The sequence below is a fragment of the Lolium perenne genome, chromosome 4 (genome assembly GCF_019359855.2).
Source record: "Lolium perenne isolate Kyuss_39 chromosome 4, Kyuss_2.0, whole genome shotgun sequence".
Classification (NCBI taxonomy): domain Eukaryota; kingdom Viridiplantae; phylum Streptophyta; class Magnoliopsida; order Poales; family Poaceae; genus Lolium; species Lolium perenne.
The window spans coordinates 232224536-232296624 of record NC_067247.2 but is presented as its reverse complement, the minus strand read 5'-3'; the positions used below and the strand labels follow the sequence as shown (position 1 = coordinate 232296624).

At 43.8% G+C, this 72089-nt stretch overlaps 4 long non-coding RNA genes across 5 annotated transcripts; all 4 read left to right on the top strand.

The window, feature by feature from the left end:
- The first annotated feature begins 45363 nt into the window (after positions 1 to 45363).
- LOC127326123 (uncharacterized) lies at positions 45364 to 46138 on the top strand. Of its 2 annotated transcripts, none has more exons than XR_007867628.2 (3): positions 45364 to 45717; positions 45807 to 45903; positions 46069 to 46122. It is a non-coding gene; the product is annotated as an uncharacterized lncRNA (long non-coding RNA). The 2 variants fall into 2 exon arrangements; XR_007867626.2 differs by having other exon boundaries at positions 45365 to 45717; positions 45991 to 46138.
- A 787-nt stretch (positions 46139 to 46925) lies between these two features.
- LOC139830614 (uncharacterized) lies at positions 46926 to 49159 on the top strand. Its single transcript, XR_011743403.1, has 3 exons — positions 46926 to 47102; positions 47257 to 47369; positions 49090 to 49159. It is a non-coding gene; the product is annotated as an uncharacterized lncRNA (long non-coding RNA).
- Positions 49160 to 53049: 3890 nt separating this feature from the next.
- On the top strand, positions 53050 to 53829 carry LOC139838911 (uncharacterized). Its single transcript, XR_011756728.1, has 3 exons — positions 53050 to 53407; positions 53497 to 53593; positions 53681 to 53829. It is a non-coding gene; the product is annotated as an uncharacterized lncRNA (long non-coding RNA).
- A 745-nt stretch (positions 53830 to 54574) lies between these two features.
- Positions 54575 to 57034, top strand: LOC139830613 (uncharacterized). Its single transcript, XR_011743402.1, has 3 exons — positions 54575 to 54792; positions 54947 to 55059; positions 56780 to 57034. It is a non-coding gene; the product is annotated as an uncharacterized lncRNA (long non-coding RNA).
- Positions 57035 to 72089: the final 15055 nt, after the last annotated feature.

Genomic DNA, 72089 nt, shown 5'->3' with positions numbered 1-72089 from the left:
TCAACACCGAACGTGTGACCGAGTACGGAGGTGCTGCCCGATCGTGGCACCGTGATCAAGATCTTCTACGCGCTTTTGCAAGCGGCAAGTGATCGTCTACCGCAGCAATAAGAGCCTACTCTTATAGGCTTTGGAAATCTTCAAGGGTTAGTCTTGATCATCCCCTCGTTGCTTCCGTCTTCTAGATTGCATCTTGGTTTGGATTGCGTTCTCGCGGTAGGAAAATTTGTGTTTTCTATGCAACGTTATCCTACAGTGGTATCAGAGCCGTGTCTATGCATAGATGGTTGCACGAGTAGAACACAATGGTTTTGTGGGCGTTGATGCTCTTGTTATCTTTAGTTTGAGTACTTTGCATCTTTGTGGCATAGTGGGATGAAGCGGCCCGGACTAACTTTACATGACCGGTTTCATGAGACTTGTTCCTCGTTCGACATGCAACTTGTATTGCATAAGAGGCTTTGCGGGTGTCTGTCTCTCCTACTATAGTGAAGATTCAATTTACTCTTCTATTGACAACACTAGTATCACCGTTGTGGTTCATGTTCGTAGGTAGATTAGATCTCTCTCGAAAACCCTAAACCACGTAAAATATGCAAACCAAATTAGAGACGTCTAACTTGTTTTTGCAGGGTTTGGTGATGTGATATGGCCATAATGTGATGATGAATATGTATGAGATGATCATTATTGTATTGTGGCAACCGGCAGGAGCCTTATGGTTGTCTTTAAATTTCATGTTGAGTAGTATTTCAAAGTAGTTGTAATAGTTGCTACATGAGGTGAACAACCATGAAGACGGTGCCATGAACCTTGACGCTACGCCGACGATGATGGAGATCATGCCCGTTGATGATGGAGATCATGTCCGTGCTTTGGAGATGAAGATCAAAGGCGCAAAGACAAAAGGGCCATATCATATCACATATGAACTGCATGTGATGTTAATCCTTTATGCATCTTATTTTGCTTAGAACGCGACGGTAGCATTATAAGATGATCCCTCACTTTAATATCAAGATAATAAAGTGTTCTCCCCTCGTATGCACCGTTGATATAGTTTGACGTTTTGAAGCATCTCGTGATGATCGGATGTGATAAACTCAACATACAACGGGTGTAAGCCATGTTGCACACGCGGAATACTTGGGTTTGCTTGACGAGCCTAGCATGTACAGACATGGCCTCGGGACAACGGAAACTGAAAGGTTGAACACGAGTCATATGGATGATATGATCAACATGTTGATGTTCACCATTGAAGCTACATCATCTCACGTGATGATCGGTTTTGGTGTAGTGGATTTGGATCGTGTACCACTTAACAATTATGAGGGATGTTGTATTAAGTGGGAGTTCATTAGTAATTAGATTAAAACATGAACTAATTATCATAAACATAGTCTGAGTAGTATTTTGAATTAATTTGTAGAATTGGCATCCGTTTACTACTATGCGTTAGTCTTGTAATTGAGATAGAAATACTGTTAAATCTGACAAATAACTTTACGGACTGGTGCCGTATTGTTAATGAATCAAGAAATGATTAAGTCCTATTGCAAACTTTTAGTAAACCTCACATTGTTGATTCAAAGAGCTATGGTTTCAATTAGTACCTAAAGTTGATCAAGCAGGACCACCATGTGATCGTAGATAAGATGTTCCGGGGATCAACTTCATGTTGGTTTTTAGGCCTTATCTAGGGTTGGTTTATTATCACCGTGCGTGGCTGCCAGGCTCAATCACGCGTAGGATGTTCCGATTATGTGGTGAAAACCCTAAATCATCATAGGTCGCTTTAACTCTATATTGATCAAGCAGGACCACCATGTGATCGTAGACCTCATACGAACCATGGGTGGATCGGATCCTTGAGCCGATTCACGGGACAACCTGAGAGCCGATCGAGGCTCGTATTTAATGTTTACGTGTATGCCATGCAGGAAACTAAGCGAAGCAAATCCATCACCTTCCTGACCAGGTATAGGTCAGGTGGCACGCCCTTGCACCAGCATCGGGACGTGTGTACCAGGAGCTTTGCGGGGCGTCGCTCGGAGGGACCAGGGCCAGCCGCAGCTCTAGGTTGTTCCCGGCTCTTCGTGTTGCCAGCCATTGCTCGCCGGTGGGTTTCGGACGCCAACACATTCTGGCACGCCCGGTGGGACAGTCTTCGACATCAGCTGCATCGCCATCTACATCTGAGATGGCGGAAGGTACTCCAGTCACGTACGAGGATCTGACCGAGGAGCTCAAGAAGAAGTATGACGAGGTCAAAGCTATCCTCGAAGCCGACCTCATCGGCTCTTTCCAGAGGACCCGCTCACACGGCATCAGGTGGAAAGGGTTCTCGCCTGAAGGCGCGCTCGATGGAGTGGACCTGTCTACCCCTTCAGAAGAACGCACCAGGTCTCTGCGTCAGGAGATTAATTTCATGGTAGCGCATTCGCTACACCGCCATTCTGAGAACCTGGTGAACACTTTGGAGCGTGTCGCCCTTCGGGTGATCCAGGAAATCATGAGGCATCAGTACTCTCCGTCAGGACCTGCTCTAGGGACTCACCAAGGAGAGATACCACTCCAGTCCCGACCACCGCTGCCGTTCGCGTTGGCAGCACCAGAAGTGCCGAGCTCACCGGCATTCGTCGTCCACAAGATCGGTGGTGACCCTAGTGATTACCAGTTCTTGTATGAGGTGCCTAAGGAGATCCCTCACGGATACACGTGCACATACGTGCCAGATTGCAGTAACTGGGCACTCACGAACCAGACTACAACAGCAGGGACTTCTGGAACAGCAGGAGGAGCTTCTGGATCAGATCTTGAGAAGCAGACGTGGCTAGCTAAGCATGCCACGCCAACAAACCTCCAAAGCTCAACTCCTGCAGCTAGCTCAGAGCTTGAGAAGCAAGCGTGGCTGGCTAAGTACGCTACTCCAGCGAATCTTCAGAGCTCGACTCCTGCAGCCAGCACCGCGGATCAGATTAGTACAATCTTGAGAGACCAGTTCGGCATGGTGCCGAAAAGGAGGGCAATCGGCTATTCCAAGCCGTACCCCAACGAGTACGATTTGATCCCACTACCACCCAAATATCGGCTCCCTGAATTCTCCAAGTTTAGTGGGTCAGATGGCTCCAGTTCAATCGAGCATGTGAGCCGATATTTGGCGCAGCTGGGCACGATCTCAGCATCAGATGAACTACGTGTGAGGTTCTTCGCACAGTCCCTCACAGGATCGGCTTTCGGGTGGTACACCTTGCTGCCACCAGATTCAATCCGGACTTGGAAGCAGATGGAAGAGCAGTTCCACATGCAGTATCACTCAGAGGCTTCCGAGGCCGGCATTGCCGATCTAGCACAAGTACGGCAGAAGCGCGGAGAAACAGTGTCAGAATACATCCAGCGCTTTAGGGCCATCAGGAACCGATGCTATTCGGCTCGTTTGACTGAAAAAGAAGCAGTCGAGTTGGCGGTGGTGGGTCTCGCATCGCCGATCAAGGACATGGCTTCCCAAGCAGATTACCCTTCACTGGCGATTATGGTTCAGAAACTGTCATTATATGAACAGCGCCACCCAGAGTTGTACCAGGACAAATTCAAGCGTGCGGTAGTCCTGGTTGAGACAGAAGAAGATGAAGGCTCTGCGGGAGATCAAGAGGTAGCAGTGGCTGAATGGACTCGGGGGGCAAGCCCCGTGTCCTGCAAGTGGGTTAAGCCACAAGGTCCTCCAAGAGGGTTTGACTTCGACGTGACCAAAGCTGAGCAAATTTTCGACCTCTTACTCAAGGAGAAGTAGCTAAAGTTACCCGAAGGCCTCAAAACCCCCACGGCACAGGAGTTGAACGGAAAGCCATACTGCAAATGGCATAACACGTTCACCCATACCACCAACGACTGCAGGGTGTGGCGTCAGCAGATCCAAATGGCGATAGAGCAAGGGCGTCTAATCTTCAGCCAGTACGCCATGAAAGTTGACATGCACCCCTTCCCCGCCGTTAACATGGTGGAGTGCACTTACCCTGGGAGGTGCCAGCCAGGTTTCTCGTTCAGCATTAACATGGTAGGGCCTGGGCACCACTCTGGTATGGACAGAGACGAGGGCAGCCGCTCTCGTAGCAAGGACAAGGAGGAAGCCGTTCCGCGCGATCGGCTCCGACACGATGGCAAGCGCTACGTCACAGAGGGAGAAGTGAAGAATGTGCGATATCAATGACCTCTCTCTGATCATCTCCTCAACAAATATGTGAGTCAGTACGACCAACACCGACGATACGACGACGGTGACGAAAGAGATCGTCTGGCTAGCAGGGACGCCAGGAGACATCGTCGGCACGATCGAGACGAGGAAAGATATGAGCGCCATGCCAAGGACAAGTCGAGAGGGCAAGACAACGTGGACAAGCACTGGGACTGTCCCTTCTTCAAGCACTGCTGGGATTCAGAATTGAGCCGATTGCCCACAATCGGCAACTGCCCAGAATGTAGACAGAAGAAGAAGAGCACAGGAGACGTGTCAGTGTTCAAGCGTCTGGGACCTCTCCCATCTCGGAACAAGCAAGCTGAGTCCTCTCGGGTGGAAGATCTCGAGGAGTTGGAAGACAACGATGAAGGAGAAGAAGATAAGTACCACCGGCCAAGGTGGTGCCCTGATGGACTCAGCCGTTCCCAAAAGCGTAGGGTTCAGTGACTACGTGGCTTGGAGGAAGCCGAAAGGTTATACCTGCACACGTTAAGGAAGGCGCGGCCCGATCTGGCCGCGAAAATTCAACGGACCCTGGACGAAGAGGGTCGACCACAAAAGATGGAGTGGCGCCCCAAGAAAAGGAAAGCCAATGATGAGACATCGGCTGGTACAAACATGGTGTTCATCCTTCCAGCGGAGTTTTGTGCTCCAGGATTAGACGAAGCACCTGTGGCACAACTTGACTGCAGCCCACGGCCAGTTATCTTCGAGAAGCCACGAGAAAGGAGCTACAGGCACCTGAAGGCCCTGTACTTACGAGGTTACATCAATGGGCAGCCTGTCAACAAGATGCTGGTGGACACCGGAGCGGCAGTCAACATCATGCCATACTCCATGCTACGTCGGTTGGGACGCTCTAGCTCGGATCTGATCAAGACCAACGTTACACTGAGCGATTTCAACGGCCAAGCATCTGAAGCACAAGGTGTTCTGAACGTGGATCTGACCGTAGGGAGGAAAACCATCCCTACGACATTCTTCATCGTCGATAGCAAGAGCACCTATGCTGTCCTGCTAGGGAGAGATTGGATCCACGCCAACTGCTGCATTCCATCCACGATGCACCAATGCCTAATTCAGTGGGATGGAGATGAAGTAGAGGTCGTCCACGCAGATGACTCAGCCGAGATTTCAACGGCTGGCATGAACGTTTGGGAGACGGCAGGCCAAGAGCCACTCTCAGGCATCACTTTGGACGACTGCGAGCGCATCGACGTGACAAAAAACGGGGTGAGGCTGGTCTTATCCACCGGCCTGACCGTGTAACAAGAGCAAAAGCTATGGACGTACGTGGCAAGGCCGATCCTTGTGATCGGCCCCAAAAAATAAAAAGTGATGATCTTGTCTCAAGCATGTCACGTAGTCATAGTAAGGCACGAACACGATGTAAACCTTCATTGAGCAATGCAATCAAAATGGGGGCCGATTCCAGCAATCGGCCCATATTATCCTTACCACACGTTTTCCCTGTGTTCAGTGTCGATCTAACAGGTGACGGAAAGCTAGGGTATGGGTTTACATCAGCTGATGAGCTAGAAGAAGTCGACATTGGTCCTGGGGATAAGCCACGACCAACTTTCATCAGCAAAAAGTTAGATCCACATCTCAGAAGCCAGATGATAGCTTTGTTAAAAGAGTACCCAGATTGTTTTGCATGGGATTACACGGAGATGCCTGGGTTAGACAGGAGCATCATTGAGCATCGGCTCCCTCTCAAGAAAGGATTTCGGCCATTCCAACAACGAGCACGTCAGATGAAGGCCGAAATTCTTGAAGAAGTCAAGAAAGAGATTGAGAAAATGTTGACCGCCGGGTTCATCAGGCCATGCAGGTATGCTGAATGGATCTCCAGTATCGTACCTGTAGAGAAAAAGGACGGCCGATGGCGTGTGGCAATAGATTTCCGAGATCTCAACAGAGCCACTCCAAAGGATGAATACCCAATGCCTGTGGCAGAAACATTGATCAATGCAGCTGCTCGCCACAAGGTGTTGAGTTTCATGGATGGCAATGCCGGCTACAACCAAATCTTCATGGCTCCAGAAGATATACACAAGACTGCATTCAGAGTACCAGGGTCAGTGGGCTTGTTTGAATATGTAGTCATGACCTTTGGGTTGAAGAATGCTGGTGCAACGTACCAAAGAGCCATGAATTATATTTTTCATGATCTGATCGGCAAGCTGGTGGAAATTTACATCGATGACGTGGTGGTCAAGTCTGTCTCCATGGAAGGACACCTGGATGATTTGCGACACATCCTAGACCGAACTCGGAAGTTCGGACTGAGAATGAATCCAAAGAAGTGTGCCTTTGGTGTGACGGCCGGTCAGTTCCTAGGTTTTCTGGTTCATGAACGAGGAATTGAGATCGGCCTGAAAAGTCAAGAGGCAGTGCGTACCATGCAGCTGCCTACCACTAAGAAGGAGCTCCAACGTCTTATCGGCAAGATCAACTTCGTCTGACGATTCATCTCTAACCTGTCAGGACGAATTGAGTCATTCATGGCGTTGGTGAAGATTAAATCTGATGACGAGTTTCACTGGGGGGCAGAACAGCAGCAAGCGTTTGACGAGATTAAGCGGTATCTGACGACGCCGCCTGTGCTAGTTCCACCTCAACAAGACAGGCCGTTCTATATCTACTTATCAGTAGCTGACACGTCCATTGCTTCAGTGGTGGTGCAACTCTACGAGGGTGTTGAAAAGGTCGTATTCTACCTCAGCCGGAGGATGTTGGATGCAGAGACAAGGTATCCTGAGGTCGAGAAGTTATGCCTCTGCCTGTTCTTCACCTGCACCAAGCTTCATCACATCCTTTTGACGGCAGAAATCATCGTCATATGCAAGTCAGACGTTGTCAAACACATGCTGTCGGCTCCTGTTTTGAAAGGCCGACTTGGTAAGTGGATGTTTGCGTTGTCGGAATTCGATCTCCGGTATCAGCCTGCGAAAGCAGTCAAGGGACAAGCGTTGGCCGATCTCATAGCTGAGCGGATTAATACTAATATAGCAGCACTATCTGTACGTGCATGGGCTATGTTCTTCGATGGATCGGCTTGTGACGACGGTTGTGGCATCGGCATTTTGCTCGTGTCGCCTCGGGGGGCAAATTATTCCTTCTCCATCAGGCTATCTACCCCTTGCACTAACAATGTCGCTGAGTATGAGGCAGTGCGCAAGGGAATGGAGTTGCTTTTGGAAGCTGGGGCAGAAGCGGTGGAACTTTTTGGAGACTCGAAGTTGGTGATCTCCCAGCTCACGGATGAGTACAAGTGCGAGAGTGAGTCACTCTTCCCATACTGGATGGAATGCCGCGAGCTGATGACAAAATTTCGGTACATCAACTTCAATTGGGTCCCAAGATCTCAAAATACCGAGGCCAACGATCTCGCACAGATGGCGTCAGGCTATAAGGATATACCAGGCGGGTCAGAAGTGCAGGTGCAGTTCCTAGAACAGAATGACTGGAGAGCCGATATCTTCAATTACTTGAAGGATTCGGCTCGGGGGGGCACCTAAACGGATAAGATACAAGGCCATGAAATATGTCCTTATAGGAGATGACATATTCTACAGGACGTTGGAAGCGTTACTGCTCAAGTGCCTGGGACCAACTGAGTCTAATCGGCTCCTACATGAGGTGCATGAAGGCGCCTGTGGAACTCACCAATCGGCTCATAAGATGAAATGGCTGATCAGGCGATCAGGGTTTTATTGGCCCACCATGCTTGAGGATTGCTTCAAGTACTACAAGGGATGCCAAGCGTGTCAGATGTTCGGGAAGATTCAGATGGTACCCGCATCAGCAATGAATCCCATCATCAAGCCTTGGCCATTCCGAGGTTGGGGCATGGATATGATCGGCAAAATCCATCCTGCGTCGAGCAAAGGCCACGAGTGGATCCTGGCCATTACAGATTACTTCACCAAATGGGTGGAGGCCGTCCCTATGAAGAAGGTAAAATCAGAAGATGTTATCAAATTTGTGAAAGAACACGTCATTCATAGGTTCGGGATTCCTCAAACCATCACGACCGATGGAGGTTCGGTCTTCATCTCTAAAGAATTCAGAAAATTCTGTGATGAGATGGGAATTAAGCTGATCCGATCATCTCCATACTATGCTCAAGCCAACGGGCAAGCTGAAGCATCCAATCAGAGCCTGATCAAGCTGATTAAGAGGAAAATTGACGAGAACCCTAGGGTTTGGCATGAAACATTGTCAGAAGCTTTGTGGGCCTATCGCATGTCATGCCATGGAGCTATAAAAACTTCGCCATACCAGCTCGTCTATGGGCAGGAAGCCGTATTGCCTTGGGAAATTACGGCTGGATCGAGACGTGTCACGTTTCAGAATGACCTGACAACTGAAGAATATGCAGCTCTGATGAGTGATACTATTGAGGATGCAACGGAACTGAGACTTTGGTCGTTGGAGAAGATTAAAGAGAACAAAGCCAGAGTAGCTCGTGCATACAATAAGAAGGTGAAACCAAAAGAGTTCCAAGTTGGTGATCTAGTATGGGAAGCAGTGTTGCCATTAGGAACCAAGGATAAAGCATATGGCAAATGGTCTCCTAATTGGCACGGTCCATACAAAGTCGTCCAGGTTTTGAAGGGTAATGCATACATGCTGGAGCAGCTGGACGGCGCTAAGTTCCCAGCAGCTGTCAATGGTCAGCACCTCAAGAAATATTTCCCAAGCATGTGGGACGATGGACAGTAAAACATGGGGGCCGATGTATAAAATCGGCCAGTAAAATTTTTTTTTATACAAATCACAGCCGATGCGCAGACATCGACTTGAGAAGTATGGATACCAGTACAGCCGATGCACGGACATCGACTTTAGAACAATAAAGAGCCGATGCAGAGCCATCGACTCTGGACAGAACAAGCTCAATTGAGCAGGTTAACAGATCAGTTTCAAGCCAGAGTCCATGGCTCTCATTGGATTTACTGAGGAGTCGAATCTGCGCATTTGAGATTGGAGGATGGCGTAGACACGGATAAGATCTGTTTGACTGCATGAACAGGCAACCGATTTGGCCTTAAAGATGCGTGTTATGGTAGGAGCCGATGCTCTGCCATCGGCTCCTTAAGCGTTTACTTCGTTTGACAATCGGCAAAATTAACAAGAAAGCAAAGTTAATGGGGGAATATTTTCTTCATTAATAAGAGGATTTCTTACAAAGAAAGAGCCGATTGCTCAAGGGAGGAAGAACAAAAGAAAGGTCTATTGACCAATCTGCTACTACTAGGCCTATACTAGTAGATCCTAGTCTACGGGCCGTCGCTGCCCTCGTCGTCGTCGGAGCTCTCGTCGGCGCTGCTGCCGGCGGGCTCCTCGTCACTGCTCCAGCGGCCCCAGTGGGGGCCTCATCATCTTCATCGTCGTCGTCGTCGTCTGACCCGGCGCGGAAACGCTTCGCCGGTGGGTAATCCTCGAGGGATTCGTCGTCGTCGTCTTCCTCCTCCTCTTCCTCGGAGGAAGTGTAATCGTCCCAGGAGAACGAGTCGTCCTCGCTCTCCGATTCCAGTTCCCCATCGGCGAGGAACTGGAGCTTTTCCTCTCCGCTGGTCAAGGACTTGTCGTCCTCGGACCAGACGGAGGAGGCGTGGTCCTCCTGGTCCCACTCCTCTGGGGCGCGCTCATCGTGCGCCGCCATCTGAGCCGCCATCGGATCCCACTCTGGCGTGGGTTCGCGGGAGGAGGAGGAGGAGGAGGAGAAGGACTGGGAGGAGAGATCCGACGAGGCGGAGGAGGAAGAGGAGGAAGACATTGCTCTGAGATTGGGGTTTCTTGGTGCCGATGGTCAGAGCAAGGGGATGAAGTGGCGAAATTGTTTGGAGCGGTTAAATAAAAGGGGATATAGTGGAGATTCAATGCCACAGCAGTTTTCGAGGAGGTGGTGCCCAAAGAAAAAAAAACAACGGTCAAATCATGCGGAGAAGTTGAGAAGGCAAGGCATCATGATGAAGGATACTGCGACGGTTTTGCTCTGCCACGACATGACCCAACGAAGAAAAAGCAGAGTGATTTTGGAATTATCAATTCCAAAACCAGGGGGCATGTGTTATCACCAGAATTTGACCGGATCAGAGGTGGGCCGTGATTAAAGATGGACTTGAAGAATATACACGGAAGAAATACATGAACCGGCCTTGTATACGAAGTTTGGGCTAGTTTGCCCTTGTATCTGTAAATATAGTAGGATACGTGTCGGTTAGATAGAATTTGGCTTGTGCACGGTTGGGATTATTCCCACGTTAGAAAGTCTACAGACTATAAATATGTATCTAGGGTTATTGAGAAAAACAACAATCACGTTCATCACAAACCAATCTAGGCGCATCGCCACCCCCTTGTTTCGAGGGTTTCTTCCGGGTAAGCATCATGCTGCCTAGATCGCATCTTGCGATCTAGGCAGTACACGTTTATTCGTTGTTCATGCGTTGCTCGTGCTGAAGCCTTGTTGATGGCGAGCAACGTAGTTATCATAGATGTGTTAGGGTTAGCATTGTTTTACCACGATACATGCTTTTGTCCATGCAACCCTTAGACGTCTAGCCGCCCTTACACCTATCTTAGGTGTAGGGGCGGCACCTTGCTTGATCCATGTTTAGTAGATCCGATCTGTTATGATTGCTCCTTGTTCTTCAAGGATTAGTTTAATATCTACATAGTTAGGCCTTGCAAACGGGTTGAAGGATCCAGTAGCACGTAGGGTGTAATTTGCTAGCTCTAGATAAGATGTTCCGGGGATCAACTTCATGTTGGTTTTTAGGCCTTATCTAGGGTTGGTTTATTATCACCGTGCGTGGCTGCCAGGCTCAATCACGCGTAGGATGTTCCGATTATGTGGTGAAAACCCTAAATCGTCGTAGGTCGCTTTAACTCTATATTGATCAAGCAGGACCACCATGTGATCGTAGACCTCATACAAACCATGGGTGGATCGGCTCCTTCAGCCGATTCACAGGACAACCTGAGAGCCGATCGAGGCTCGTATTTAATGTTTACGTGTATGCCATGCAGGAAACTAAGCGAAGCAAATCCATCACCTTCCTGACCAGGTATAGGTCAGGTGGCACGCCCTTGCACCAGCATCAGGACGTGTGTACCAGGAGCTTTGCGGGCCGTCGCTCGGAGGGACCAGGGCCAGCCGCAGCTCTAGGTTGTTCCCGGCTCTTCGTGTTGCCAGCCGTTGCTCGCCGGTGGGTTTCGGATGCCAACACATGGAAAGTAGAGTCCCGGAGGGACTCCACCTTGCATGGCCAGCCAACCCTAAAGGGGAGGAGTCCATGGTGGACTCCCCAAGGGTGGCCGGCCAACCCCCCTCATGGAAGGGGGGAATCCCACCCCAAGTGGGATTCCCACCTTGGGTAGGTTTCCCTACACATGGAAGGTTTTTGGTTCGTATCTTATTCGAAGACTTGTAGTCCAACACTTGGGGCTTCCCCCTATATAATGAGGGGCATAGGAGAGGGGGCTGACCACCACAAGCCCATAGCTTGGCCGCACCCCTAGGTGGCCGGCCACCCCCTCTCCCAAACCCTAGCCGCCCCCTCTCTCCTCCTCTTCTCCCGCACGCTTAGCGAAGCTCCGCCGGAGATCTCCACCGCCACCGCCACCACGCCGTCGTGCTGCCGGATTCAAGGAGGAGCTACTACTTCCGCTGCCCGCTGGAACGGGGAGAAGGACGTCGTCTTCATCAACACCGAACGTGTGACCGAGTACGGAGGTGCTGCCCGATCGTGGCACCATGATCAAGATCTTCTACGTGCTTTTGCAAGCGGCAAGTGATCATCTACCGCAGCAATAAGTGCCTACTCTTATAGGCTTTGGAAATCTTCAAGGGTTAGTCTTGATCATCCCCTCGTTGCTTCCGTCTTCTAGATTGCATCTTGGCTTGGATTGCGTTCTCGCGGTAGGAAATTTTTTGTTTTCTATGCAACGTTATCCTACAAAAACCTGCCGCGGTTGCCAGTACTACGCTACTCAACCAAACGCTCCAGCTCAGGATCTGAAGACCATCCCTATCACTTGGCCGTTCGCGGTCTGGGGGCTAGATATGGTCGGAAAACTGAAAAAATCATCTCCTGGCGTTTTGAGTACCTCCTGGTCACTATTGACAAGTTTAGTAAGTGGATCAAGGCCAAGCCAGTGAGAAAAGCCGATGGTGATACGACACTAAAATTCGTCTGCAGCCTCGTAGTGAGATACGGCATCCCACACAGCATAATCACAGACAATGGCACAGACTTTGCTCAAGGAGAACTGAAGGATTATTGTAATGACATAGGGATCCGGCTTGACTTGGCATTTGTGGCACATCCACAGTCCAATGGGCAGGTCGAGCGAGCCAATGGCCTCATACTAGCCGGAGTTAAGCCTCTCCTTGAAGAACCGCTGCGTCGCGCAGTCGGAGCCTAGGCTGAGGAATTAGATTATGTTATGTGGAGTTTACGAACTACCCCTAACAGATCAACAGGGTTTACCCCCTTCTTCCTATATACGGATCTGAAGCTGTGCTTCCCTCCGACATCATCCACGACTCCCCGCGAGTTTCCGCCTACAACGAAGATACAGCTGACGAGGCTAGACAGCTATCTGTGGACCTGATCGAAGAAGCTCGGAACTTAGCTGACCAGCTTTCCACCATATACCAGCAGAAACTCTGACGCTGTCACAGTCATCGAGTTCGGAATCGCTCGTTTAAGATAGGTGACATGGTTCTCTGCCTTCGACAGGTGAAAGAGCATAAGTTGCAATCTACATGGGAAGGACCCTTTGTCATCAGCAAAGTGCTACACAACGGATCTTACTACCTCGTTGATTTCCGAGAGTTAAAAGATAGACCTGCCAATTGGTACCGAAAACGAAAGCGAGAGGATCCGGATGACATCTATGATGAGACAGATCGTCCCTGGAATATAGCACAGCTACGTCCTTTCCACACTTAGCAAATTCCGCATTACATACCTTGTAATATCTATGATACATGATCAATGAAATAAAGCATATGGTTCACTCTTTGAGTCTTTTACCTCCTTTAGTTTTTTCATTTTTGGATCGTGTATGTTTTCCGACTAAAACCGCAGAGTTGGATGTTTCCGCCTAGGCGTGTATGAAAGTTGTGATTTTTTCAAAATCGTCCTTTAGGATGTAAGTTTAAGTTTTCTGGTGGGCAAGTTTTTCGTTGCAAACTCACGGATTCCTGGTAGCGACTTCCGGCACCTTGGCTGGGGGCTTGTTTCCGCGGTTATTGACAGATCACCATTGGGCTTCGTTGCCACAGGTGAGTGCTTTTGGCTAAAGGTCTTCCGGCTCGTGGAAGGTCAAGTGAGCAAGCCAGAAAACTTAGAAACTAGCACTTGCTTTTTCAACGAACGAAACATGCATTCATAACATATAAAGGATTGCAGGATAAGTTTTCCACGCACATGCAGTTGTTTCGTCCCTAGCTACTTAAAAATACTTAAGCCTTATTACAAACCCACTCAGGGGTCAAAATGATGCATCTCATTGTTTTTAATAGGATTCACTCGAAGGCTTGTTCTTCATCCTCTGAAGCTTCGTAAGGAGAGCCCTCGTCGGAACCATCACTAGAGCCTTCATTGGAGCGGTTCGCGCTGGACCCGGAACCCTCTTCGACGTCTTCATCGTCTTCGTCATCCTCTGTGTCGGAAAAACCTTCGGGAAGCGCATGCTTGTTATACCAAAACGAGTGATCAAATCGCCTGGCAAACAGCCTGTCGTATCCTTGGGTTTCCGTGAGGGCGGCCTTGATGTTGGTCCCCTTAGGAGCTCCGCGTGCAATGGTCTTAAAAATCATGGCAGGGAATTCTAACAACTTACCCTCTACCTCTAGTATGTTTCCTTGTGTCTCATTAGGTCCCATGGATGACGAGACGTCGATCACGAAAAGCAAGATGTACATGGTGCATGAAGATGATGATATCACACCATGCTTACAAGAAGTCAAAGATGTCAACCACATGGCTCCTACTAATTCCACAACACCTACTTCAAATGAGTCAGACTACAAAGGTAACAACATAGGTGTTGATGATGCCATGATCCCACTAGTGGACATGATGATTTGTGAGTTCATGCATGATGATGATGATACAATTGCTATGTCATATGCTTCGTTCATTCCTCCATATGATGCTTTGCTTGATAACATTGTTGATCATGTGGAATTACTTGCTTGTGACAATATGATCATGCCATGCTATAAGTGTTTCGAGTTACTTCCTCTTGCTTGCAATAGGTCGAACAATTGCTCTTTCCCATGTATTGCTTGCAATGATAATGATGATGCTAATACTTGTGTTGTGACAACCTTGTTGAACAATTGCTCTTTCCATAGGTTTGTCGACAACAATGATAACATGTTGAACATGTTTTGCTCTAAATGTTTGCAATACTCTCCCATTAATGCAACCAAAATGTTGAACACTTGCTCTTTCCAATGCTTAGTTTGCCATAATGTTAATATGCTTGTAAATGAGATTGCCCCCATAGCTCTCTCAAATTTTGGAGACTTTGCCTATATCCATGATGAGCATGTTCATGTGTTTACCCCGCATATTCACTATATCTATTATGATGCTTTGCTTAACGCTAATGGTGATGCGCAAAAGAGATGGACCATCATGATGGATGATGTGTTCTTATACCATGCACACACGTTCTTTGCTTTGCCTATTGTGTGTGTAGGTACAAGAATGCCAATGTCAACCTCGATTGAGCACGAGTTGATAAAGAGAGCTCTTGAGAGCATAATGCAAGTAAGTTCAAGATCGAACCCGGCTCTAATATCTTTCCCATGCTTTGCATTGAACATGCCGAACAATTTCTCTTTCTTGTGGTTCTTTTGCAAGCATGATGATGTGATTCTTACCGTTGGTGTTGCCTCAAACAAGTTGACCAATTGCTCTTTCATTTGGTTTGTTGGCACGCACAGTTGTGCAAATGTTTTGGTGAACTTTTTGGAAAATATGTTCTGTGTTGCACCAAATGTGAGGACAAATTTCTCTTTCCAATGGTTTGTGTGCACACATGTTGATGATATTTTGGACACTTCCACTTATGTATTTTGGCCAAATTCTCCTCTTATTGCTTCAAGGATGTTGAACAATTTCTCTTTCCGATGCCTTGAGTGCAATAACGCACATGAGTTTATACATGAGATGGACACCATGGTCGTCTCACAATTTGGAGTTTTTGTGTTTCCACATTTGGAAGATGTTCATATGGAGTTCTTACACATTGACCTTGCACATGCATTATTCTTGATAAATTTGTGTTGTGCTAATGGTGTTGTGAACATGAAAGGACATGTCATCGATGATGTGCTCCAATATCACACACAAACATACTTTGCTTGGTCTTTGTTGTTTGAAGGTACACGTGACATGTGGATGAGCGTCAACGAATGGGTTCAACCCCACACTTCAACTACACAAGATCTCTCAATGAGAGCACACCGACATTACGATAAGGTGACCTCCTTCTACATAAGGCCCCTTGATAATCCCGTGGAACATTGGCTACGCTTTGAGTGTTCTCTTGTTCTCTTGTGCTATTGATAGGGTACATGACTTTCAAGTGGGCATTCAAGCGTTGGTGTCATCTACCTCCTCTACACGTTCATGATGAGTTATCGTCGAGGACGACTCTTTTTCAAGTGGGGGGAGATGATGCAGCCCGACCTTCGGTCTTCACCGCATCATATGCTTCATCGCCAAGACGACACGCAAAGGTGAATCTTCTCCTTTACGCGTGTCTACAATCGCCTATGTTGAACGATATTCTACTTCATACTCCATCATATCTTGATGATAGGAACTCGACGACAAGTACGGAGAGAAGAGAGGATGCCATGGAGACCCGAGGACGCAAGGCTGATGTCACGGAAGCATGGAAGAGAAGGAGAAAGAGAAGCTGGACGCTCCAGGCCGGAACTTCCACCCGACACCGCCGGAACTTCCGCCTAGACACTGTCAAGACCGAAGATGCTCGCACTGGAGAGCTGCAGCATGAACTTCTGCCCCTGATGGCCGGAACTTCCGCCCGGGCGGAACTTCCACCCCCAGGAGCCGGAACTTCCGCCCTGTCGAACCTCAGCCAGATCTCAGCCCCCTTTGGCTTGTAACTTACCCCTTCGGTCCCCTACCTATAAATAGGAACCTACCCCCACCTTCATGAGGGAGAGATGATGTTTAGATGAATTGGCTTATGCCTCTATTATCCCCTAGTGGATTTGGGAAACCCCCACCTTAGATTAACCATCTATTGTATCCCTCAGTGTTGAATCTGTTTGATCTCTTTGGTGACTTCTACCGATTGTTTGTCTTTTGCTTGAACTTCTACCGTTTGGTCTTTTGCTTGCACTTCTATCAACCTTCCAGTCTTTTCACCCTTCTAGATCTCTCGGGTTCGATTCGTCGATCTCTTTGCGGGACTTCTACCGGAAGGTCTTTTCTCGCAACCTCTATCGAGTTGGTGGTTCAGGCCAACGAGGATAACCAATTGTGTTGTGTGCGTGTGTTTGTATCGTGTTCTTCGCGTTCATCCACTTCCCCGCGAATCCCCCTCTGCAATCACACTCACCCGGGTCAATTCGTGAGATCAGGCCACCCACACGGGCTCAGCCCGTATCACCCCGTCTGGCCCATCAGGGGCCCATCTGGAGCGCTGCAGCCCAGGAAGGTCCAAGACGGCAGTTGCAGCGGAGGAAGGATGGAAGGTGATGATTTCTTGAAGTGCAGGGCAAGGAAAGATTTAAATGTGGAAAGATTAGATAGAATACGTTTGTATTGTAACCGAATGGACCTGGCCTCCTATATAAAGGTCAGGAGAGGGCTGCTGGATATCTCTCTCTCAATCTCTCACGCAGACACCAAACCTTAGCCACCTTGCCCTTCGGCGAGAATATCACCACCCCATTGTAACCGATTTCACTCAATAATCAAGATCAGCCAGGCATGACGTAAGGTTATTACCTCTACGAGGGCCCCGAACCTGGGTAAATCTCACCTCCCGATTGTTTGGTATCCGATATCTCGTGCTAACATGCAAGCTTACACTAACCCTAAGCCCCTGATCGTGGGCATTGTTGAGGAGCCACCTTGTCAGATAGGATTAGGCGTGAGCTAGTGCAGTTGCACGCCGTAGATGAAAAGGAGCCCACGAAGAAATTCATGGGCAGGAAGAGAGAGGCCACAGAGCATGAAGTGGAAAAACATTACCCGCCAAACTTCATTGGGACGGGGTTCCACCTTGTCGCCGGCGATCTTGGCCTTCGTCGTGGCAGAGAGCATCTCGTATTTGCAGAGCTTGCGTAGGTCGCCCTTCGTGCACTTGGACCTGCTCCACCCGGGCACTTGACCTTCTTCGCGGTGGCTTCACCGGGCGCGGCTTTTGCCTTTTTCCCATGGTGACGGAGAAGAAATTGGTCGCAGATGAGGAACAAAGAGGAAGAGGAAGAAGAACTTGGAGTTCTGGAGCGCAAGAACGATGATGCAGAGGAATAAGTTGAACTTGGCAGCGGTGGAGAAGAATGATAAGAAAATTACCGCGTGCCCTTTTTTACTCTATGAATCGGCAAACGAGGACCGTTCGATGTAATGAGATGGTTCCCGCGATGTTCATCTACGGTGACCACGTGGCGAGCAGGAGGTGAACCATTTCGCCCATTTACTGCACGTCACGGGATTCAAGGAAGTTACCGCATGTTGCACTATCGTGCGGTCGTGCGGTCAATTCTCTCATCATGGACGACATTTGTCAACACCCGGATTTTTAAGTCCAGATGCCTATTATACCATACATCGCAACCCCAGGAAGATTGATTTTGCGAGACATAACAGTTGAATATCAAAGAGTCATCATTCATTACAATACCAACATAGTCATTACACAAATAGGATCACATGATCCAGTCTCATTACAACACTTGATCTATTGATCATTACACCAATACGTAGCGGAAGCGAAGTAGTAGTGGACTATCTATTCCACAGGCAACGCTTGACGTTAGAAGCTCCTAGTTGTGGTAGACGTCCTGCTGGTCGTCCTCTTCATATTGCTGCTCGGCTTCATAGTCTGGCCATTTGAATAGCCAGGGACAAGGCCGTGAGTACTTTCAAGTACTCGCAAACTAATACTAATGTAAGTACTAACATTGCTATTGAGAGTGCTCTAAGCTCTAAGGTTATTTGCATAAAGCCAATTTTAGTTTAGAAACATTTTAGTAAACAACTCCTCATGTGCTAACTATCTCAAGTGGGAACATTAGTGTCATTCCCACAACTCTATTGTGATTCAAATTCAAAGTCACCTTTCAAGTTCAAATCATAAGTAAAAAAGATATAAATTTCTGATGACGGAAACAGTATGGCCTTTCCAACTGTCCATGACCGCGGACGCGGCTATTCGAATAGGTTTACACTCTGCAGAGGTTGCACACTTGTGCCACAACATTTGATTACATCCGTCAGGGATAACCCCGAATCATCGTAACTCGGTATGCGGATCATCAACCGTTAACCTTTCACTTATACCTCCTAGTATAGGCACCTCTCCCCATGAGCTTTGGCCTCCCGGTGATAGCCAACTGTTATCCCGGGAACTGCATAGGGCTTGGCCGTACAATTCACCTTAATTCACGTCATTTCACTTTCAACGGAGGCAGCCTCGGCATAACCTCTATGACGCTTGTTTAGAGGGAACCCATACTAAGACACATAAATTTTCAGCTAAGCCTTACCCATAATCAGGTATTGTGGGGGTACTCAAGAATTGGAATGGTATCGCATCCAACTCAATCATCAGTTTTTATCAAGTTCACCAAGTCAAATTCATGTCATATTCACCTTCAAAATCATTCAATGGAAATGACTCATCATTCCAAGGTTTTCTCCATCATTTCACAAACACATGTTCCCATCTAGAGTAGTCATTTTCATTTTAGCACTAGCATCTAGGTATGAGGGGTGCTAAGTAATTTGCTTTGCTTCTAGGCTAACTTTGATACTCTTGTACTAATCCAATACTAACCAAGTGAATCATAAATCAAAAAGTACTTTGATAAAACAAAAGTAATAAAGCTTGTAAAGTAAAACTTGGAAATAGGATCATGAACATAAAGTAAAAGGGTGATGCCTTGCTCATGGTGAGCTTTGCACTTTGCAAGAGTATTATCTTGCCTTGGTTGGGGAATTGGTCAAAGTGGTCTTCTTCTCCTTGGAAGTAGACCTCCTCCTCCTCTTGATACTCCTCGGTACTAGCGTCTAAAATACGAATACGGGGTATACAATCATCATACCAAACTTAAGTACTAAACTCAGCACACACACATGAGTCACAAAACTTAGGCTAGCATCACACATTACTATTAAGTGGGTGGACTTGTTTTCTTATTTAAGAAAAATAATTTCCTCTCATACTAATTAAGGTGTTACTTTTAATTCCTTAGCGAAATAATTTCCTCTCATTATCTTATTACAATTTAATTTCCTTCATGAAGAATAGGACCTAGGTTGACCAAAGTCAACCTCTTCATACTCATCATTTAAGAAAATGATTTAAATGAGGTGAAGCACCTCATACAATTTAATCCTAACATAGAGATGATTTAATATCATCAAACAATTTCACATGAGACCTAAAGGACCAGGGTCTCTACCTCATTTTGAAATGTTTGTGACAAGATTTAAATGAGAGAGAAGCTCTCATACGATTTACAAATAGTTTTGGACAATATCTTTGACTAAGAATAGCCATATAGTCCTTTAATTAATCTAGGTCATGATCACTCAAAGTAACCATGCTATATTTTTGCAGAAACAATTAGTGTAAGTAAAATGTGAGCTATAGGAGTTAGAATCAACTTAATAGCATTTTTGGTTGATTTTTAAGAATTATTTGAAGTCACAAAAGTCCCTGCCTTGTTTATTTTGCTACTTTAATTCTACAACAGATCTAGTTTTCAAACTAGTGTAGTTGGATAGAGATTTTGATAAGCTTTCCAAATATATAAAATTTGTAAACTTTGGCCAAGTAGATTTTTCCCTATTAATTTTTGAAGTTGACATCAGATTGCAAAATTTATCTAATCTGGAAATTCGAATTCAAACTAGTTGGGCTGGCGGGAAATGCTAACAGGCTGCGCAGAGAGAGAGAGAGAGGGACTTGGGCCAGCCCAGCATCACAGCGGGTCAGCTGACAGGGTGGGAGCCACCCGTCAATGGGACTTAGCCAGCGAATCGGTACGCTGAGCGTGAGCCATGCGATTAGAAGAGGATCGCACGGTCGAGGGAGGTTGTCGTCTCCGACGAGAGGGGAACTCACTGGCGGCGGCGGTAGGGGGTCGGCGAGCTCGTCGGAGCTCCGGCGGTCGTCGGAGGTGTGCGCAGAGATGTTGTCGACGACGACGAAGCGCCTGGTAGCAGTGGCGTCTCCTGGGGCGGTGTCTTGCTCCGGCGATCTTCGGCGATGGAGCGCGGCAGTGAGCTAGCGATTGGGGCTATCTGGTGGACAATGTGGAGCTGCGAGTTTGCTAGGCGAGTCAGGGAGAAGAGGGGAGGCGAGGTGCGTGCTCAATTTGAGGAGCGGGGTGCTCCTTTTATAGCAGCGAGGAGAGGCCGTGGGTCTGCGGTGAGGTAAGCCATGGCGTCGGCGGTAGGGTGGCGCAGGAGCACTGGCGATGATGCGCGCTTGCAGGCGATGTCCTGGCGGTGCTGTAGCGCTTGATTACGGTAAAAACGAGGGAGAGACGAGAGTGTGCACGTGACGGGAGCGGCCAGTACCCGCGACGGTCGTCGGCGACATGGGTGTCGTCAGCGGCGTTCCCGCGGGCCAATGGTGATGTCTGGGCGGTGCGCGGTGACGTCGTGAAGCGAGTGGTGCAGAGAGCCAGGGCGGAGGTGACGCGAGCGAGCGAGGCGACGGGTGCTCTGGGCGTGCCAGTGGCGCTCGCCGTGCGCGCTCTGGCGCGTGCGTGTGCACGTCTGGTCGCGTCGAGTTCTGCACACTGCGATGGGATTTCTCGTCGAGGCTGGGGCTGGGCGTGATCAGGAGAGTGAGAGGAGCATGCCAGACATGGTGGTGCAGGGTGGAAGTGAGAGGTGAGGGAGATGGCACGGGGTGGCCATGCCATGCCACGGCATGGTCATGCCCTTGTCATTTTGAGCAAGTGGAGGTGCTGGCAAGGAGGGGCACTGGTGCTGAGAGGTGGAGAGTGTCTCCAGAGCTGCAGAGAGGGCAGGGTTGGACTTGGTCCAACTCAAAATCTCAGCATGGGCCTCATTTTCCTCTCTGCCCACAAAGTGTTTGATAAAATGCCCGAAAGAAATTTATTTTCAAATTTTGAAATTTTTTTTGGTGGAGTGTACAGATATAATAAGAGAAGTAGAATGGAGGTGGTGGTGGTCAAAATGAAGTTGAAATGCAAAATCACATATTGCATATGATCTTACATATGTTTCAAGGTCTCCACTTTGCTTGCTCACAATTTGAAAATGAGAAAGAATTTGGGGTGATGGTTTTGGGAAAAGTTGTTCTCCTTGATGTCGTCTTGGATGAGGTGCAAAGAGTTGGCAAAGCATAGTTTAGAAATCTTCCAAATCAGGGGCTCAAAGTGGGCATCAGGCTACAAATGTCACATGTGACCATATTGCATGTAACTTGGAATTTGCATTTGATTTCAATTTGATTTGAGTTTATTTGATTCCAAAAGTACTAATAAGTGTTTAGTAACCATTTACAACCAATGGTGTAAGCCAAAATGGTCTGGGTTAAGAATTTGCAAAAATGGCATAAGCCCTATGTGTGTGTTGAGGTGAAATTTTATATTTTATATTTTCTTTTCTCTTTTCTTTTTCCTTGTATTTGGATGATCAAGAGAACATGGTTAGGGTTTTAGTGTAAGTGTAATCACACAAGCAAGCATCATGGCAAAATGCACACTTAAAAAAAAGAACAAGGTGTTCTATATGCATAGCACTATATGATGATAAAAAGTTTTTGTTGGTTCTAAATTTTGGGTTGTTGGGAAACTCCCTCTTTCTTTCTTTATTAAAAAGTTGGGATGTTACAAACCCTTCCCCCTTACAAAAGATCTCGTCCCGAGATCTAAAGAAAACTAGGTACTGATGTCCACGCACGCTTCTTTTCCTGTAGACAGTGTTGGGCCTCCAAGAGCAGAGGTTTGTAGAACAGCAGCAAGTTTTCCCTTAAGTGGATCACCCAAGGTTTATCGAACTCAGGGAAGAAGAGGTCAAAGATATCCCTCTCAAGCAACCTTGCGATCACAATGCAAGAAGTCTCTTGTGTCCCCAACACACCCAATACACTTGTCAGATGTATAGGTGCACTAGTTCGGCGAAGAGATAGTGAAATACAAGTGATATGAATGAATATGAGCAGTAGTAACGGCACCAGAAAATATCTTGCTGGCGTGCAGTTGATGGTAGTAATATTGCAGGAAGTAAAGATGTAGTAGAACAGTAAATAAGCGATGATTGCAGTGTTTGGAAACAAGGCCTAGGGATCATACTTTCACTAGTGGACACTCTCAACATTGATCACATAATAAAACCACTCTACACTCTCTTGTTGGATGATGAACACCATTAATTGTGTAGGGCTACAAGAGCACCTCAATGCCGGAGTTAACAAGCTCCACAACATTCAATGTTCATATTTAAATAACCATAGAGTGCATGATAGACCAACGCAATTATACCGAGTACTAACATAGCATGCACACTGTCACCTTCAGGCTATGAAAGGAGGAATAGATCACATCAATACCATCATAGTAATAGTTAACTTCATAATCTACAAGAGATCACAATCATAAACTACGCCAAGTACTACATGATGCACACACTGTCACCATTACATCATGGAGGAGGAATAGAGTACTTTAATAACATCACTAGAGTAGCACATAGATTAATAGTGATGCAAAGCTCATCATATGAATCTCAATCATGTAAGGCAGCTCATGAGATCATTGTATTGAAGTACATAGGAGAGAGATTAACCACATAGCTACCGGTACAACCCTTAGCCTCGATGGAGAACTACTCCCTCCTCATGGGAGACAGCAGCGTTGATGAAGATGGCGGTGGTGTCGATGGAGATGCCTTCCGGGGGCACTTCCCCGTCCCGGCGGCGTGCCGGAACAGGGACTCCTGTCCCCCAGATCTTGGCTTCGCGATGGCGGTGGCTATGGAAGGTTTCTCGTACCGTGGCTTATTCCTCTGAAGTTTTTAGGTCAGGACGGCTTAAATAGGCGGAGAAACGGAGTCGGAAGGGGTCTGGGGCCCCCTCACAGTAGGGGGCGCCCCCCCTAGGCCGCGCCGCCTTATTGTGTCACCGCCTCGTGGCCCCACTTCGTAATATCTTCGGTGCTCTGGAAGCTTCCGGGAAAAATAAGGTTCTGGGCGTTGATTTCGTCCAATTTTGAGAATATTTCCTTACTAGGATTTCTGAAACCAAAAACAGCAGAAAACAGGAACTGGCACTTCGGCATCTCGTCAATAGGTTAGTTCTAGAAAACGCATCAAAACGATATAAAGTGTGAACAAAACATGTGAGTATCATCAATAAAGTAGCATGGAACAGAAGAAATTATAGATACGTTTGAGACGTATCAAGCATCCCCAAGCTTAGTTCCTGCTCGTCCTCGAGTAGGTAAACGATAACAAAGATAATTTCTTAAGTGACATGCTTTCATAATCTTGATCAATACTATTGTAAGCATATCTAATGAATGAAGTGATTCGAAGCAATGGTAAATACAATGATTAAACAACTGAATCATATAGCAAAGACTTTTCATGAATAGTACTTTCAAGACAAGCATCAATAAGTCTTGCATAAGAGTTAACTCATAAAACAATAAATTCAAAGTAAAGGCATTGAAGCAACACAAAGGAAGATATAAGTTTCGGCGGTTGCTTTCAACTTGTAACATGTATATCTCATGGATAATTGTCAATGCAAAGTAATATGATGAATGCAAATATGCAAGTATGTAAGAATCAATGCACATTTAACACAAGTGTTTGCTTCTAAGATGGAAGGAAGTGGGTAAACTGACTCAACAATAAGTAAAAGAATGGCCCTTCGCAGAGGGAAGCAGGGATTGCTATATTTGTGCTACAACTTTTATTTTAAAAACATAGAAACAATTTTTTCAACGGTAGTAATAAAGCATATGTGTTATGTATAAGATATCTTATAAGTTGCAAGCCTCATGCATAGTATACCAATAGTGCCCGCACCTTGTCCTAATTAGCTCGGATTACCTGGATTATCATTGCAATACATATGTTTTAACCAAGTATCACAAAGGGGTACCTCTATGCCGCATGTACAAAGGTCTAAGGAGAAAGCTCGCATTGGATTTCTCGCTTTTGATTATTCTCAACTTAGACATCCATACCGGGACAACATAGACAACAAATAATGGACTCCTCTTTAATGCATAAGCATTCAACAACAGATAATATTCTCATAAGAGATTGAGGATTGTTGTCCAAACTGAAACTTCCACCATGGATCATGGCTTTAGTTAGCGGCCCAATGTTCTTCTCTAACAATATGCATGCTCAAACCATTCAACTCATGGTAAATCACCCTTACTTCAGACAAGACGAACATGCATAGCAACTCACATGATATTCAACAAAGGTGAAATAGTTGATGGCGTCCCCAGGAACATGGTTATCACACAACAAGCAACTTATAAGAAATAAGATACATAAGTACATATTCAATATCACAATAGTTTTTAGGCTATTTTTCCCATGAGCTATATATTGCAAAGACAAAGAATGGAATTTTAAAGGTAGCACTCAAGCAATTTACTTTGGAATGACAGAGAAATACCATGTAGTAGGTAGGTATGGTGGACACAAATGGCATAGTTTTTGGCTCAAGGATTTTGGATGCACGAGAAGTAATCCCTCTCAATACAAGGCTAGGCTAGCAAGGTTGTTTGAAGCAAACACAAGTATGAACCGGTACAGCAAAACTTACATAAGAACATATTGCAAGCATTATAAGACTCTACATTGTCTTCCTCGTTGTCCAAACCCTCACCAGAAAATATCTAGACTTTAGAGAGACCAATCATGCAAACCAAATTTCAACAAGCTCTACAGTATTTCTTCACTAATAGGTGCAAAGTATATGATGCAAGAGCTTAAACATGAGCACAACAATTGCCAAGTATCAAATTATTCAAGACATTATACCAATTACCACATGTAGCATTTTCTGTTTCCAACCATATAACAATTAACGAAGCAGTTTCAACCTTCGCCATGAACACCAAGAATAAAGCTAAGAACATAGTGTTCATATGAACCAGCGGAGCGTGTCTCTCTCCCACACAAGCATTTATTCAGAGAATGAAAATAACAAAAACGAAAATAAAAACACACAGACGCTCCAAGTAAAGTACATAAGATGTGACGGAATAAAAATATAGTTTTAATAGAAGAAACCTGATAAATTGTTGATGAAGAAGGGGATGCCTTGGGCATCCCCAAGCTTAGACGCTTGAGTCTTCTTGAAAAATGCAGGGATGAACCACGGGGGCATCCCCAAGCTTAGACTTTTCACTCTTCTTAATCATATATCATCCTCCTCTCTTGACCCTTGAAAACTTCCTCCACACCAAACTCAAAACAAACTCATTAGAGGGTTAGTGCATAATCAAAATTCACATGTTCAGAGGTGACACAATCATTCTTAACACTTCTGGACATTGCACAAAGCTTCTGAAAGTTAATGGAACAAAGAAATCCATCAAACATAGCAAAAGAGGCAATGCGAAATAAAAGGCAGAATCTGTCAAAATAGAACAGTCTGTAAAGACGAATTTTTATGGGGCACTAAACTTGCTCAGATGAAAATGCTCAAATTGAATGAAAATTGCGTACATATCTGAGGATCACTCACGTAAATTGGAAGATTTTTCTGAGTTACCTACAGGGAATACTACTCAAATTCGTGACAGTAAGAAATCTGTTTCTGTGCAGTAATCCAAATCTAGTATCAACCTTGCTATCAAAGACTTTACTTGGCACAACAATGCAATAAAATAAAGATAAGGAGAGGTTGCTACCGTAGTAACAACTTCCAAGACACAAAAAAACAGTAGCAAAATAAAAACATGGGTTATCTCCCAAGAAGTGCTTTCTTTATAGCCATTAAGATGGGCTCAGTAATTTCAATGATGCTCACATAAGGAATAAGAGTTGAAACAAAAGGAGCATCAAGAAGCAAATTCGTAACACAATTAAGTCTAACCCACTTCCTATGAAAAGGAATCTTGTAAATAAACAAATTCATGAAGAACAAAGTGACAAGCATAGGAAGATAAAACACGAGTAACTTCAAGATTCTCAACATAAAGAGGGGAAACTTAATATTATTAAGATGCATATAACCATGTTTCCCTCTCTCATAATAACTTTCAGTAGCATCATGAACAAACTCAACAATATAACTATCACATAAAACATTCTTATCATGAGTCTCATGCATAAAATTATTACTCTCCACATAAGCATAATTAATTTTATTAGTAATAGTGGGAGCAAATTCAACAAAGTAGCTATCATTATTATTCTCATCAAGTGTAGGAGGCATAGTATAATCATAATAAAATTTACTCTCCATAGTAGGTGGCACCAAAAGACCACTATCATTATAATCATCATAAATTGGAGGCAAAGTATCATCAAAGAAAATTTTCTCCTCCATGCTTGGGGGACTAAAAATATCATGCTCATCAAAACCAGCTTCCCCAAGCTTAGAACTTTCTATATCATTAACAACAATGGTGTTCAAAGCGTTCATACTAATATCATTGCTACTAGCATGCAAATAAGGTTCCATAGGTTTTTAAATTTTCGCATCAAACAATCCATGTCTTAACTCAGGAAATAGCTTAAAAAGCTCACTGTTACTTTCCATTATGCCTAGCTAGTGAAAATAAAAACAAGAAACAAAAAGATGCAATTGCAGGATCTAAAGGAAATAGCTTCGAGCACTTACAACGGCGCCAGAAAATAACTTAGTTACCTGGGATCGGAGTGTGAGTGCCTTTTACCTTTCCTCCCCGGCAACAGCGCCAGAAAATAGCTTGTTGTCCACAACTGGCGCGTGGTTGACGTGGGAGGTAGAAATCTCGGTGGTGTAGCTTTTATTCGTTCCCCAGCAACAGCGCCAGAAAATAGCTTGATGTCTACGCACGCTTCTTTTCCTGTAGACAGTGTTGGGCCTCCAAGAGCAGAGGTTTGTAGAACAGCAACAAGTTTTCCCTTAAGTGTATCACCCAAGGTTTATCGAACTCAGGGAGGAAGAGGTCAAAGACATACCTCTCAAGCAACCCTGCGATCACAATGCAAGAAGTCTCTTGTGTCCCCAACACACCCAATACACTTGTCAGATGTATAGGTGCACTAGTTCGGCGAAGAGATATTGAAATACAAGTGATATGAATGAATATGAGCAGTAGTAACGGCGCCAGAAAATAGCTTGCTTGCGTGCAGTTGATGGTAGTAATATTGCAGGAAGTAAAGATGCAGTAGAACAGTAAATAAGCGATGATTGCAGTATTTGGAAACAAGGCCTAGGGATCATACTTTCACTAGTGGACACTCTCAACATTGATCACATCATAAAACCACTCTACACTCTCTTGTTGGATGATGAACACCATTAATTGTGTAGGGCTACAAGAGCACCTCAATGCCGGAGTTAACAAGCTCCACAACATTCGATGTTCATATTTAAATAACCATAGAGTGCATGATAGACCAACGCAATTATACCGAGTACTAACATAGCATGCACACTGTCACCTTCAGGCTATGAAAGGAGGAATAGATCATATCAATACCATCATAGTAATAGTTAACTTCATAATCTACAAGAGATCACAATCATAAACTACGCCAAGTACTACATGATGAACACACTGTCACCATTACATCATGGAGGAATAGAGTACTTTAATAACATCACTAGAGTAGCACATAGATTAATAGTGATACAAAGCTCATCATATGAATCTCAATCATGTAAGGCAGCTCATGAGATCATTGTATTGAAGTACATAGGAGAGAGATTAACCACATAGCTACTGGTACAGCCCTTAGCCTCGATGGAGAACTACTCCCTCCTCATGGGAGACAGCAGCGTTGATGAAGATGGCGGTGGTGTCGATGGAGATGCCTTCCGGGGGCACTTCCCCGTCCCGGCGGCGTGCCGGAACAGAGACTCATGTCCCCCATATCTTGGCTTCGCGATGGCGGCGGCTCTGGAAGGTTTCTCGTACCGTGGCTTATTCCTCCGAAGTTTTTAGGTCAGGACGGCTTAAATAGGCGGAGAAACAGAGTCGGAAGGGGTCTGGGGGCCCCTCACAGTAGGGGGGCGCCCCCCTAGGCTGCGCCGCCTTATTGTGTCACCGCCTCGTGGCCCCACTTCGTAATCTCTTCGGTGCTCTGGAAGCTTCCGGGGAAAATAAGGTTCTGGGCGTTGATTTCGTCCAATTCCGAGAATATTTCCTTACTAGGATTTCTGAAACCAAAAACAGCAGAAAACAGGAACTGGCACTTCGGCATCTCGTCAATAGGTTAGTTCCAGAAAATGCATCAAAACGATATAAAGTGTGAACAAAACATGTGAGTATCATCAATAAAGTAGCATGGAACATAAGAAATTATAGATACGTTTGAGACGTATCAGGTACTAAAAAGATCTGGGTATTCCTTCTTCATATCTTCTTTGCGTTCCCAAGTGGCTTCTTCTTCGGTGTGATTGCTCCATTGAATTTTCAGGAACTTGATACTCCTGGTGCGGGTGGTCCTGAAAGCTTCTTCAAGGATGCGAATAGGCACTTCACGGCATGTTAGATCCTTGTTGATATCAATGGCTCTGTGGTCGATGTTCTTGAACACTTCGGTCTTCTCCAGCACTTCCAGGCACTTCCGAAGTAGTGAGATGTGAAACACATTGTGCACAGCGGACATTTCTTCCGGTAGTTCAAGCTGATATGAAACTTCTCCTTGGCAACTCAGAACTTTGAAGGGTCCAACATATATGGGGGCTAGCTTTCCTCTGAGTTGGAACCTCTGCATTCCTTTGAGGGGTGAGACTTTGAGATACACAAAATCTCCGATCTCGAAGGTCATCTCTCGGCGTCTCTTGTCGGCGTAGCTCTTCTGTCTTGACTGGGCGGTCTTGAGGTATTCGCGGATCTTGTGCACCTTCTCTTCGGCTTCTCGGAGAATATCGGGGCCGAAGACTTGACTATCTCCGACTTCCGACCAGTTCAGAGGGGTACGACACTTCCTTCCGTACAGGGCTTCAAAGGGGGCCATCTGTAAGCTGGCTTGATAACTATTGTTGTAGGAGAATTCTGCGTAAGGTAGGCAGTCTTCCCATTTGGATCCATACTCTAGCACACAGGCTCTCAACATATCTTCAAGTATTTGGTTGACTCTCTCGGTCTGTCCGTCAGTCTGCGGGTGATAAGCTGTGCTGAAATTCAGACAGGTTCCTAGTCCTTCATGAACTTTCTGCCAGAATCTTGAGGTGAATTGAGATCCTCTATCTGACACAATTGACTTCGGGGTTCCGTGCAGGCTGACTATTCTGGAGATGTATAACTCAGCTAGCTTTGGGCCTTGGTATGTGGTCTTGACGGGGATGAACTGTGCAACCTTGGTTAACCTATCGATAACTACCCAAATGGAGTCATTTCCTCTGCTGGATTTGGGCAAACCTGTGATAAAGTCCATACCGACAGAATCCCATTTCCATTCAGGAATCTGTAATGGTTGCAACAGTCCTGCGGGTCGCTGATGTTGTGCTTTGACTTGTTGACAGATATCACACTTGGCGATTGATACGTCTCCAACGTATCGATAATTTCTTATGTTCCATGCCACATTATTGATGTTATCTACATGTGTTATGCACACTTTATGTCATATTCGTGCATTTTCTGGAACTAACCTATTAACAAGATGCCGAAGTGCCGATTCTTTGTTTTGCTGTTTTTGGTTTCAGAAATCCTAGTAACAAAATATTCTCGGAATTGGACGAAATCAACGCCCAGGGTCCTATTTTGCCACGAAGCTTCCAGAAGTCCGAAGAAGAGACGAAGTGGGGCCACGAGGTGCCCAAACCCTAGGGCGGCCCGGCCCCCCTACTTAAAGCCTCTGTCGCGAAACCCCCAGTACCGAGAGCCACGATACGGAAAACCTTCCAGAGACGCCGCCATCGCCGATCCCATCTCGGGGGATCCGGGAGATCGCCTCCGGCACCCTGCCGGAGAGGGGAATCATCTCCCGGAGGACTCTACGCCGCCATGGTCGCCTCCGGAGTGATGAGTGAGTAGTCTACCCCTGGACTATGGGTCCATAGCAGTAGCTAGATGGTTGTCTTCTCCCCATTGTGCTTCATTGTCGGATCTTGTGAGCTGCCTAACATGATCAAGATCATCTATCTGTAATTATATATGTTGTGTTTGTTGGGATCCGATGAATAGAGAATACTTGTTATGTTGATTATCAAAGTTATGTCTATGTGTTGTTTATGATCTTGCATGCTCTCCGTTATTAGTAGATGCTCTGGCCAAGTTGATGCTAGTAACTCCAAGAGGGAGTATTTATGCTCGATAGTGGGTTCATGTCTCCGTGAATCTGGAGGGGTGACAAGAACCTCTAAGGTTATGGATGTGCTGTTGCCACTAGGGATAAAACATTGGTGCTATGTTCAAGGATGTAGTCACTAATTACATTACGCGCAATACTTAATGCAATTGTATGTTGTTAGCAACTTAATACTGGAGGGGGTTCGGATGATAACCTGAAGGTGGACTTTTTAGGCATAGATGCATGCTGGATGGCGGTCTATGTACTTTGTCGTAATGCCCAATTAAATCTCACTATACTCATCATAATATGTATGTGCATGGTCATGCCCTCTTTATTTGTCAATTGCCCAACTGTAATTTGTTCACCCAACTTGTTGTTTATCTTATGGGAGAGACACCTCTAGTGAACTGTGGACCCCGGTCCAATTCTCTATACTGAAATACAATCTACTGCAATACTGTTCTACTGTTTTCTGCAAACAATCATCTTCCACACAATACGGTTAATCCTTTGTTACAGCAAGCCGATGAGATTGACAACCTCACTTTGTTTCGTTGGGGCAAAGTACTTTGGTTGTGTTGTGCAGGTTCCACGTTGGCGCCGGAATCCCTGGTGTTGCGCCGCACTACATCCCGCCGCCATCAACCTTCAACGTGCTTCTTGGCTCCTCCTGGTTCGATAAACCTTGGTTTCTTTCTGAGGGAAAACTTGCTGCTGTGCGCATCATACCTTCCTCTTGGGGTTCCCAACGAACGTGTGAGTTACACGCCATCAAGCTCTTTTACGGCGCCGTTCTTGCAGTGAGATCAAGACACGCTGCAAGGGGAGTCTCCACTTCCCAATCTCTTTACTTTGTTTTTGTCTTGCTTAGTTTTATTTACTACTTTGTTTGCTACACTAAATCAAAATACAAAAAAATTAGTTGCTAGTTTTACTTTATTTGCTATCTTGTTTGCTATATCAAAAACACAAAAAAATTAGTTACTTGCATTTACTTTATCTAGTTTGCTTTATTTACTGTTGCTAAAATGGCCAACCCTGAAAATACTAAGTTGTGTGATTTCACAACCACAAATAATAATGATTTCTTATGCACACCTATTGCTCCACCTGCTACTACAGCAGAATTCTTTGAAATTAAACCTGCTTTACTGAATCTTGTTATGCGAGAGCAATTTTTACAGTGTTAGTTCTGATGATGCTGCTGCTCATCTTAATAATTTTGTTGAATTATGTGAAATGCAAAAGTATAAAGATGTAGATGGTGACATTATAAAATTAAAATTGTTCCCTTTCTCATTAAGAGGAAGAGCTAAAGATTGGTTGCTATCTCTGCCTAAGAATAGTATTGATTCATGGACTAAATGCAAGGATGCTTTTATTGGTAGATATTATCCCCCTGCTAAAATTATATCTTTGAGGAGTAGCATAATGAATTTTAAACAATTAGATACTGAACATGTTGCACAAGCATGGGAAAGAATGAAATCTTTGGTTAAAAATTGCCCAACACATGGACTGACTACTTGGATGATCATCCAAACCTTCTATGCAGGACTAAATTTTTCTTTGCGGAATTTATTGGATTCAGCTGCTGGAGGTACCTTTATGTCCATCACTCTTGGTGAAGCAACAAAGCTTCTTGATAATATGATGATCAATTACTCTGAATGGCACACGGAAAGAGCTCCACAAGGTAAGAAGGTAAATTCTGTCGAAGAAACCTCTTCCTTGAGTGATAAGATTGATGCTATTATGTCTATGCTTGTGAATGATAGGACAAATGTTGATCCTAATAATGTTCCATTAGCTTTATTGGTTGCACAAGAAGAACATGTTGATGTGAATTTCATTAAAAATAATAATTTCAACAACAATGCTTACCGGAACAGTTCTAGTAACAACTATAGGCCATATCCTTATAATAATGGCAACGGCTATGGTAATTCTTATGGAAATTCTTACAACAATAATAGGAGTTCACCCCCTGGACTTGAAGCCATGTTTAAAGAATTTATTAGTACACAAACTGCCTTTAACAAATCTGTTGAAGAAAAGCTTGGGAAAATTGATATACTTGCTTCTAAAGTCGATAGTCTTGCTGCTGATGTTGATCTTTTGAAATCGAAAGTTATGCCTAATGAAAATCATCATAATAAAATTACTACTACAGCAAATGCCATCCAAGTTAGAATTAATGAGAATATAAGATTAATGGCTGAACTGCGTGCTAGGTGGGATAGAGAAGAAAATGAGAAACTAGCTAAAGAAAAGAATGTAGCTAAAGTTTGGACTATTACCACCACTTGTAATGCTAATTCTACACATGTTGTTGCACCTCCTACTATTAATAATAAAAGAATTGGTGTTAGCAATGTTTCCACTTCTAATGCAAAGCGCGAGAAACTGCCTGAAACTGCTAAAACTGCTGAAACTGCCTGTGATAAAGCTGCTGAAATTTTTTCCAACATTGGGGATGATGATCCCATTGCTTTAGATTATAATGGTTTGAATTTTGATGATTGCCACATCTCTGAAGTTATAAAGTTCTTGCAAAAACTTGCTAAAAGTCCTAATGCTAGTGCTATAAATTTGGCTTTCACGCAACATATTACAAATGCTCTCATAAAAGCTAGAGAAGAGAAACTAGAGCGCGAAGCCTCTATTCCTAAAAAGCTAGAGGATGGTTGGGAGCCCATCATTAAGATGAAGGTTAAAGATTTTGATTGTAATGCTTTATGTGATCTTGGTGCAAGTATTTCTGTTATGCCTAAGAAAATTTATGATATGCTTGACTTGCCACCGCTGAAAAATTGTTATTTGGATGTTAATCTTGCTGATCATTCTACAAAGAAACCTTTGGGGAAAGTTGATAATGTTCGCATTACCGTTAACAATAACCTTGTCCCCGTTGATTTTGTTGTCTTGGATATTGAATGCAATGCATCTTGTCCCATTATATTGGGAAGACCTTTTCTTCGAACTGTTGGTGCTATCATTGATATGAAGGAAGGTAATATAAAATATCAATTTCCTCTCAAGAAAGTTATGGAACACTTCCCTAGAAAGAGAATGAAGTTACCTTTTGATTCTATTATTAGAACAAATTATGATGTTGACACTTCGTCTCTTGATAATACTTGATACACACTTTCTGCGCCTAGCTGAAAGGCGTTAAAGAAAAGCGCTTATGGGAGACAACCCATGTTTTTACCTACAGTAATTTGTTTTTATTTTGTGTCTTGGAAGTTGTTTACTACTGTAGCAACCTCTCCTTATCTTAGTTTAGTGTTTTGTTGTGCCAAGTAAAGTCGTTGATAGAGAAGTTCATACTAGATTTGGATTACTGCACAGAAACAGATTTCTTTGCTGTCACGAATCTGGGCTGTTTTCCCTGTAGGTAACTCAGAAAATTATGCCAATTTACGTGAGTGATCCTCAGATATGGACGCAACTTTCATTCAATTTGAGCCTTTTCATTTGAGCAAGTCTGGTGCCTCGATAAAATTCGTCAATACGAACTGTTCTGTTTTGACAGATTCTGCCTTTTATTTCGCATTGCCTCTTTTGCTATGTTGGATGAATTTCTTTGATCCATTAATGTCCAGTAGCTTTATGCAATGTCCAGAAGTGTTAAGAATGATTGTGTCACCTCTGAACATGTTAATTTTTATTGTCGCTAACCCTCTAATGAGTTATTCTAAGTTTGGTGTGGAGGAAGTTTTCAAGGATCAAGAGACGAGTATGATGCAACATGATCAAGGAGAGTGAAAGCTCTAAGCTTGGGGATGCCCCGGTGGTTCACCCCTGCATATTCTAAGAAGACTCAAGCGTCTAAGCTTGGGGATGCCCAAGGCATCCCCTTCTTCATCGACAACATTATCAGGTTCCTCCCCTGAAACTATATTTTTATTCCATCACATCTTATGTGCTTTGCTTGGAGCGTCGGTTTGTTTTGTTTTTTGTTTTGTTTGAATAAAATGGATCCTAGCATTCACTTTATGGGAGAGAGACACGCTCCGCTGTAGCATATGGACAAGTATGTCCTTAGTTTCTACTCATAGTATTCATGGCGAAGTTTCTTCTTCGTTAAATTGTTATATGGTTGGAATTGGAAAATGATACATGTAGTAATTGCTATAAATGTCTTGGGTAATGTGATACTTGGCAATTGTTGTGCTCATGTTTAAGCTCTTGCATCATATGTTTTGCACCCATTAATGAAGAAATACATAGAGCATGCTAAAATTTGGTTTGCATATTTGGTTTCTCTAAGGTCTAGATAATTTCTAGTATTGAGTTTGAACAACAAGGAAGACGGTGTAGAGTCTTATCATGTTTACAATATGTCTTTTATGTGAGTTTTGCTGCACCGGTTCATCCTTGTGTTTGTTTCAAATAAGCCTTGCTAGCCTAACCTTGTATCGAGAGGGAATACTTCTCATGCATCCAAAATACTTGAGCCAACCACTATGCCATTTGTGTCCACCATACCTACCTACTACATGGTATTTTCCGCCATTCCAAAGTAAATTGCTTGAGTGCTACCTTTAAAATTCCATCATTCACCTATGCAATATATAGCTCATGGGACAAATAGCTTAAAAACTATTGTGGTATTGAATATGTAATTATGCACTTTATCTCTTATTAAGTTGCTTGTTGTGCGATAACCATGTTCACTGGGGACGCCATCAACTACTCTTTGTTGAATTTCATGTGAGTTGCTATGCATGTTCGTCTTGTCTGAAGTAAGAGAGATCTACCACCTTATGGTTAAGCATGCATATTGTTAGAGAAGAACATTGGGCCGCTAACTAAAGCCATGATCCATGGTGGAAGTTTCAGTTTTGGACATATATCCTCAATCTCATATGAGAAAATTATTAATTGTTGTTACATGCTTATGCATAAAAGAGGACTCCATTATCTGTTGTCTATGTTGTCCCGGTATGGATGTCTAAGTTGAGAATAATCAATAGCGAGAAATCCAATGCGAGCTTTCTCCTTAGACCTTTGTACAGGCGGCATAGAGGTACCCCTTTGTGACACTTGGTTAAAACATGTGCATTGTGATGATCTGGTAGTCCAAGCTAATTAGGACAAGGTGCGGGCACTATTAGTATACTATGCATGAGGCTTGCAACTTATAAGATATAATTTACATGATACATATGCTTTATTACTACCGTTGACAAAATTGTTTCATGTTTTCAAAATCAAAGCTCTAGCACAAATATAGCAATCGATGCTTTTCCTCTATGGAGGACAATTCTTTTACTTTCAATGTTGAGTCAGTTCACCTATTTCTCTCCACCTCAAGAAGCAAACACTTGTGTGAACCGTGCATTGATTCCTACATACTTGCATATTGCACTTGTTATATTACTCTATGTTGACAATATCCATGAGATATACATGTTACAAGTTGAAAGCAACCGCTGAAACTTAATCTTCTTTTGTGTTGCTTCAATTCCTTTACTTTGAATTATTGCTTTATGAGTTAACTCTTATGCAAGACCTATTGATGCTTGTCTTGAAGTGCTATTCATGAAAAGTCTTTGCTTTATGATTCACTTGTTTACTCATGTCATATACATTGTTTTGATCGCTGCATTCACTACATATGCTTTACAAATAGTATGATCAAGATTATGATGGCATGTCACTCCAGAAATTATCTGTGTTATCGTTTTACCTGCTCGGGACGAGCAGAACTAAGCTTGGGGATGCTGATACGTCTCCGACGTATCGATAATTTCTTATGTTCCATGCCACATTATTGATGTTATCTACATGTTTTATGCACACTTTATGTCATATTCGTGCATTTTCTGGAACTAACCTATTAACAAGATGCCGAAGTGCGATTCTTTGTTTCTGCTGTTTTTGGTTTCAGAAATCCTAGTAACGAAATATTCTCGGAATTGGACGAAATCAACGCCCAGGGTCCTATTTTGCCACGAAGCTTCCAGAAGTCCGAAGAAGAGACGAAGTGGGGCCACGAGGTGCCCAAACCCTAGGGCGGCGCGGCCCCCCCCTGGCCGCGCGGCCCTGTGGTGTGGGGCCCTCGTGCCCCCTCCTGACTTGCCCTTCCGCCTACTTAAAGCCTCCGTCGCGAAACCCCCAGTACCGAGAGCCACGATACGGAAAACCTTCCAGAGACGCCGCCATCGCCGATCCCATCTCGGGGGATCCAGGAGATCGCCTCCGGCACCCTGCCGGAGAGGGGAATCATCTCCCGGAGGACTCTACGCCGCCATGGTCGCCTACGGAGTGATGAGTGAGTAGTCTACCCCTGGACTATGGGTCCATAGCAGTAGCTAGATGGTTGTCTTCTCCCCATTGTGCTTCATTGTCGGATCTTGTGAGCTGCCTAACATGATCAAGATCATCTATCTGTAATTCTATATGTTGCGTTTGTTGGGATCCGATGAATAGAGAATACTTGTTATGTTGATTATCAAAGTTATGTCTATGTGTTGTTTATGATCTTGCATGCTCTCCGTTATTAGTAGATGCTCTGGCCAAGTTGATGCTAGTAACTCCAAGAGGGAGTATTTATGCTCGATAGTGGGTTCATGTCTCCGTGAATCTGGAGGGGTGACAAGAACCTCTAAGGTTATGGATGTGCTGTTGCCACTAGGGATAAAACATTGGTGCTATGTTCAAGGATGTAGTCACTAATTACATTACGCGCAATACTTAATGCAATTGTCTGTTGTTAGCAACTTAATACTGGAGGGGGTTCGGATGATAACCTGAAGGTGGACTTTTTAGGCATAGATGCATGCTGGATGGCGGTCTATGTACTTTGTCGTAATGCCCAATTAAATCTCACTATACTCATCATAATATGTATGTGCATGGTCATGCCCTCTTTATTTGTCAATTGCCCAACTGTAATTTGTTCACCCAGCATGCTGTTTATCTTATGGGAGAGACACCTCTAGTGAACTGTGGACCCCGGTCCAATTCTCTATACTGAAATACAATCTCTTGCCAATCTTTGTTCTCTTGTTTTCTGCAAACAATCATCTTCCACACAATACGGTTAATCCTTTGTTACAGCAAGCCGGTGAGATTGACAACCTCACTGTTTTGTTGGGGCAAAGTACTTTGGTTGTGTTGTGCAGGTTCCACGTTGGCGCCGGAATCCCTGGTGTTGCGCCGCACTACATCCCGCCGCCATCAACCTTCAACGTGCTTCTTGGCTCCTCCTGGTTCGATAAACCTTGGTTTCTTTCTGAGGGAAAACTTGCTGCTGTGCGCATCATACCTTCCTCTTGGGGTTCCCAACGAACGTGTGAGTTACACGCCATCAGCGATGTAGCTTCCTATCTCTCGCTTCATTCCGTGCCACCAGAATTGTTCCTTCAGGTCTTGGTACATCTTGGTTCCTCCGGGGTGAATGGAATATAGTGTATCGTGAGCTTCCTTCAGAATGACTTGCTTCAACTCTGAATCTGATGGTACACATAAGCGTCCGTTGTACCAAAGAACTCCTTCTTCATCTATGGTGAATCCCGGTGCTTTTCCTGCAGCTATCTGACTCTTGATTCCGTCAATGCTGGCATTTCCCTTCTGGGCTTCCTTTATCTGGCTCATCAAAGTGGGTTGGAGCTCAATGCTAGCTAAGAATCTTTCGCTCACTAGCTCTAGTATAAACTGTTCAAACTCATGAAACAGGCTGGGCTGCTCGATTGCGATCATGGAGTTCAACTGACACGGCAGTCTACTCAGGGCATCCGCTACCACATTGGCCTTGCCGGGGTGGTAGTGAATTTCCATGTCGTAATCCTTGATCAATTCTATCCATCTGCACAGTCTCATATTCAGCTCCTTCTGGGTGAAAATATACTTCAAGCTCTTGTGATCTGAATATATCTCGCATCGATTACCCATGAGGTAATGACGCCAAACTTTCAGGGCTAAGACTACGGCTGCTAACTCCAAGTCATGGGTTGGATAGTTCTGCTCATGTTGCTTCAGTTGCCTTGATAGGTATGATATCACCTTGCCTCCTTGCATCAACACACATCCAAGACCAATCTTGGATGCATCACAATAGACGTCAAATGGCTTGGTGACATCGGGCATGATCAGAATTGGGGTTGTGGTTAATCTGCGCTTGAGTTGTTGAAAGCTTTCTTCACATTTGTCATTCCAGTCAAACTTCTTGTTCTTCTTCAGCAGTTGATCGAGTCATTGGTCTTGCGATGCTGGAAAATCCTTCAACGAATCTGCGGTAATATCCCGCTAATCCCAGAAATGCCCGGACTTCAGTCTGGGTGGTTGGGGCTTTCCATTCCTCAACGGTTTTGATTTTAGCGGGATCTACGGCAATTCCTCCTTCAGACAAGATGTGTCCCAGGAATCCTACTTCCTTCAACCAAAACTCGCATTTGCTAAACTTGGCGTACAACTTGTGCTGCCTAAGGGTTTCTAGGACCACTTCCAAATGTTGCTCATGTTCTTCTTCGGATTTGGAGTAGATAAGAATGTCGTCGATGAAGACAACGACAAACTTATCCATAAAGTCCATAAAGATCTTATTCATGAGATTCATGAAATAAGCAGGGGCATTGGTCAATCCAAATGACATGACATTGTATTCATACAATCCATATCTGGTGGTAAAGGCAGTCTTAGGAATATCTGTTGCACGGATCTTCAGTTGATGGTAACCTGTCCTAAGATCAATCTTAGAGAATATTCGGGCACCGGTCAGCTGGTCAAACATGTCTTCTATCTTTGGCAAGGGGTATTTGTTTTTGATGGTGACATCGTTAAGCTTACGGTAATCCGTACATAAACGAGTGGCACCGTCTTTCTTATCCACAAACAAAACTGGCGATCTCCAAGGCGACGCACTTGGTCGAATCAGACATTTGTACTGTAGGATAACGTTGCATAGAAAACAAAAAATTTCCTACCGCGAACACGCAATCCAAGCCAAGATGCAATCTAGAAGACGGTAGCAACGAGGGGGTATCGAGTCTCACCCTTGAAGAGATTCCAAAGCCTACAAGATGAGGCTCTTGTTGCTGCGGTAGACGTTCACTTGCCGCTTGCAAAAGCGCGTAGAAGATCTTGATCACGATCGCTTCTGGCGCCACGAACGGGCAGCACCTCCGTACTCGGTCACACGTTCGGTTGTTGATGAAGACGACGTCCACCTCCCGTTCCAGTGGGCAGCGGAAGTAGTAGCTCCTCTTGAATCCGACAGCACGACGGCGTGGTGTCGGTGGCGGTGGAGAACTCCGGCGGAGCTTCGCTAAAGCTACGCGGGAGATATGGAGGAGAGGGGGGCGGCTAGGGTTTGGGAGGGGGTGGCCGGCCACTTCAATGGGGCGGCCAGCTTGTGGTCTTGGGGTGGCCGGCCCCCTCCCTTGGCCCCTCATTATATAGGTGGAACCCCAAGTGTTGGACTACAAGTCTTCGAATAAGACCCGAACCCAAAACCTTCCATAGAATAGGGAAACCTACCCAAGCTAGGACTCCCACTTGAGGTGGGAGTTCCACCTTCCATGGAGGGGGTGGCCGGCCCCCTAAGGGGGAGTCCACTTGGGACTCCTCCCCCACTAGGGTTGGCCGGCCATGGAGGTGGAGTCCCACCGGGACTCCACCTTCCTTGGTGGTTTCTTCCGGACTTTTCTAGAACCTTCCATAGAACCTTCCGCATCATTTTAATTCACATAAAATGACATCCTATATATGAATCTTATTCTCCGGACCATTCCGGAACTCCTCGTGATGTCCGGGATCTCATCCGGGACTCCGAACAAATATTCGAACTCCATTCCATATTCAAGTTCTACCATTTCAACATCCAACTTTAAGTGTGTCACCCTACGGTTCGTGAACTATGCGGACATGGTTGAGTACTCACTCCGACCAATAACCAATAGCGGGATCTGGAGATCCATAATGGCTCCCATATATTCAACGATGACTTTAGTGATCGAATGAACCATTCACATACAATACCAATTCCCTTTGTCACGCGATATTTTACTTTTCCGAGGTTTGATCTTCGGTATCACTCTATACCTTGTTCAACCTCGTCTCCTGACAAGTACTCTTTACTCGTACCGTGGTATGTGGTCTCTTATGAACTCATTCATATGCTTGCAAGACATTAGACGACATTCCACCGAGAGGGCCCAGAGTATATCTATCCGTCATCAGGATGGACAAATCCCACTGTTGATCCATATGCCTCAACTCATACTTTCCGGATACTTAATCCCACCTTTATAACCACCCATTTACGCAGTGGCGTTTGGTGTAATCAAAGTACCTTTCCGGTATAAGTGATTTACATGATCTCATGGTCATAAGGACTAGGTAACTATGTATCAAAAGCTTATAGCAAAATAACTTAATGACGAGATCTTATGCTACGCTTAATTGGGTGTGTCCATTACATCATTCATACAATGATATAACCTTGTTATTAATAACATCCAATGTTCATGATTATGAAACTAATCATCCATTAATCTACAAGCTAGTTAAGAGGCATACTAGGGACTTCTTTGTTTGTCTACATATCACACATGTACTAATGTTTCGGTTAATACAATTATAGCATGACATATAAACATTTATCATAAACATAAAGATATAAATAATAACCACTTTATTATTGCCTCTAGGGCATATCTCCTTCAGTCTCCCACTTGCACTAGAGTCAATAATCTAGATTACATTGTAATATACCTAACACCCATTGCATTCTGGTGTTGGTCATGCTTTGCCCTAGGGAGAGCTTTAGTCAACGGATCTGCTATATTCAGATCAGTGTGTACTTTGCAAATCTTTACTTCTCCATCTTCGATGTATTCGCGAATCTTCAACCTCTTGTGTGACCTTGGCTCTTGTGCATTGGCGATGGCACCCATATTATCACAGTAAATGATTAATGGGTCCAATGCACTAGGAACCACACCGAGCTCTACAATGAACCTCTTCATCCATACTGCTTCTGATGAAGCCTCTGAAGCCGCTATGTACTCTGATTTTGTTGAAGACTTCGCCACCGTGCACTGCTTCGAGCTTGCCCACCATCGCAGCACCATTCAATATAAACACGTACCTGCATCGTGACTTAGAGTCATCAGGATCAGTGTTCCAACTTGCATCGGTGTAACCACTTACAACGAGCTCTTGGTCACCTCCATAACAAAGAAACATATCCTTAGTTCTTTTCAAGTACTTCAGGATATTCTTGACCGCTGTCCGATGTTCCATTCTGGATCACTTTGATATCTGCTAGTCAAACTAACAGCATGTGCTATATCCGGTCTAGTACATAGCATGGCATACATGATAGATCCTACTGCCGAGGCATAGGGGATATTACTCATCCTTTCTCTTTCTTCTGCCGTAGCCGGTCCTTGAGTCTTACTCAAGACCTTGCCTGGTAACATAGGTAAGAACCCTTTCTTACTTTCGTCCATTCTAAACTTCTTTAGAATCTTGTCCAGATATGTACTCTGTGATAGCCCTATTAGGCGTCTTGATCTATCTCTATAAATCTTGATGCCTAATATATACAATGCTTCACCAAGGTCTTTCATTGAAAAACTATTATTCAAATAACCTTTTACACTGCTTAATAGTTCTATATCATTCCGATCAATAATATGTCATCTACATATAATATCAGGAATGCTACAGAGCTCCCACTCACTTTCTTGTAAATACAGGCCTCTCCATGACACTGTATAAACCCAAAGTCTTTGATCACCTTATCAAAGCGTCGGTTCCAACTTCTTGATGCTTGCTTCAGTCCATAGATCGAACGCTGAAGTTTGCATACTTTGTCAGCATTTTTAGGATCGACAAAACCTTTGGGTTGTACCATATACAACTCTTCCTCAATGTCTCCATTAAGGAACGCCGTTTTGACATCCATCTGCCAAATCTCATAATCGAAAAAAGTAGCTATTGCTAACAAAATCCTCACAGATTTTAGCTTCGCTACAGGTGAGAAAGTCTCATCGTAGTCAACTCCTTGAATTTGTCGGAAACCCTTTGCGACAAGTCGAGCTTTATAGACAGTAATATTACCATCAGCATCTGTTTTTCTCTTGAAGATCCATTTATTCTCGACAGCCTTTCGGCTATCAGGTAAGTCTACCAAAGTCCATACTTTGTTATCATACATGGATCCCATTTCGGATTTCATGGCTTCTTGCCATTTGTTGGAATCTGGGCTCATCATCGCTTCTTCATACGTCGCAGGGTCCTCATCATTGTTGTCCACAATCATGACATTTAGACAAGGATCATACCAATCAGGAGTGGTACGCTCCCTTGTCGATCTGCGAGGTTCAGTAGTTTCCTCGTTCGAAGTTTCATGATCATTATCATTAGCTTCCTCTGTTGCTGGTGTAGACGGTACAGGTACAACTTCCAGTACTGCGCTACTCTGATCAACGAGTATAGATTCATCAATCTCATCGAGTTCTACTTTTCTTCCAGTCACTTCTTTAGTGAGAAATTCTTTCTCAAGAAAGGTTCCGTTCTTAGCAACAAAGATTTTGCCTTCGGATTTGTGATAGAAAGTATACCCTATAGTTTCCTTAGGGTATCCTATGAAGACGCATTTCTCCGCTTTGGGTTCTAGCTTGTCCGGTTGTAACTTCTTTACATAGGCTTCGCAACCCCAAACTTTCAGGAACGACAGCTTAGGTTTCTTATTAAACCAAAATTCATACGGTGTCGTTTCTACGGATTTTGATGGTTGTAACACCCCAACTTTTTCAACCTTGATTAGTTGTCCTTATTTCAAAAATCAGGGGGAAGAAAAACTTTTTCTATAGACTAATTAAGGTGAATTGCCTTGATCTGTTTGCTATGATTAATTGCCTTGATCTGTTGGTAGATGAATTGTCTTGATTTGCTTGTTGAATTTTGTCTTGAGCTACCGCATAGAACGACACTCCTAGTGGTTAAACAAGCAACTCACCAAATAAAACACATGTGTGGCTTAGGAAGAATTGTTTTCCTTCTTACTACATCAAACCTCTCTCCTGATGACAACATGGGTGTGCCATCTTGATTTTTCTCTTTGTGGTACAAGATAGCTCAATCATCCTTAATTCACAACTTGGTGATCTCAATGCATGGATCTCATCTGTGCATCTCCCTCTACAATTTCCACATCCTGCATGTCTCATTCTACCCTTGCATCACATATATTCAACTTGATCTTATACCCTATCCAATGATTCAACTCTAGATCACTTCCTTCACTTTTACCTCTTGTTTTTATTCAAGTTTAATCTTCACAAAACCAAGAGTGGGAATGATGGATACATTTTGTAGCCACCATCTACCCTTGAGAACACTCCTCCCTAAATTAGTTTCCCTCCTCAAAAATCCTACAGTTTTCCTTCTCTAGTTTTGATCACAAAACAACTTCTAGTTTTATTAAAACTTTCCAAGATTTCTCTTCAAAGAAAACAAGGAACTGAAATGGGTTTTGTTTTTCATCCCATTTCTACCAAGTATTGATTTATAAAACATTATTTCTATTTTGCTTTGTTTTAACAAAAAGCTTGTTTATGGTACCTATACCATTTCTTGTTTTCCTCTTGCTTATTTTTACCTTTGAGAAAAACTCTACCTTACTTGAGAAAGTAAGTAGAATATTTTGAACCCCTATGTTCCAACTAGTTTTATCTCAACACTTTCAAACTTCATTCCACTTGAGTTCATTCCCAAGTGTCCTAGACAATTGAGGTGTTTCAAATACTTTTCAAACAAGATCTATTTCAAATGACAACTCTTGCACATCTTATGCACATCTCTGATCCACCACATTGTATCCCCTCCATCCTCCAATTCTGGATCAAATGGATGATCATTTGATACTTTCAACTCACTCCCTATTGACCTCTCCTTTGTAGAGCAATTTATATTCTTTTCCATCATTACCTTGACCTCATGAATTCATGATTTAAGTCCCCATATTCTTCATTGTGAGTATATGGTTACTTCACTCACCATCTCTCTTAATCTTGCTCTACCATTGTCTCAACCACCATCACCACCATCATCTCTTGGCCAATATGATAATTTGATCAAAGTACCTTATTCTCCAACATTGCCACCAATGTTTATTATCACCTCTCTCCCAAATTTTAATACATCATCAAACCATTTTTAGCTAACCCCTCAAATACTCAACCTTGGTCGACATTCATAAAGTGGCATTGCACTTTGTTTGTTCACTTGTGGTTGTCAAGAAGGAGCCGGCCATGGCAAGAAAATTCGGCCAGCCCTCCCTCCTCATTTCCTTCTCTTCCAAGCCTTGCCTCCCAACTACCCCAATCACTAAATGGGCAGCCACCCAACTTGGCCAATCAAATAAGGAGGCAGCCACCCCTCTCCCTCTATAAAAACTCCCTAGCCGGCCACCTCCACTCCTCTTGCTCTCATTTTTCTTCTCTCCACTCACTCCTCCACCTTATCTACTCCCTCACACTCTTCTCCTACTCTCCCCCACGAAAATGCAGCTCCACCTAGCTCCCATGGCCGGCCATGGCCATGGAAAGAACTCCAAGATGAAGCTCCCTCCTCCCTCAAGCTCCTCCTCACCATGAGAGCCTCCCTCTCCTTCTTCTCCCCAACCCTAGATGGTTTTCTCTCCTCTTCCTCTTCCTCCATTGCTAAGATTGGATCTTGATGCAGGTGCATGTTGGTCCAAGCATGGAGAAGCTTGAGCTATCCTCAGATCTGAAGTTCTTGAGCAAAGTTCGTCCAAATCCTTGCAGTAATTTCTGCTATCTTGCTGTTTCAGATTCTGGTACGAACTTGTAAAATCTACCAAATCCCGTGCGCAGATCCAAATCGAGTGATTCAAAGTTCCGCAGATAGATACGGAAAAGATCTACAACTTGGCGTTGGTCTCATCCTCAAATTCGTTACGGATTGTCCGTGGTAAATAAAGTTCTGTAAACATGCAGATTCACTGTTTGTTAGATTTGTTCCGTTTTACGAAACCTTTTTGAGCAAACTCAATTGTAGGTGAAAGCCCTCTTCAATACCTCCATTTTGGCGGTGGTTTCACTTCGATTGACCTCCTGAAACTGAAATGGTTCACAGGTCAAGATCTGGTCAGATCTGACTTTGTCGAATTAAACCAGGAGCTTGGGAACGATTTTTTGAATGAAACCAATTGGGTAAGAACCAGCTTTTCAATACATTTCAGATGCACCTAACCTCATATTTTTATGAGTTATGTAAGATTTTGGGTGAATTAAACTTGTTATGTGTGTTCTGCAGACTTGGCTGTTAGCTTTTAAATCACCAAAAATCCATTTTTGAACCTAATTGTGTGATTCCAAATTTGTAGGATTACTGAATGTTTTCTTAATCTTCTCAAACAAGTTTCACACCTTTATCTGTTCTGTAACTCCAGAGAGAAAGCAAATGGTACAAACATGCAGTAACCTTGTCAATCCATTTGTGAGAGTTTCATAAACAATTTGAACCCAAATCCAATTGTGTATGCATCTCTGTTTAATTATCTTTCAAATGCCAGTGGTCTCATATTTTTAGGATTTTTCTACAATTTATGGCTTACAGATCTTGTTTCTGTACAGTCAGATTCAAAGAAATTCCTAAATTTGTAGGATTCATAGTTTTGGGTGATTCCAATTGGGTTAGTCTTGTATTAGTACTGGTCATCTAGGAAAAATATTATTAGTCTCTGTTCATACATTTCTGTTGCTGTTAGTAATGTATATGTGTGACATGCTTTGTTGAAGCAAAACTTTTCGGTTTATTTAAAACCCTTGACCAATTCTTTTTAGTAGAAATGGGCAACCTTTGTTTTATGCTTGCAAAACAAAACCTCTGCAAGTTAACATCAGCTCTTTTGTTTTGCTTAAGTTTTCAAATGGTAGGGCACATTATTTGTTTCCTATTCTTGTGTGGTGTTATGTGAGCAAACTAAGTTAGGAAAACTGTTTTCTACTTTTCCAAAAATGCTTGAAAATGTTTTGTGAATGTATTTGATGTCAAACTAATGCTCTTGTCCTCTTTATGATGTTATCTACCAGGGGATGTTGGGTTATACCATGGTGATAACCGAGAGAGGCAATTGCTAAGTTGTGATACTCTCATACCTTTACTAGGTAAATAACATGGGTTTTCTTTAAGTTGTTTGTGGTATCTATAAGTCCTTTGTATGGTAGCTCTTTATTGAATGGTTAAATTATGGTTGTTGTATGTTTGTTTTGTTGGTGCAATGTGATTGATTGTGTTCCTTTTTATATTTTCCGGCGATAGACGCGAGCAATTCCGGAGAAGAAGAAGAAGTGGAATTGGACAAGGATTTTATTTATATTGTTGGGATTCTTATATTGATAGAGTTGAAGAAGTACAGGGACAAATAAGCCAAGGCAAGCCATCTTTTGATCTCTGATCCGGTGTCTAGTTGGATGTCATTTGTTGATGTTCAAAGCACCTTCATTCTATGTGTGTTATTATCTCTATTTATGTCATCTATGTGTGTTTGCAAGTGGGGTACTCCCTAGTGGTGATGCTCCACTATTTGTCCTTGTGTTATGGGATGCATGGTAGCATGGCCGTGCTATCCCACTTGGTTATCTTGTATGCTCAACTTGAGCATGTTCCATCCCAAGATAGTAACTTACACCACACCCACCCCATTTGTAGTATAGAGGTATCATTGTCATGATCTTGGTGTATTCTCAACTTGAGAGGAGTATGCCGTGTACCATCTTGGAGAATATGTTGGATAGTGACACTCCACTATCTAAGTTGTGTAGTTAGCACCACAAATCTGAGAGTATATTCCTTCTTGTGTTGTCATAATACATGCTTAACTTAAGCAAGTATGATCCACTCCACTACCCCTTTATACCTCATCTATGGCGGGATGACTCTCATCTCGGCCGTAGTGCAATACTAGTTCAACTCATGAAACTATAGGTTGGGAACCCCTCAAGGTTTACCTTGTTGTAAATGTTTATGAAAACCTTGGGTGAGGCAACCTTACCCAAGCGTATGGTTTATGAAAGAAAAGGATCTTGACAAAGATGGTTGGAAAGAGGAAAGTGTGGGTGTGACTTGGGTTTTTGAGAAAAACGACACATGGTTCTTTGTATTCGCCCGGAACAATTACACAGCGCAACCACATTACTCCAACGTGGGCACGGGGCTTAGCTTGACGTTTGTTCTTCTTAGCATGAGGCACCGCACAACTATACAAGGGTACGGTTACCCCCGAGTCCGGGTTGTCATTGTTGGGACAATAGTATAACGGGAGGCCTTCGGGGCTGACCCGTCCGGAAGACACTATGGGTCTCCTGGCTTGGCGGTGGAGCCACGCTCAAGAGGAGGTGAGCTGCCACGGTGCCGGGGAGGTACATACTCCATAGGGTAGGACCTCGTGTTAAGTTGAATGGGCGAAAGGCTTCGACTGATTATCCGAGACTCGCATACTTTCGTATGACGAACCAGGGATGATCCCGGCGGATTTATCAGATCTTGTGGGGAAAGTGCGCACACTCTGCAGAGTTAAAACTATTCGAATAGCCGCGTCCGCGGCCATGGACGGTTGGGATGGCCGTTACCGAGCTGTGTCGAGTTTTGGTTTACAAAATGATTTCCAAAGGAAATGTGTGTGTTGGATGTACCGGAAGGGTACGGAAAGGCTGGTGCCGACCATATGGAGATGGTCGAGGAAAATGAAACAAAATTGGGTGACCCTTCCTAGTGTTTCATGTAGAGGGACTCTTCTTCAATAAAGATATAGAGATGTCGTAGTTTATCTTTTGAAGTATCTTCTTCAACAAAGATATAGAGATGTCATAGGACTTCCCTAGTATCCCCATCAATTGAGATGGCGGTATGCTACCTCTTCTTTAACAAAGGTATAGAGATGTCATAGGACTCCCTTAGTGTCCCCATCACTCGAGATGCCGGGATGCTATATCCACAAGAGAAACTATTTCTCTTCCTCATGCTACATCCACGAGAGAAACTATTTTTCCTCTGTTGTCTTCTCTAGTTAGAATTTTTATCACCTTCTTGATGGTTTGCGAGTACAATTCCAAATGTACTCACGGCTTTGTCCCTGGCTATTTACTTGGCCAGACTTGAAGGAGTTCGACAGATGAAGAAGGAGTTGACGACGTCTATGCGAGCTAGGAACGTCTTCCCGATCGCCTGCCTGTAGGGTTATGGCAGAGGACTTGGGCACTGCGCTGCTGAAGTGATGATGCTACTCTGATGTTTAGTTAGGCCCTTCGAGGCTATTATGTAAGTATTGGTCATGTGACCATGTTGTAATTTTCTTATTCCACTTTGTAATGGATGGTGTAATTTGATATCAGTTCGGTTATGTGTTCACGGCGCACTGATCATGGGATCGTGAACTGTATACATAACAGGGAATTTCGGACAGCTAGTCTGGGGTCCCCACAGAGCTGGTATCAGAGCTATCCTGACTGTAGGAGACCTTAGTTAGCATGGACGTTAGTTAGGAAACAAGTACTTGGGAAAAACTATTTACAAAACAAATTCTTTCTTTAGTCGGAAGCATAGCTTCTACTCCTCTTATTTATTCAAAGCTTCTAAATTCTTATCTCTCCGCTTTATAAAAGGGTTTGAAAATTCTTACTCTATTGTCTCATCCAATTCAAACCTACATATTGGACGATGTCCCCAACCCAGACCGGAGACTCGAACTCGAAGATGGATCAACCTTTTATGAAGTCTCACATATCTCCAACAGCAGCTATTGAAGATTTGATGCCGACTTAGCCGTGCTCATGTAGGGATGATAACATCACATCTTTGGTTGTCACCAAAGTCTGTCGATGAGCTGACCTTGTTCCTCCATGGACTTGCACTTTTTGCAGTCGTCTGGGATCAAGTCCTCAGTTCTTGACTAGTACTTTTTAGGCCAGCCACCAGAAGTTGTCGCCTTCGGGAGCACCTCAACAGCTACCTCTTCGAAGACCTCATATTTCCGGGATGTCGAGACTAGAAGTTCTACACAGTTTTCTCCTCCGCCTCATCATCAATGACTCAACACCCGACCCCTTCACTACCAACTGCTACAAGGATCCAAGTTGAAGCTGATGTTGACGATATGAAGACGTCAACATATGCGACCAGCCCCAAACCTATAGGATGGATAGGACAAAACTCAATCGCTTTGATTGAGCTACCCCTACGTATTAGGCATCCTTGGGTACTTAGAGTACCATGTCTGGTGTGATGATTGCTTGTAGTTCCTCGTGTGTTGCCTTGAGTGTTTTTATCTGTTTGTTGTGTGAATGATTGTCTTGATCCTTCGGTTTGAAAAACACCCTCGGTGTGATAACCTAGCTTAGACAGCCTCCCTAAGATGTGTTTACCCTCATCAACCACGCCGTTAGAATACTAACTGCTAGCTAAATGGATAAGTTAACCCTGTTAACCATCGATTCTCAACCGTCAGAGAAACTAACCCGACCCCTATCTACGCTGACTTCCTTCAAGATCAGCTGGAGCATCCCCACTACGCCAAGAAAGAAGAAGCCCTACCTTCAAGAGTGACTGCACCTCTACGAGAAGACATGCTAACTTGGTCTAACCTTGGAGTATACTCGCGCTAATCGCAAGAATATCTTTTTGAAACTACCCTCGAACACACCTTCTAACAGTTGAGAGAACAATAGCGTCAAAGCTGAGCTACACCACATGGTTCATCTGGTCCTCATCAAATGAAGCTTCTGAAGATACTCCAAGACTCAAGACTTTAGGCGTAGTTTACCCGCTAACTTCTTAGTTGTTACTGAAATCAGCACTGACCCTCAAGCTGAAGATTGTCTTCGACGACCCCTGTTGCTGCTTCATATGGGTACCAACCAGGTGTTTCTTCAACTTTCTAACTCGCCGCGCGTCCCGTATGGTTCAGTTAACACCGTGAGTGCCTCTTGAAGTGGTGGTCTGCACGTCGCCCCCGAAGATTCTTCAGCTGAACAAGGAAGACCGATGACTTCTTCCGAAGCCCCAGACAGAACTACAAGGCAGAAGCTCTGAGTTTTTCCGAGAACCCGATGAAAAATCTTAAGGGTGGAAGACTTCGTCTCCCACTAAAATCAAGCTAACTCTAAAAAGGTTTTCAGCCCTGCTCAAGCGCCATTGGGTGCACTAACCCTCCCACAGTCTTGAACCTCCGCCAGGATCGTGAAGAAGCTACAGATCCAACACCTGCATGGAGTAGTCAACATCTTCATGAAGCTCGCCATCGGCCGAAATCCAACATGTCTCCCATAAGATGAAGCAAACGACTTTCTCTACAACGGCACGTCTACAGAAGAATGGAGTCTGACTTTGGTTAAACTTTATAACCCCTCTAGTTCTACACTCAGTAATCTCGGGACGAGATTATTTTAAGGGTGGAAGATCTGTAACACCCCAACTTTTTCAACCTTGATTAGTTGTCCTTATTTCAAAAATTAGGGGGAACAAAAACTTTTTCTATAGACTAATTAAGGTGAATTGCCTTGATCTGTTTGCTATGATTAATTGCCTTGATCTGTTGGTAGATGAATTGTCTTGATTTGCTTGTTGAATTTTGTCTTGAGCTACCGCATAGAACGACACTCCTAGTGGTTAAACAAGCAACTCACCAAATAAAACACATGTGTGGCTTAGGAAGAATTGTTTTCCTTCTTACTACATCAAACCTCTCTCCTGATGACAACATGGGTGTGCCATCTTGATTTTTCTCTTTGTGGTACAAGATAGCTCAATCATCCTTAATTCACAACTTGGTGATCTCAATGCATGGATCTCATCTGTGCATCTCCCTCTACAATTTCCACATCCTGCATGTCTCATTCTACCCTTGCATCACATATATTCAACTTGATCTTATACCCTATCCAATGATTCAACTCTAGATCACTTCCTTCACTTTTACCTCTTGTTTTTATTCAAGTTTAATCTTCACAAAACCAAGAGTGGGAATGATGGATACATTTTGTAGCCACCATCTACCCTTGAGAACACTCCTCCCTAAATTAGTTTCCCTCCTCAAAAATCCTACAGTTTTCCTTCTCTAGTTTTGATCACAAAACAACTTCTAGTTTTATTAAAACTTTCCAAGATTTCTCTTCAAAGAAAACAAGGAACTGAAATGGGTTTTGTTTTTCATCCCATTTCTACCAAGTATTGATTTATAAAACATTATTTCTATTTTGCTTTGTTTTAACAAAAAGCTTGTTTATGGTACCTATACCATTTCTTGTTTTCCTCTTGCTTATTTTTACCTTTGAGAAAAACTCTACCTTACTTGAGAAAGTAAGTAGAATATTTTGAACCCCTATGTTCCAACTAGTTTTATCTCAACACTTTCAAACTTCATTCCACTTGAGTTCATTCCCAAGTGTCCTAGACAATTGAGGTGTTTCAAATACTTTTCAAACAAGATCTATTTCAAATGACAACTCTTGCACATCTTATGCACATCTCTGATCCACCACATTGTATCCCCTCCATCCTCCAATTCTGGATCAAATGGATGATCATTTGATACTTTCAACTCACTCCCTATTGACCTCTCCTTTGTAGAGCAATTTATATTCTTTTCCATCATTACCTTGACCTCATGAATTCATGATTTAAGTCCCCATATTCTTCATTGTGAGTATATGGTTACTTCACTCACCATCTCTCTTAATCTTGCTCTACCATTGTCTCAACCACCATCACCACCATCATCTCTTGGCCAATATGATAATTTGATCAAAGTACCTTATTCTCCAACATTGCCACCAATGTTTATTATCACCTCTCTCCCAAATTTTAATACATCATCAAACCATTTTTAGCTAACCCCTCAAATACTCAACCTTGGTCGACATTCATAAAGTGGCATTGCACTTTGTTTGTTCACTTGTGGTTGTCAAGAAGGAGCCGGCCATGGCAAGAAAATTCGGCCAGCCCTCCCTCCTCATTTCCTTCTCTTCCAAGCCTTGCCTCCCAACTACCCCAATCACTAAATGGGCAGCCACCCAACTTGGCCAATCAAATAAGGAGGCAGCCACCCCTCTCCCTCTATAAAAACTCCCTAGCCGGCCACCTCCACTCCTCTTGCTCTCATTTTTCTTCTCTCCACTCACTCCTCCACCTTATCTACTCCCTCACACTCTTCTCCTACTCTCCCCCACGAAAATGCAGCTCCACCTAGCTCCCATGGCCGGCCATGGCCATGGAAAGAACTCCAAGATGAAGCTCCCTCCTCCCTCAAGCTCCTCCTCACCATGAGAGCCTCCCTCTCCTTCTTCTCCCCAACCCTAGATGGTTTTCTCTCCTCTTCCTCTTCCTCCATTGCTAAGATTGGATCTTGATGCAGGTGCATGTTGGTCCAAGCATGGAGAAGCTTGAGCTATCCTCAGATCTGAAGTTCTTGAGCAAAGTTCGTCCAAATCCTTGCAGTAATTTCTGCTATCTTGCTATTTCAGATTCTGGTACGAACTTGTAAAATCCACCAAATCCCGTGCGCAGATCCAAATCGAGTGATTCAAAGTTCCGCAGATAGATACGGAAAAGATCTACAACTTAGCGTTGGTCTCATCCTCAAATTCGTTACGGATTGTCCGTGGTAAATAAAGTTCTGTAAACATGCAGATTCACTGTTTGTTAGATTTGTTCCGTTTTACGAAACCTTTTTGAGCAAACTCAATTGTAGGTGAAAGCCCTCTTCAATACCTCCATTTTGGCGGTGGTTTCACTTCGATTGACCTCCTGAAACTGAAATGGTTCACAGGTCAAGATCTGGTCAGATCTGACTTTGTCGAATTAAACCAGGAGCTTGGGAACAATTTTTTGAATGAAACCAATTGGGTAAGAACCAGCTTTTCAATACCTTTCAGATGCATCTGACCTCATATTTTTATGAGTTATGTAAGATTTTGGGTGAATTAAACTTGTTATGTGTGTTCTGCAGACTTGGCTGTTAGCTTTTAAATCACCAAAAATCCATTTTTGAACCTAATTGAGTGATTCCAAATTTGTAGGATTACTGAATGTTTTCTTAATCTTCTTAAACAAGTTTCACACCTTTATCTGTTCTGTAACTCCAGAGAGAAAGCAAATGGTACAAACATGCAGTAACCTTGTCAATCCATTTGTGAGAGTTTCATAAACAATTTGAACCCAAATCCAATTGTGTATGCATCTCTGTTTAATTATCTTTCAAATGCCAGTGGTCTCATATTTTTAGGATTTTTCTACAATTTATGGCTTACAGATCTTGTTTCTGTACAGTCAGATTCAAAGAAATTCCTAAATTTGTAGGATTCATAGTTTTGGGTGATTCCAATTGGGTTAGTCTTGTATTAGTACTGGTCATCTAGGAAAAATATTATTAGTCTCTGTTCATACATTTCTGTTGCTGTTAGTAATGTATATGTGTGACATGCTTTGTTGAAGCAAAACTTTTCGGTTTATTTAAAACCCTTGACCAATTCTTTTTAGTAGAAATGGGCAACCTTTGTTTTATGCTTGCAAAACAAAACCTCTGCAAGTTAACATCAGCTCTTTTGTTTTGCTTAAGTTTTCAAATGGTAGGGCACATTATTTGTTTCCTATTCTTGTGTGGTGTTATGTGAGCAAACTAAGTTAGGAAAACTGTTTTCTACTTTTCCAAAAATGCTTGAAAATGTTTTGTGAATGTATTTGATGTCAAACTAATGCTCTTGTCCTCTTTATGATGTTATCTACCAGGGGATGTTGGGTTATACCATGGTGATAACCGAGAGAGGCAATTGCTAAGTTGTGATACTCGCATACCTTTACTAGGTAAATAACATGGGTTTTCTTTAAGTTGTTTGTGGTATCTATAAGTCCTTTGTATGGTAGCTCTTTATTGAATGGTTAAATTATGGTTGTTGTATGTTTGTTTTGTTGGTGCAATGTGATTGATTGTGTTCCTTTTTATATTTTCCGGCGATAGACGCGAGCAATTCCGGAGAAGAAGACGAAGTGGAATTGGACAAGGATTTTATTTATATTGTTGGGATTCTTATATTGATAGAGTTGAAGAAGTACAGGGACAAATAAGCCAAGGCAAGCCATCTTTTGATCTCTGATCCGGTGTCTAGTTGGATGTCATTTGTTGATGTTCAAAGCACCTTCATTCTATGTGTGTTATTATCTCTATTTATGTCATCTATGTGTGTTTGCAAGTGGGGTACTCCCTAGTGGTGATGCTCCACTATTTGTCCTTGTGTTATGGGATGCATGGTAGCATGGCCGTGCTATCCCACTTGGTTATCTTGTATGCTCAACTTGAGCATGTTCCATCCCAAGATAGTAACTTACACCACACCCACCCCATTTGTAGTATAGAGGTATCATTGTCATGATCTTGGTGTATTCTCAACTTGAGAGGAGTATGCCGTGTACCATCTTGGAGAATATGTTGGATAGTGACACTCCACTATCTAAGTTGTGTAGTTAGCACCACAAATCTGAGAGTATATTCCTCCTTGTGTTGTCATAATACATGCTTAACTTAAGCAAGTATGATCCACTCCACTACCCCTTTATACCTCATCTATGGCGGGATGACTCTCATCTCGGCCGTAGTGCAATACTAGTTCAACTCATGAAACTATAGGTTGGGAACCCCTCAAGGTTTACCTTGTTGTAAATGTTTATGAAAACCTTGGGTGAGGCAACCTTACCCAAGCGTATGGTTTATGAAAGAAAAGGATCTTGACAAAGATGGTTGGAAAGAGGAAAGTGTGGGTGTGACTTGGGTTTTTGAGAAAAACGACACATGGTTCTTTGTATTCGCCCGGAACAATTACACAGCGCAACCACATTACTCCAACGTGGGCACGGGGCTTAGCTTGACGTTTGTTCTTCTTAGCATGAGGCACCGCACAACTATACAAGGGTACGGTTACCCCCGAGTCCGGGTTGTCATTGTTGGGACAATAGTATAACGGGAGGCCTTCGGGGCTGACCCGTCCGGAAGACACTATGGGTCTCCTGGCTTGGCGGTGGAGCCATGCTCAAGAGGAGGTGAGCTGCCACGGTGCCGGGGAGGTACATACTCCATAGGGTAGGACCTCGTGTTAAGTTGAATGGGCGAAAGGCTTCGACTGATTATCCGAGACTCGCATACTTTCGTATGACGAACCAGGGATGATCCCGGCGGATTTATCAGATCTTGTGGGGAAAGTGCGCACACTCTGCAGAGTTAAAACTATTCGAATAGCCGCGTCCGCGGTCATGGACGGTTGGGATGGCCGTTACCGAGCTGTGTCGAGTTTTGGTTTACAAAATGATTTCCAAAGGAAATGTGTGTGTTGGATGTACCGGAAGGGTACGGAAAGGCTGGTGCCGACCATATGGAGATGGTCGAGGAAAATGAAACAAAATTGGGTGACCCTTCCTAGTGTTTCATGTAGAGGGACTCTTCTTCAATAAAGATATAGAGATGTCGTAGTTTATCTTTTGAAGTATCTTCTTCAACAAAGATATAGAGATGTCATAGGACTTCCCTAGTATCCCCATCAATTGAGATGGCGGTATGCTACCTCTTCTTTAACAAAGGTATAGAGATGTCATAGGACTCCCTTAGTGTCCCCATCACTCGAGATGCCGGGATGCTATATCCACAAGAGAAACTATTTCTCTTCCTCATGCTACATCCACGAGAGAAACTATGTTTCCTCTCTTGTCTTCTCTAGTTAGAATTTTTATCACCTTCTTGATGGTTTGCGAGTACAATTCCAAATGTACTCACGGCTTTGTCCCTGGCTATTTACTTGGCCAGACTTGAAGGAGTTCGACAGATGAAGAAGGAGTTGACGACGTCTATGCGAGCTAGGAACGTCTTCCCAGTCAGTTGCCTGTAGGGTTATGGCAGAGGACTTGGGCACTGCGCTGCTGAAGTGATGATGCTACTCTGATGTTTAGTTAGGCCCTTCGAGGCTATTATGTAAGTATTGGTCATGTGACCATGTTGTAATTTTCTTATTCCGCTTTGTAATGGATGGTGTAATTTGATATCAGTTCGGTTATGTGTTCACGGCGCACTGATCATGGGATCGTGAACTGTATACATAACAGGGAATTTCGGACAGCTAGTCTGGGGTCCCCACAATGGTGCTCTATTTAAAGTGAATGCAGCTGTCTCTAATGCATAACTCCAAAATGATAACGGCAAATCAGTAAGAGACATCATAGAACGAACCATATCTAAGAGAGTTCGATTACGACGTTCGGACACACCGTTACGTTGAGGTGTTCCCGGCGGTGTCAATTGTGAAAGTATTCTGCATTTCTTTAAATGCATGCCAAACTCATAACTCAGATATTCACCTCCACGATCAGATCGTAGAAATTTAATCTTCTTGTTACGTTGATTTTCTACTTCACTTTGGAATTCCTTAAACTTCTCGAAAGTTTCAGATTTATGTTTCATGAAATAGATATACCCATATCTACTCAGATCATCTGTGAAGGTTAGAACATAACGATAACCACCGCGCGATGCTACGCTCATTGGTCCACACACATCGGTATGTATGATTTCCAATAAGTCAGTAGCTCACTCCATCATACCAGAAAATGGAGTCTTTGTCATTTTTCCCATTAGACATGCTTCGCATCTATCAAGTGACTCAAAGTCAAGTGATTCAAGTAATCCATCAGTATGGAGTTTCTTCATGCGTTTCACTCCAATATGACCAAGACGACAGTGCCACATATAAGTAGAATTATCATTCAATTTAATTCGCTTAGCATCAATGTTATGTATATGCGTATCACTACTATCGAGATCTAACAGAAATAAGCCATTCTTTTGTGGTGCTCGACCATAAAAGATATTATTCATAAAAATAGAACAACCATTATTCTCAGACTTGAATGAATAACCGTCTTGCATTAAACAAGATCCAGATATAATGTTCATGCTCAACGCGGGTACAAAATAACAATTATTTAGGCTTAAAACTAATCCCGAAGGTAGATGTAGAGGAAGTGTGCCGACAGCGATCACATCGACTTTGGATCCGTTTCCAACGCGCATCGTCACTTCATCTTTCAGTAGTCTTCGTTTATTCTTTAGTTCCTGCTTCGAGTTACAAATATGAGCAACCGAACCAGTATCAAATACCCAGGTACTAGAATGAGAACCAGTGAGATAAACATCTATAACATGTATATCAGATATACCTTCTTTCTTCTTCTTGACAAGGCCGCTCTTCAGATCAGCCAGATACTTGGAGCAATTACGCTTCCAGGTGTCCCTTCTCCTTGCGTGAATAGCACTCAGCATCGGGCTTAGGGCCGTTCTTAGGTTTCATAGGAGGCGTGGCAGCTTTCTTGTCACCCTTCTTGAATTTTCCTTAGACTTGCCCTGTTTCTTGAAACCGGTGGTCTTGTTGACCATCAACACTTGGTGCTCTTTCTTGATCTCAATCTCAAAGGCTTTTAGCATGCCAAAGAGTTCAGGTAACTCCTTGTTCATGTTCTCGCATATTGTAGTTCATCACAAAGTTCTTGTAACTTGGTGGCGGTGATTGAAGGACACGATTAATCCCGATCTGTTAGGAATCACTATTCCCAAGTCACTGAGTTTCTTCGCATGCCCGGTCATGGCGAGCATGTGCTCACTAACGGAGCTGCCTTCTTCCATCATACAGCTGAAGAAATGTTTCGATGCTTCATAGCATTCCACGGCCGCATGAGTCTCGAATATAGCTTTCGGCTCATTCATCAACTCATGAGGATCGTGGTGCTCAAAATGTTTTTGAAGTTCGGATTCCAGACTGCACAGGATGGCACACTGAACTTGAGAGTACCGAGTTTTCCGAATCTCGTAAACAGCTTTTACTTCATCGGTTTCAGTTTCTGCAGGAGGGTCACCTAGCGGTGCATCAAGCACATATTGTAGATTTCCGCCAGAGAGGAAGATCCTCACATGACGGAACCAGTCGGTGAAGTTGCTACCGTTGCTCTTAAGTTTTTCTTTCTCTAGGAACTGGTTAAAATTGATTGGGGACGCCATCTCTACAACATATATTTGCAAAAGTTTAGACTAAGTTTATGAAAAATTGAGTTCAAATTTTAATTCAACATAATTAAAAACTAGGTGAACTCCCACTCAAAACAATATCCCTCGCATTGTCTTAGTGATCACACGAACCAAATCCACCGCACCTATGTCCGATCATCACGAGACAAGGTGTGATTTCAATGGCGAACACTCAAAGTGTTCATCATATCAACCATATGATTCATGCTCTACCTTTCGGTATCACGTGTTCCGAGACCATGTCTGTACATGCTAGGCTCGTCAAGGCCACCTTAGTATCCGCATGTGCAAAACTGTCTTGCACCCGTTGTATGCACTTGTTGATTCTATCACACCCGATCATCACGAGATGCTTCGAAATGACAAGTCTTGGCAACGGTGCTACTAAGGATGAACACTTCATTATCTTGAGATTTTAGTGAGGGATCATCTTAAAATGCTACCGTCGCGATCTAAGCAAAATAAGATGCATAAAAGGATTAACATCACATGCAGTTCATATGTGATATGATATGGCCCTTTTGTCTTTGCGCCTTTGATCTTCATCTCCAAAGCACGGACATGATCTCCATCATCTTCGGGCATGATCTCCATCATCGTCGGCGTAGCGTCAAGGTCAATGGCGCCGTCTTCATGATTGTCCTCCATGTAGCAACTATTACAACTACTTTGAAATACCACTCAGCATGAAATTTAAAGACAACCATAAGGCTCCTGCCGGTTGCCACAATACAATACTGATCATCTCATACATATTCATCATCACATTATGGCCATATCACATCACCAAACCCTGCAAAAACAAGTTAGACGTCTCTAATTTGGTTTGCATATTTTACGTGGTTTAGGGTTTTCGAGAGAGATCTAATCTACCTACGAACATGAACCACAACGTTGATACTAATGTTTTCAATAGAAGAGTAAATTGAATCTTCACTATAGTAGGAGAGACAGACACCCGCAAAGCCTCTTATGCAATACAAGTTGCATGTCGAACGAGGAACAAGTCTCATGAACGCGGTCATGTAAAATTAGTCCGAGCCGCTTCATCCCACTATGCCACGAAGATGCAAAGTACTCAAACTAAAGATAACAAGAGCATCAACACCCACAAACCATTGTGTTCTACTCGTGCAACCATCTATGCATAGACACGGCTCTGATACCACTGTAGGAAAACGTTGCATAGAAAACAAAAAATTTCCTACCGCGAACACGCAATCCAAGCCAAGATGCAATCTAGAAGACGGTAGCAACGAGGGGGTATCGAGTCTCACCCTTGAAGAGATTCCAAAGCCTACAAGATGAGGCTCTTGTTGCTGCGGTAAATGTTCACTTGCCGCTTGCAAAAGCGCGTAGAAGATCTTGATCACGATCGCTTCTGGCGCCACGAACGGGCAGCACCTCCGTACTCGGTCACACGTTCGGTTGTTGATGAAGACGACGTCCACCTCCCGTTCCAGCGGGCAGCGGAAGTAGTAGCTCCTCTTGAATCCGACAGCACGACGGCGTGGTGTCGGTGGCGGTGGAGAACTCCGGCGGAGCTTCGCTAAAGCTACGCGGGAGATATGGAGGAGAGGGGGGCGGCTAGGGTTTGGGAGGGGGTGGCCGGCCACTTCAATGGGGCGGCCAGCTTGTGGTCTTGGGGTGGCCGGCCCCCTCCCTTGGCCCCTCATTATATAGGTGGAACCCCAAGTGTTGGACTACAAGTCTTCGAATAAGACCCGAACCCAAAACCTTCCATAGAATAGGGAAACCTACCCAAGCTAGGACTCCCACTTGAGGTGGGAGTTCCACCTTCCATGGAGGGGGTGGCCGGCCCCCTAAGGGGGAGTCCACCTGGGACTCCTCCCCCACTAGGTTTGGCCGGCCATGGAGGTGGAGTCCCATCGGGACTCCACCTTCCTTGGTGGTTTCTTCCGGACTTTTCTAGAACCTTCTAGAACCTTCCATAGAACCTTCCGCATCATTTTAATTCACATAAAATGACATCCTATATATGAATCTTATTCTCCGGACCATTCCGGAACTCCTCGTGATGTCCGGGATCTCATCCGCGACTCCGAACAAATATTCGAACTCCATTCCATATTCAAGTTCTACCATTTCAACATCCAACTTTAAGTGTGTCACCCTACGGTTCGTGAACTATGCGGACATGGTTGAGTACTCACTCTGACCAATAACCAATAGCGGGATCTGGAGATCCATAATGGCTCCCACATATTCAACGATGACTTTAGTGATCGAATGAACCATTCACATACAATACCAATTCCCTTTGTCACGCGATATTTTACTTGTCCGAGGTTTGATCTTCGGTATCACTCTATACCTTGTTCAACCTCGTCTCCTGACAAGTACTCTTTACTCGTACCGTGGTATGTGGTCTCTTATGAACTCATTCATATGCTTGCAAGACATTAGACGACATTCCACCGAGAGGGCCCAGAGTATATCTATCCGTCATCAGGATGGACAAATCCCACTGTTGATCCATATGCCTCAACTCATACTTTCCAGATACTTAATCCCACCTTTATAACCACCCATTTACGCAGTGGCGTTTGGTGTAATCAAAGTACCTTTCCGGTATAAGTGATTTACATGATCTCATGGTCATAAGGACTAGGTAACTATGTATCAAAAGCTTATAGCAAAATAACTTAATGACGAGATCTTATGCTACGCTTAATTGGGTGTGTCCATTACATCATTCATACAATGATATAACCTTGTTATTAATAACATCCAATGTTCATGATTATGAAACTAATCATCCATTAATCAACAAGCTAGTTAAGAGGCATACTAGGGACTTCTTTGTTTGTCTACATATCACACATGTACTAATGTTTCGGTTAATACAATTATAGCATGACATATAAACATTTATCATAAACATAAAGATATAAATAATAACCACTTTATTATTGCCTCTAGGGCATATCTCCTTCATGTACAACATATCATCCAATTGTTTCTTCAGTTCCACTAACTCTGCGGGGTTCATGCTATAGGCTCTCTGGGCTATAGCTCCTGTTCCAGGGATTAGCTCGATGATGAACTCGATATCCCGATCTGGGGGCATACCGGGTAGATCCTCCGGAAACACACCAGGGTATCGACACACGACCCTGATCTGATCCAGGGTTGGCTTGGCTAAACTCTGGTTGCAAGTGAACTTTCTGGGTAGTCTCTCAGACACATGTTCTATTATTATTCTGGTGCTACTAGTCATGGTGATGGCCTTCTTGTCACAGTCAATCAATCCATGATGTTTCGACATCCAATCCATACCCAGTACTACTTCCAATCCTTTTGTTCCCAGAACAATCAAGTTGGCATAAAAATCTATTTCATGAATTCTGATGGGTACATCTTTGCAAAATTTTCTAGCTTTGGTGGTTGACCCAGGTATTTGAACTATCATGACATGTTTCAAACTGATTGGTTGAATCTTACTAGTGCAAACAAAATCTTCGGTAACAAAAGAATGCGATGCTCCGGAATCAAACAACACTCTTGTTGGTATTGAGTTAACAGAGAACATACCCAGCACCACGTCTGGTGCTTCCTGGGCTTCCTCGCCGTTCATGTGGAAGAGGCAACCTCCACGGTTGTTCGGGTTGTTGGGGGCGAACTTCTTGCCGGTGGAGACACGGCGTTGCTGCTGAGCAGGTGCAGCGGTGTTGGCGGCAATCTTGGCGAACCTTTTGGGGCACTCATTGGAGTAGTGTCCCACAACTCCACATTCATAGCAGGTGATTGTGGCCTTGTCCTTGGTTGCAACGGGGATGGCGTTGCTCCCAGTCCTTGGAGCGGTGTTGGTGTTGTTGTTGTTGTTGTTGGGGGCTCTCGGCGGAGCGCGGTTGAAGTTGTTGTTGTTGTTCTAGTTGCTGTTGTTGTTGTGGTGGCCTCATGGCCTGGGGTTTCCTCCACTCCGGTTCTGAAAACCCGGACGTGACATCTGTGCATTGGGCTTGTTGTTCCTGGAGGCGAAGCCTCCGCTTGAGTTGGGGCGATACCTTGGGGCATTGTTGGGCCCACTCTGATTCATCATGTGGCGCTTGCGGTTCTCATTGGCTTGATGCAGTTTGCCCTCCATTTGGATGGCGGAGTCTACAAGGGCTTCAATGTCGGCGAAGGGGATATTCACCAACACAGTCTGCATCTCATCATGCAGTCCGTTCAGAAACCTTTCCTTCCTTTTCTCAGTGGTATCAGTCTCATCCGGGGCGTACCTTGACAGAGTCAGAAATCTATCGCGGTATTCCACCACGGACATCCTGCCTTGCTTCGGTTCACGGAATTCATCCCTCATCTTCTTTATCAGACCTGGGGGCACATGGTACTTGCTGAACTTGAGCTTGAAATCTGCCCCAAGTCATGAATTGTCCCGCGTTCATGGCACAGGTGCTTGTCCACCAAGCTCTTGCTGGTCCTGCTAAGTAGTGCGTGGCAAACAGCACTTTCTCATTGTCATCCACTCCGGCTACTTCTAGATTGTTCTCCATAGTTTGGAGCCAATCATCCGCATCAAGGGGTTCCTCAGTCTTGCTGAAAACTGGCGGGTTTGTGTTCTGGAAGTTCTTGAGCTTAGATCCTGGGTGATCATGGTTGCCATGGCCATGGTTGTTGGCAAGCTGTTGAAGTGCTGCAATGTTGGCTTGGCGTTCAGCTCTTTCAGCCTCTCTATCTTCCAACATGACTTGCAACATCTGCATCATGGCTTCTTGATTCGCGTTACGAGTTGGAGGGGCCATCTGAACATTGAGATAGATCATGAGATAAGAGGGAAATTCTCTATGGCTTGTTTGGTGCTTAAGTTAAAAGTTTAAAACTTGAAGTCTTTTCATGATGCAACAAACATACATTCATTCATAACAAACAGCACACATTACAAGATAACACACTAAGGGTTTTAAGAACCCTTCTTCTCCAAGCTACGATACATGGGGCGGGATACAACTCACACCTACGATAGTGAACAAGTGAAACTACTCCTCATCTACATCTATGGGGATGTAGTCATCCTCTCCGGCGTCCAGGAACTCGTAGTCCTCCTACTCGATGAACTCATCCTCCTCGAAGTCGTCGTCATCACTCAGGAAGGCTCCTCCTCCCTGAATGTCTTCTCCATCTTCCTCCATCTTCTTCATCTGCTCCTCTTGGGCCTTGACAGTGGCCTCCAAAGATACTATCTTCTCGCGGACGCGAGTGATGGTAGCGTCCTTCTTGGTACGCTGCTGGCGGAGGGTCCTGCGGTCCTTGGCTTCTTGATGGCTTTGCCCTACTGGATGATGTGGGCGTGAGTCTGGTTGGCGTACTCACGAGCGTGGTCGAGATCCTGCTGGGTGTGGTACAGGATGAAGTCGAGATGCTCCACATGGTGCTTCAGCTCCGGGTGGGGCTGCATGTCCATGGGCTCTCAAGCGGAGTTACGCCTGGTGAGGTGAGAAAAGCGATGGTCCTTGAGGGCCTCCCCGCTCATCCCGCTCAACCATGCAAGTCCTTCCTGCAGAGCGCGGGCAAGTCCGTCCAGCCAGTTGCTTTCCCTGAAGGAGAAGAGGATCCTCTCAGAAGTGGGAGGCTCCATCTTGCCCCTCAAGTCAGCGGTGATGATCCACTGCAGCTCTCCTCCTGGCTGGTCAGTGACCTGGACTCCGTGGAACTCCGGGTGAGGGCGATCAAGGTGATCGGACAGGGCGTTGAGGTCGTGCTCGAAGATCAAGCTTCCCCCATTCCCAAGCTGGTAAAACTTCGTGTTCACGGGCTCCATCTGAAAGTGAAGTGAAGGATTAAGTTAGAGAAGTGAACAAGTGTGGCAAAATTTTAGGTACCTTTCTAAGGAAGAGCATGACTTCTTATTTTCCCAAAGAACTCAAAGAGAAGACAAAGACTTAGTTTTTCAGAAATACTCACTTCATTTGTTTTTGAAACTAAATTTTCAGAACGTCCATTTCTAACTAGGGTCTTGATACGTCTCCGACGTATCGATAATTTCTTATGTTCCATGCCACATTATTGATGATATCTACATGTTTTATGCATACTTTATGTCATTTTTATGCGTTTTTCGGAACTAACCTATTGACGAGATGCCGAAGGGCCAGTTGCTGTTTTCTGTTGTTTTTGGTTTCAGAAATCCTAGTAAGGAAATATTCTCGGAATCGGACGAAATCAACGCCCAGCATCTTAGAATCCTCGAAAGCATCCAGAACACCCGAGAGCCACGATACGGAAAACCTTCCAGAGACGCCGCCGCCGCCAATCCCATCTCGGGGGATTCAGGAGATCGCCTCCAGCACCCTGCCGGAGAGGGGATTCATCTCCCGGAGGACTCTACACCGCCATGGTCGCCTCCGGAGTGATGAGTGAGTAGTCTACCCCTGGACTATGGGTCCATAGCAGTAGCTAGATGGTTGTCTTCTCCTCATTATGCTTCATTGTCGGATCTTGTGAGCTGCCTAACATGATCAAGATCATCTATCTGTAATGCTATATGTTGTGTTTGTTGGGATCCGATGAATAGAGAATACTATGTTATGTTGATTATCAATTTATATCTATGTGTTGTTTATGATCTTGCATGCTCTCCGTTATTAGTAGAGGCTCTGGCCAAGTTATTACTCTTAACTCCAAGACGGGGTATTTATGCTCGATAGTGGGTTCATGTCTCCGTGAATCTGGGGGAGTGACAGAAACCTCTAAGGTTATGGATGTACTGTTGCCACTAGGGATAAAACATTGATGCTATGTCCGAGGATGTAGTTATTGATTACATTACGCACCATACTTAATGCAATTGTCTGTTGTTTTCAACTTAATACTGGAAGGGGTTCGGATGATAACCTGAAGGTGGACTTTTTAGGCATAGATGCATGCTGGATAGCGGTCTATGTACTTTGTCGTAATGCCCAATTAAATCTCACAATACTCATCATATCATGCATGTGCATGGTCATGCCCTCTCTATTTGTCAATTGCCCAACTGTAATTTGTTCACCCAACATGCTATTTATCTTATGGGAGAGACACCACTAGTGAACTGTGGACCCCGGTCCATTCTTTACATCTGAAATACAATCTACTGCAATTGTTCTACTGTTTTCCGCAAACAATCATCATCCACACTATACATCTAATCCTTTGTTACAGCAAGCCGGTGAGATTGACAACCTCACTGTTTCGTTGGGGCAAAGTACTTGGTTTGTGTTGTGCAGGTTCCACATTGGCGCCGGAATCCCTGGTGTTGCGCCGCACTACATCTCGCCGCCATCAACCTTCAACGTGCTTCTTGACTCCTACTGGTTCGATAAACCTTGGTTTCTAACTGAGGGAAACTTACTGCTGTACGCATCACACCTTCCACTTGGGGTTCCCAACGGTCGCGTGCTGTACGCGTGTCAAGACTGTTTTCTGGCGCCGTTGCCGGGGAGATCAAGACACGCTGCAAGGGGAGTCTCCACATCGCAATCTCTTTACTTTGTTTTTGTCTTGCTTTGTTTTATTTACTACTTTGTTTGCTTTCTTATATCAAAATACAAAAAAAAATAGTTACTTGTTTTACTTTACTTAATTCGATGCATGTTTTTATTTCACTAGTTAGGCTTAATGGAAAACAACAAAAATATTAGAGATCTTTATAGTATTTATCTTGAGTTAGAACATGAGGTGTTTGAAGAGAAAATTAAAAAACCCATGGAACTTTGTTTGCAAAATATTTGTAGCAATGTTATTAGCATGAACTCTTTGAACACTATTATTGCTAATGCTATGGAAGAATTTAAGCTTGGGGAAGCTGGTTTTGATGAGCATGATATTTTTAGTCCCCCAAGCATGGAGGAGAAAATTTACTTTGATGACACTTTGCCTCCCATTTATGATGATAGTGGTATTTTGGTGCCACCTACTATTGAGGATAAAGTTTATTATGATTATACTATGCCTCCTACATTTGATGATTATGGTGATGAGAATAATAATGATAGCTACTTTGTTGAATTTGCTCCCACTACAATTAATAAGAATGACTATGCTTATGTTGGGAGTAGTAATTATTTTATGCATGAGACTCATGATAAGAATGCTTTATGTGATAGTTATATTGTTGAGTTTGTTCATGATGCTACTGGAAATTATTATGAGAGAGGAAAATATGGTTGTAGAAATTTTCATGTTACTAAAACACCTCTCTATGTGCTGAAATTTTTGAAGCTACACTTGTTCTATCTTCCTATGCTTGTTACTTTGCTCTTCATGAACTTGTTTATTTACAAGATTCCTTTTCATAGGAAGTATGTTAGACTTAAATGTGTTTTGAATTTGCTTCTTGATGCTCTGTTTTGCTTCAACTACTATTTCTTGCGAGTGCATCATTTAAACTGCTGAGCCCATCTTAATGGCTATAAAGAAAGCACTTCTTGGGAGATAACCCATGTGTTTATTTTACTACAGTACCTTTATTTTTATTTTGAGTCTTGGAAGTTGTTTACTACTGTATCAACCTCTCCTTATCTTAGTTTTGTGTTTTGTTGTGTGATGGCGTGTATTTCACACGTTCGTTGGGCAACCCCAAGAGGAAGGTATGATGCGCACAGCAGCAAGTTTTCCCTCAGAAAGAAACCAAGGTTTATCGAACCAGGAGGAGCCAAGAAGCACGTTGAAGGTTGATGGCGGCGGGATGTAGTGCGGCGCAACACCAGGGATTCCGGCGCCAACGTGGAACCTGCACAACACAACCAAAGTACTTTGCCCCAACGAAACAGTGAGGTTGTCAATCTCACCGGCTTGCTGTAACAAAGGATTAACCGTATTGTGTGGAAGATGATTGTTTGCAGAAAACAGTAGAACAAGTATTGCAGTAGATTGTATTTCAGTAAAGAGAATTGGACCGGGGTCCACAGTTCACTAGAGGTGTCTCTCCCATAAGACGAATAGCATGTTGGGTGAACAAATTACAGTTGGGCAATTGACAAATAAAGAGAGCATGACCATGCACATACATATCATGATGAGTATAGTGAGATTTAATTGGGCATTATGACAAAGTACATAGACCGTCATCCAACTGCATCTATGCCTAAAAAGTCCACCTTCAGGTTATCATCCGAACCCCCTCCAGTATTAAGTTGCAAGCAACAGACAATTGCATTAAGTATGGTGCGTAATGTAACTAGTGACTACATCCTTGAACATAGCACTAATGTTTTATCCCTAGTGGCAACAGCACAACACAACCTTAGAACTTTCTCACATCGTCCTGTGTGTCAATGCAGGCATGAACCCACTATCGAGCATAAGTACTCCCTCTTGGAGTTAAAAGCATCTACTTGGCCAGAGCATCTACTAGTAACGGAGAGCATGCAAGATCATAAACAACACATAAGCATAACTTTGATAATCAACATAACAAGTATTCTCTATTCATCGGATCCCAACAAACGCAACATATAGAATTACAGATAGATGATCTTGATCATGTTAGGCAGCTCACAAGATCCAACAATGAAGCACAATGGGGAGAAGACAACCATCTAGCTACTGCTATGGACCCATAGTCCAGGGGTAGACTACTCACACATCACACCGGAGGCGACCATGGCGGCGTAGAGTCCTCCGGGAGATGATTCCCCTCTCCGGCAGGGTGCCGGAGGCGATCTCCTGGATCCCCCGAGATGGGATCGGCGGCGGCGGCGTCTCTGGAAGGTTTTCCGTATCGTGGCTCTCGGTACTGGGGGTTTCGTCACGGAGGCTATTTGTAGGCGGAAGGGCAGGTCAAGAGGCGGCACGAGGGCCCCACACCACAGGGCCGCGCGGCCAAGGGGGGGGCCGCGCCGCCCTATGGTGTGGCCCCTCCGTGGCCCTCTTCGTCTCTCCTTCGGACTTCTGGAAGCTTCGTGGAAAAATAGGCCCCTGGGCTTTGATTTCGTCCAATTCCGAGAATATTTCCTTACTAGGATTTCTGAAACCAAAAACAGCAGAAACAAAGAATCGGCACTTCGGCATCTTGTTAATAGGTTAGTTCCAGAAAATGCACAAATATGACATAAAGTGTGCATAAAACATGTAGATAACATCAATAATGTGGCATGGAACATAAGAAATTATCGATACGTCGGAGACGTATCAGCATCCCCAAGCTTAGTTCTGCTCGTCCCGAGCAGGTAAAACGATAACACAGATAATTTATGGAGTGACATGCCATCATAATCTTGATCATACTATTTGTAAAGCATATGTAGTGAATGCAGCGATCAAAACAATGTATATGACATGAGTAAACAAGTGAATCATAAAGCAAAGACTTTTCATGAATAGCACTTCAAGACAAGCATCAATTAGTCTTGCATAAGAGTTAACTCATAAAGCAATAATTCAAAGTAAAGGCATTGAAGCAACACAAAAGAAGATTAAGTTTCAGCGGTTGCTTTCAACTTGTAACATGTATATCCCATGGATATTGTCAACATAGAGTAATATAATAAGTGCAATAAGCAAGTATGTAGGAATCAATGCACAGTTCACACAAGTGTTTGCTTCTTGAGGTGGAGAGAAATAGGTGAACTGACTCAACATTGAAAGTAAAAGAATGGTCCTCCATAGAGGAAAAGCATCGATTGCTATATTTGTGCTAGAGCTTTGATTTTGAAAACATGAAACAATTTTGTCAACGGTAGTAATAAAGCATATGCATCATGTAAATTATATCTTATAAGTTGCAAGCCTCATGCATAGTGTACTAATAGTGCCCGCACCTTGTCCTAATTAGCTTGGACTACCGGATCATCACAATGCATTGTTTTTACCAAGTGTCACAAAGGGGTACCTCTATGCCGCTTTGTACAAAGGTCTAAGGAGAAAGCTCGCATTGGATTTCTCGCTATTGATTATTCTTCAACTTAGACATCCATACCGGGACAACATAGACAATGAGATAATGGACTCCTCTTTTATGCATAAGCATATAACAACAATTAATAATTTTCTCATTTGAGATTTGAGGATTGTTGTCCAAAACTGAAACTTCCACCATGGAGCATGGCTTTAGTTAGCGGCCCAATGTTCTTCTCTAACATATGCATGCTTAACCATAAGGTGGTAGATCTCTCTTACTTCAGACAAGACGGACATGCATAGCAACTCACATGAAATTCAACAATGAATAGTTGATGGCGTCCCCAGTGAACATGGTTATCGCACAACAAGCAACTTAATAAGAGATAAAGTGCATAATTACATATTCAATACCACAATAGTTTTTAAGCTATTTGTCCCATGAGCTATATATTGCAAAGGTGAATGATGGAATTTTAAAGGTAGCACTCAAGCAATTTACTTTGGAATGGCGGGAAAATACCATGTAGTAGGTAGGTATGGTGGACACAAATGGCATAGTGGTTGGCTCAAGTATTTTGGATGCATGAGAAGTATTCCCTCTCGATACAGGGTTTAGGCTAGCAAGGCTTATTTGAAACAAACACAAGGATGAACCGGTGCAGCAAAACTCACATAAAAGACATATTGAAAACATTATAAGACTCTACACCGTCTTCCTTGTTGTTCAAACTCAATACTAGAAATTATCTAGACCTTAGAGAAACCAAATATGCAAACCAAATTTTAGCATGCTCTATGTATTTCTTCATTAATGGGTGCAAAGCATATGATGCAAGAGCTTAATCATGAGCACAACAATTGCCAAGTATCACATTACCCAAGACATTTATAGCAATTACTACATGTATCATTTTCCAATTCCAACCATATAACAATTTAACGAAGGAGAAACTTCGCCATGAATACTATGAGTAGAAACCAAGGACATACTTGTCCATATGCTACAGCGGAGCGTGTCTCTCTCCCATAAAGTGAATGCTAGGATCCATTTTATTCAAACAAAACAAAAAACAAAAACAAACCGACGCTCCAAGAAAAAGCACATAAGATGTGATGGAATAAAAATATAGTTTCAGGGGAGGAACCTGATAATGTTGTCGATGAAGAAGGGGATGCCTTGGGCATCCCCAAGCTTAGACGCTTGAGTCTTCTTAATATATGCAGGGGTGAACCACCGGGGCATCCCCAAGCTTAGAGCTTTCACTCTCCTTGATCATGTTGCATCATACTCCTCTCTTGATCCTTGAAAACTTCCTCCACACCAAACTCGAAACAACTCATTAGAGGGTTAGTGCACAATATAAATTGACATATTCAGAGGTGACACAATCATTCTTAACACTTCTGGGCATTGCATAATGCTACTGGACATTAGTGGATCAAAGAAATTCATCCAACATAGTAAAAGAGGCAATGCGAAATAAAAGGCAGAATCTGTCAAAACAGAACAGTTCGTATTGACGAATTTTAAAATGGCACCAGACTTGCCCAAATGAAAATGCTCAAATTGAATGAAAGTTGCGTACATATCTGAGGATCATGCACGTAAATTGGCTTAATTTTCTGAGCTACCTACAGGGAGGTGGACCCAGATTCGTGACAGAAAAGAAATCTGGAACTGTGCAGTAATCCAAATCTAGTACTTACTTTTCTATCAACGGCTTAACTTGGCACAACAAAACACAAAACAAAGATAAGGAGAGGTTGCTACATTAGTAAACAACTTCCAAGACACAAAATAAAAACAAAGTACTGTAGGTAAAAACATGGGTTGTCTCCCATAAGCGCTTTTCTTTAACGCCTTTCAGCTAGGCGCAGAAAGTGTGTATCAAGTATTATCAAGAGACGAAGTGTCAACATCATAATTTGTTCTCATAATAGAATCAAAAGGTACCTTCATTCTCTTTCTAGGGAAGTGTTCCATACCTTTCTTGAGAGGAAATTGATATTTTATATTACCTTCCTTCATATCAATAATAGCACCAACAGTTCGAAGAAAAGGTCTTCCCAATATAATGGGACAAGATGCATTGCATTCAATATCCAAGACAACAAAATCAACGGGGACAAGGTTATTGTTAACGGTAATGCGAACATTATCAACCTTACCCAAAGGTTTCTTTGTAGAATGATCAGCAAG